General features: G+C 46.4%; 4 protein-coding genes and 1 pseudogene across 4 annotated transcripts in view; 2 read left to right on the top strand and 3 right to left on the bottom strand.

The window, feature by feature from the left end:
• The first annotated feature begins 1,703 nt into the window (after positions 1 to 1,703).
• Gimap6 (GTPase, IMAP family member 6) lies at positions 1,704 to 7,718 on the top strand. The gene is made up of 3 exons (XM_028879593.2): positions 1,704 to 1,982; positions 5,366 to 5,447; positions 6,858 to 7,718. The coding sequence occupies exons 1-3, from the start codon at positions 1,782 to 1,784 to the stop codon at positions 7,496 to 7,498; spliced, it is 924 nt and encodes a 307-aa protein (XP_028735426.1). The 5' UTR covers positions 1,704 to 1,781; the 3' UTR covers positions 7,499 to 7,718.
• A 7,944-nt stretch (positions 7,719 to 15,662) lies between these two features.
• Positions 15,663 to 26,172, bottom strand: Gimap4 (GTPase, IMAP family member 4). Its single transcript, XM_028879594.2, has 3 exons — positions 26,064 to 26,172; positions 22,097 to 22,168; positions 15,663 to 17,374 (listed from the first exon to the last, which is right to left on the bottom strand). The coding sequence occupies exons 2-3, from the start codon at positions 22,152 to 22,154 to the stop codon at positions 16,443 to 16,445; spliced, it is 990 nt and encodes a 329-aa protein (XP_028735427.1). The 5' UTR covers positions 22,155 to 22,168; positions 26,064 to 26,172; the 3' UTR covers positions 15,663 to 16,442.
• Positions 26,173 to 28,688: 2,516 nt separating this feature from the next.
• On the bottom strand, positions 28,689 to 32,346 carry LOC114700138 (GTPase IMAP family member 9-like). Its single transcript, XM_028879645.2, has 2 exons — positions 32,241 to 32,346; positions 28,689 to 30,753 (listed from the first exon to the last, which is right to left on the bottom strand). Exon 2 carries the CDS (start codon positions 30,712 to 30,714, stop codon positions 29,842 to 29,844), a length of 873 nt encoding a protein of 290 aa, XP_028735478.1. The 5' UTR covers positions 30,715 to 30,753; positions 32,241 to 32,346; the 3' UTR covers positions 28,689 to 29,841.
• Positions 32,347 to 39,941: 7,595 nt separating this feature from the next.
• Positions 39,942 to 44,529, top strand: LOC114700139 (annotated as a pseudogene).
• Positions 44,530 to 51,478: 6,949 nt separating this feature from the next.
• Positions 51,479 to 60,948, bottom strand: part of Gimap8 (GTPase, IMAP family member 8) — a 17,528-nt gene continuing 8,058 nt past the window's right edge. Inside the window, exons 3-5 of the mRNA XM_028879596.2 lie at positions 60,817 to 60,862; positions 56,148 to 56,771; positions 51,479 to 52,747 (exon numbers count right to left, since the gene is read on the bottom strand). Coding sequence (XP_028735429.1) covers positions 52,089 to 52,747; positions 56,148 to 56,771; positions 60,817 to 60,862 — 1,329 coding nt within the window. The 3' untranslated portion in view covers positions 51,479 to 52,088. The remainder of the gene's footprint in view (positions 52,748 to 56,147; positions 56,772 to 60,816; positions 60,863 to 60,948) is intronic.

Genomic DNA, 60,948 nt, shown 5'->3' with positions numbered 1-60,948 from the left:
GTTTATGTTGCTCTCTTTTCTTTTACTTTTATAATAAAAATTATCCCCCAAAACTTAGTAAGGACTAGAGAGATGGTTCAGCATTTAAGAGTGTATACTGAGTTGGGCAGTGGTGGCATGTGGGGTGTTTACCCACCAACCCCACAGTTCCCCAGAGTTTTCTTGAGTGTGAGCAGCAGGAAATGTTAGATAGAATGATTTATATTGCGGAGATAAACAGAAAATAAGGATAGCCTCGAGAGGGCCTGGAACCTTTTTCAACGGGCCCTGTCTCTGGCCCAGGGTTTTTATAGAGACGCCAAGGGGTGGAACAAAAGACCTCCTCCCCCAGCACAGCCAAGTGCAGACCATCTCAGACACCTGCACTCAGGCCTGTGATCCTAATCATCCTCTATGTGGACCTGCTGGGTAAAGCCACGAGGAACCCGAAAACGGGCTCCCACAGTGGCACATGCCTTTTAATCCCATGACTCAGGAGGCAGAGGTAGGTGGGTCTCTGAGTTCATGGCCATCCTGGTCTACAGAGTGAGTTCCAGGAGGGCCAGGGCTGCACAGAGAAACCCCATCTCAAAAACAAAAACAAAACAAAACAAAAAGTGTATACTGCTTTAGAGGACCAAAATTTGGTTACCAGCAACCAAATCTTACGGCTCACAACAGTGTGTAACTCCAGCTCCAGGAGATACAATACCTCTAGCCTCCACAGGCACCTGCACGCGCGTGCACACACACACAACTGAAAAATAAAAACAAGCTTTTTTCTTTTAAATCAGTGAATTCTCGCACTTGGGAGACAAAGGCAGGCAGTTCTCCATGAATTCTAGGCTAGCTTGCTTCACTTAGTGAGACCTATCTCAACAATATCTCAACAAACCAACTAGTAAAAGTTGAATTAATGAATTATGTTCATTTTCTTTATTGGTGATCAAAAACTTGGGACCTGCCTGATAATTTCAAAAGATTCTTCAAACATAGAGAATCTTAAAAAGAGTGAGATTTTAGAGCTTGTTGGTGAATGAAAAAAAAGAAATAAAAAGGAAAGGAAGGACATGACTGCTCCTAGGTACGGTGGAGGAGAAAGTTTATTATAGGTACGTGGGACGGCATAGTCAGAGGCAGGGATATCTGGAAGAGCCCAGAGTGGACAGGACCAGACTGAACTGGTCCATGCAAAGAGTGGGGGTGGGGGAGCGAACAGGTGCAGAGGCCAGAGGTACAAAAGGAGCAGGAAACCAAGATGTCTGGACTACATAGGAAAGAGCCTCTGGGGCAAGGGCAGCCCAGCCCCCGGGCCTTAGAATTAGGGTACAGGTGGGGTTTGCCAGCCTTACACTGTAACAGGGAGGGACTGAGGCAAGCTGGAAGAACCTGGAGGCCAGGTCTGCTTTGATATGTTAAATAGGCTCCTCAGCCATTCCAGGTTTGAAACTTAACAGTTCCAAGAAAAGATATTTAAAAGATGGATTGAGGGAGAGACGGGATGGTGGATGCTTGTCCAGTCCTAAAGCTCTGGATCACTCTGGGACGTGAACTCAGCTCCAAAAGATGGGATCGGGGTTCGTGTCCCTGAGACAAGCTTTCCAGAGATCTGCAGCTTCCTAATTCTCTAAGCCTTGTTTAAATAATAAACATAACCACCACACTATATTCTTTTAAAGTTGTTTTTCTAGGCTGTAAGCGGAAGTGTCTGACTTGGCTGCTCACTTCCTGTTTCTCATTTCACAGTGAGCGGCTCTTTGAAGGGTCATGCTTGAGCTCAGAACATATTGTGCTGATAAAACATGGGTTGGAATATGGATCGGCTGTACAGGCAAGCAGAGTCCGTTGGCTCATATACTATGGAAACTGTTTCCTGGCTTTTCTACTCCATCTACAAAAGATACAGCATCTTGGCCCTGCCAGGAAAGCCAGAAACTTCATGGGAGTGCAGTGTCACAGGAGACAGGAAACGAAGCCATTCTTGCCTGTCAGCCAGCCCCATGGTAAGTCCCACTGTGTGTGTATGTTTACACGTATGCGTGTGTGGTGTGTGTCTTGTTTGGATTTGTATATGTTTTACGTGTGTGTATGCTGTTTGTGTATATGTATGTTTCATTTATGTGTGTGTTTATTTGTTTAAGGATATGTTCTGTTTACAAACACTTGCATTTGTGTATATATGTGTTTACATGCCTATGTGGTATGCGTATACTGTGTATAGTGTTTGTATTACACATGGGTATGCAGCTTGTGTATCTGTACATGTTGTATGTATATTTGTGTACTCACAGGCATGTATGAGTGGCCATGTATGTACATTTCTGTTCATCTGTATTCGTGTTTACATGTATGTGTATGAATGGGGTACACTGTATTTTTATGTATTATATGTGTCATGTATGTGTTTACATGTGTGTATTGTTTGTGTATATGTATGAGTTGTATATGTGTATAAATGGCATGTGTGCCACATGTATGCATTTATGTTTGTGTGTGTTTACATGTATGCATGGTGAGTGATTGGTGGGTATTATGTTTATATTTTTATTTAAAGTTTTTTCATAGAATATATTTGATTATGTTTTTCCCTTTTTCCTACCTCCTTACCAATCAAACTTCATGCTCTCTCTCTCTTAAAAAATAAAATACAATTTTAAAAACCTGAAAATCAAAATAAACAAACAAAAAACCAATAAGAGGAAAAGAAAAAGTCAAAACAAAATGAAACAAATCAAAAAGCTCACAAGACTAACTTTTCACCTGTGAGCCCATGGCCGGCAATAGAGAGGAACCCCGAATGAACTGTGAGCCCATGGCCGGCAATAGAGAGGAACCCCGAATGAACTGGGTGACGCCCTTGGTTGGAGGTTCTTCATCTCATGTTTGTCAGAGCATGTATGGCTTCCGGTTTTGAGTTTCTGTGGGATTCCTGTGTGTGCGGACTACGTCTGTTTCTCATATGTTTTCTTTAGCTCTTTTTCATCTGTTTGTTTGCTTGCTTTGTCCTGTTCTCGTTTGTTTTTGTTTTATCTCTTTTATTTTATTATTATTCTTTACATGTCTACAAGGAGAGACAGAAAGGGTGTGGAATTTGATGGGAGGAGAGGCAGGGAGGACCTTGGGGGAGTTGGGGGAGGGGAAACCATAATCAGAATATTTTGTATGAAAAAAATCTATTTTCAATAAAAGAAAAATAAGGAGGGGAAAGTCCACAGAAAACCCTGGAGTTCATTTTGTATTATGCATGTATTTCTATGTATGTTGAATGTGGTGTAAACATGTTTGTGTGTTTATAAACCCGTGTGTGTGGCTGTGTATCCACATTCATATAAATACAAGTGGTGTGATAGAAAGAGCTGCAGCACCGAGCCAGGAGAGCTTTGTGTTCTGTGGTGACCTTTATGCTTAATGCTTGCTGCTTTCTCAGTGCTGGGGACCTGCAGCCCGAGTCTGGCACACTCCCTACAAGCATTCTACCTCTGAGCCATGTCCACCACCCCCAACTGGCCAGTGCTCCCCAGGGCACTTTTTTAAATGTCACATTCTTTCTGAGCAATGGAACCAGGGTGATAAAGTCTCTCTCATCTGGACTGAAGATAAAAATTCAAAGTGTCGTGTGTGTGTGTGTGTGTGTGTGTGTGTGTGTGTGTGTGTGTGTGTGTGTGACTGAGGCGGGCCAGCAAGGCTCAGAGGACGCAGCCTCCTTCCTCTGATAGTGCTGTGGGCACGGTGCTGGGTACATAACTATTGCCTGGGTGATGCCTGGGCTCTGCACTCTCCAGCGTCATCTGCTGGGAGCTGTTTCTGTCAGTCCACCTGTTCTCCAAAGAAGGAGCGAGGTCAGGGAAGACGCCGCAGAGACTGAGGGGTCTGTAGTCCTCCAGCTCACCAAGGCAATGGCAGCGCTGCTCAAGCCAGGACACCTGACCAGATCTGAGCTCGGCTATCGGCCTGGCCTGCTTCCTCACTCTTCTCGGGAACCGCCAGACTTTCTTTAGCTCCCTGCATCCACATGTCAGCCCATTAAGCCAGACATTGGCTGAACGTCATAAAAGCACATCACAAAGCCATGTCTCTGGTGTTCCCACTGGCTTCTCCCTGGGACTCAGAGAAGATAAGGCAGCCTGCTAGCCGAGTAGCATAGACCATCGAACAGGGCTGTGACAAGTCCAAACTGCACTTGGGAGCCCCACCCCAGAGTCTTCATCCGGATTGTTTAGTCTGGCTGTGAGGGTCCTGAGAAAGTCACAGATCATCCAGTTTTCCTCCCAACCCTCTAGGGAACCTCACCCTAAGAGCAGCACTGCAGACTCTGGAATCAGAGGATGGTATTAGCCCCGGAAGCAGGCAGACATCACTCATCAGAGCAGTCATTGGGAATTCCTGGCTGGGATGCCGTGGCTCTAATTAGCAAAGAGAACTAGAAGTGGGCCTGTGATTGTGGACATGCTGTGACATTGGAGGAGCAGGTCTTTGCAGATTTAGACCTCAAATTCCCCCTGAAGTGACACTCAGGCCCAGGGTAGTGTGAGCATCCCAGGCAGTAACTAACTATGTCTCCATCACACGCCGAGTGCCCTGTTCTCAGCAGGGTTCTGCCTTGCACTGTGAAGATCCCCATGGCTCTCACCTTCCTTGCAACTGCTGAACACAGCCACTAGCTTTCAGCCATGCCAATTCTCGTTGCTAAAACCTCGATGGTTCTTTCTGGACCCAAGACCCAAAGCTACACCCTCTCCATAACTTCCTGCCACTGCTTATTTAGATCTTATATGGTCTGAGACACAAAATCAAGACCATACTGTCTCCCTCTCTTCCTCCTGTTCTTCACCATTCTCCTTCTCCTGACCCCATTCCCCGCCCCGGGCCCTCAATGCACAGCTCTGGACACTGTCTACCCAAACAAATTCAGTGACTCCTTTCTTATGACAATCTCGTCAACTCATGGCGGAGAACACAGTGCCTGAGGGGTAGGCTTCCTGAAACCTCCAGAGAGTGTCTCATACCCTTCTTCCCCACTCCTCATCAAACACACACACACACACACACACACACACACACACACACACACACACACACACACACACGGAATAACTTTCCCTGACAAGAAAGACAAGGCCCCTTAAAACGCAATCAGTACACATGTACAGGCCACAGAGACGGCTCAATGGATAAACGTGCTTGCTGTGAGAACCTAACCCCTGAGTTTGAGTCCCGGGACCCACGGGGAAGGAGAGAACAGACTCTTGAAAGTTGTCGTCTGACCTCTCCATGTGTACCATGGCACAGAAACACCTGTGCACGCTCATGTTCCCAAGCTTGCTCACACACGCATAACAAAATGAAGCTATTTGCATGTATTTAAATGTATGATTGTTTTCTGCAGGTGGAAGAAGAATGTGGACACAGCCCCCAGAAGAATCCCACAAGGCAGGTGCCCCTGGACTCCGCACAAGGGCCGACAGAAGGTACACTGCTTTCCTAGAGAGGTGAATCAGAGAGGTGTAGATGGGACACTGGTGTGCAAATGGACATGAGACCACACACTGAGTGCTGGGAGGGGCAGGTGAAGGCCCTCATTACATAGATTTGCCCACTATGGCCAAAACAAAGCAAAATGGCTCTTCTTTACACCAGGAAAAACTAAGGAAAGGGACCCCTGACAGGTGGATGGTCATAGGAGGTGAGAAATGCCAGTTCCAAGGAAAAGAGTCTTCCCATCCGAGCTCCTCCCTGAGAAGGACACGCTGGTCATGTGGACACGATACAAAGACTAGCGTTTTCTCACAGCTCTGATACCAGTAGTCCTTGTGTGGGTGATTAGCTGCATGAGACGAGTCACACTGATTGACAGTACCATGCAAGCAAGCTGAATGTCTCCAGTGGCCATTGGCAGGGACCGGGTTCAGTCTTCTCAGAGATTCGCCTTTGCCACCTAACCAAGGGAGATAAAATCTGGGCATGCTAGAAACCTACCCACGTTTTCTTCCTAGAAGAAATTATTTGTGACTCATTGTATTTTAACATGAATGACTTTTTTTCTTTATGAATTTGGAAGGCCTGGACCATCAGAAGAAAGCCCACTTATTTTACCACTTGGGAAAGTCACCAACGCAGGCTAAGCCTCCTTCACTTCTTACGGGAAGCAGAGTTAGTCATTATTTGGAAAGTCCCCTCTCTGCATCCCATGATGCATTTGGCTTTTAAGTTTGGGCTCTGGCTGCTCAGAAATAGGTATTCTTTGGCCCTAACTGTGCCTTAACTAGGCAGGCAGGAATGGACATCCAACTATCCATGCCTGATTGAAACTTGCATGAATCCACTCAAAGTCTTTCCTATCCCCTTTGGAAAAGCTCAAGAGAGCCGAGAAGATTGCAGGTCAGGCTAGGGTAGAGGCGTGTGGAAGCAAACCAGTGGGTGCTGAGAAGGTTTGGAGGCTGAGCCTAGCTGCCTCTGGCAGGATTCGTGCTCTGTGATCAGAGACCCAACAGTGTCTTCCATGGGGATCACACTTGAAAACTGTCATTTGGCATTTTATGTGGTTTAGGTCTTAGCACCTGCCGGGCTGGCAGAAGGGCATCTCCTTCCAGTACCCAGCCCCAGGCATATTTAAACATCTTGGCATTGGAGTAGCCAGTGTTTAGCTGACATGTGGGTCTCCCTTCTCACCCGGTGGCTCTGATGTCCCTCTTTGTAGAAATGTTCACCTCTGCCTTCCAGGACGCAGGCTGAGAATGTAAGCCCAGGGCAGACCTCAGGGACAGATGCTGGCCTTTGTCTCTGCCATCTCCTCATCCTGGGACTGTTTCTCAGATGCATGGGGACATGGCCTCTGATAAACATTCCCTCTGATGTTTTGTTTTGTAAAATTCTTCTAGGTCTGAAGGAGAAAGAGCTCACCCCGAAGAGATTGCAGCTCCTTCTGGTGGGGAAAACAGGAAGCGGGAAAAGTGCAACCGGAAATAGCATCCTTGGCAGGCAAGTATTTGAGTCCAAAATCAGCGCTAGACCAGTAACCAGGACCTTCCAGAAAGGGAGCAGAGACTGGAATGGAAAGGTGTTTGAGGTGATCGACACCCCAGACATTTTGTCACATCAGGACCTGCCTGAGGTAGCAGCTGAGAAGATCTGTGGAGTCCTGGACTCTCCAGGGCCCCATGCAGTGCTCCTGGTGATACAGGTGGGCCGGTACACAGCAGAGGACCAGCAAGCTGCCAGGCGCCTCCAGGAGATCTTTGGAGAAGGGATCCTGGCTTACACCATCCTGGTGTTCACTCGGGAGGAGGACCTAGACGGGGGATCCTTGGAAGAATATATCCAAAAAAACAACAATAAGAGCCTGGATGATCTGGATGTCGCGTGTGAGAGGCGACACTGTGGCTTCAACAACAGGGCCCAAGGGACTAAGCAGGAGGCCCAGCTGCAGGACCTCATGGAGAAGATCGAATTGATCCTGTGGGAGAACGAGGGCCGCTGTTACACCACAGAACTTCCACATGGTCCCAGCAAAACAGTTTAGCCACAGAGCAGGCTTCTGAGGAGGATCCCTCGAGGAGTCCTGGCTGGAAAGGCTGTCCCAGATCCAGATGGCCTCCGAGAAGACCTGTAGGTATCTGATAGGGAGGGCATCCATGTGGGCCGACCATAAGCAGGGGTATCTTAGTTAGTGTTCTATTGCTGTGAAGAGACACCATGACCATGGCAACTCCTATCAAAGGAAGCATTTAATTAGAGCTCGATTACAGTTTCAGAGGTTTAGTTCATTATCATCATGACAGGAAGCATGGTATGCAGGCAGACATGGTGCTGGAGAGGTAGCTGAGAGCTCTGCATCCAGATCCTTAGGCAGCAGGAAGAGGGAGACTCTGGGTATAGAATGGACTTTCTGAAACCTCAAAGCCCATCCCCAGTGACATACTTCCTCCAACAAGGCCACACCTCCTAATCCTTTCAAATAGTGCCACTCTCCGGTGACCAAGTATTCAAATCCATGAGCCTATGGGGGCCATTCTCATTCAAACCACCACAAGGACAGTCCATCACCAGCTGTACCCAGTGCCCATCCCTTGTGGCCTGCTTCCTCTGTTTCCACAGAGAGCTTTCTAGTCCCTGGGTCACGCCGTCAGGTGTGGCAATGGATGAGGCCTCAGTTCAGGGGACCCAGCTACAGTCTGTGTCCAGCTACACAGCTTCTTTCTGGACACATGGGCCCTCCTTACACTTAGTCCGCAGCACAGTGCCCTGATACGGGATCTTCTATCCCACTGATATCACGTGCTCATGTTCTGTGTCTGTTCTCTGATACAACCAAAGCTTCTTGCCATCGTCCGGCTCTTTCTTTTGAATCAGCCCACGGGCAGCCATGGACCAGGTACTTGTACATGTTCGAGCTGCACCCTTACCCATAAAGCGGACAGACATTATGACTACAAGGTGCCTGTCCTGTGTAGTGGTAGAAAATAACAATGAGACAGAATAGAGAGGCCCAGAGCAGCAGTTAGGATTTTCTTCCACTATGTAAGGTATTTTAATAGGTTTGCATTCTGTAACCATGTTCTAAGCACTGACGTACTTCTAAGCTTTTGAGAGACTTGGCTGCAATGACCACATGTGCACAGTGACTAATTCTGGACCCTGTATGTCCTCCCTGGGATGGGGGGGACAGTGCCTCCCCCGTCCTTTGTGAGCTGAGTACAGCTGGACTGAATGTGTGGGAGCAGATCTCCGTGCAAGTGCAAACCTAAAGAACACAGACAGCAGCAAACAGGACAAGGCAGAGATCCCAGGAGTCAGAAATTGGAGGGAGCCGACCCAGAACTCTCCCATGTGTGCGGACTCCCCTGTGTTCCAACACATGCCCCCAATAAAGCTTTGTTCCATTGGTACTACTTGCCTCGTGATGATTTTTGTCTGACTTGGGAAAGGAGCCTTGAACTGATTGGTAACCACAGCGGCTCTGGCGTACATGCCAAGATGTATCCTGGGCTATGGGGGAATGTGAATAGGAATCTGGAGAGAGGCCAAATAAATAATAAATGATAAAAATTAAAATGACACTTGATTCTCTTGAGCTGTAACAAACAGCTCTCATGGACACTTCCTGTGGGTCAGAATGAGTGGAGTTGGGATAAGAACTGAAGAAGTCAGCTTTGGCCTAGGAGAACCTTACCCCGAGGCTATAGAGTGTGGGGGTTGTCTCCATCTGCACGGATTTGGACCAGAAAGAGCAGTAGCCCCTTCCCCATGAGGCTGGTTATCTCTGGTTACCTCCCCTTTTTCCTCTGGGTTCCATCACCCAGTTCTAGATCTAGCTTTGGGAATATTAGAGAGCAGAGGATACTTCCATGAACCTCCTTTACCTTGATAGGTGTGTGGATGGGGTGAAGGGAGGGTGTGCTTGTGTGAATGAGCTCTGCAGGAGGATCATTTGGAAGAGTGAGCAGAGGGAAGGGGGTCTATGAAAGACAGGATCCCGCACAAGAAGGCTGGGTGCTTAGAAGGCATGTAGGGTGGGAACCCGGGTTTCACAAGACCTCTTCAGCACAGGATGTCTTCCTGGAGAGATGCGCCTACAGATAAAGTGCAGTCAACAAAAGAAGGAAATGACATTGGCTCAGGCCTCTTAAAGGAAGCAGTTTAGCTAACTGTACAGACTGTGGTGCCTCAGATGCACGTGAACGTCCGTGGATTCAGGAAAGGGCCTGGAGCGTGACCAGCTTACTGGAAGCTAACAGGAGGTGGGGGGGCGGGGACAGACTCCCAATCCCCTCTTCTCCCCTCAGCAGTGCAGCAGGGCTGAGCTCCCTTCCGGGAAGGTGGGAATGGGGTGGGAGGGACAGCATGGAGACTGTCAGGACTCAGAAGATGTGGCCTGGGTCCTGCTAGCTGCTCATCTGCAGGCCTGATCCAGTCTCCTCTGTCTGCCTAGGAAGAGGAACTCCTAACCTCCCTAGCACAGGCAACAACATCATAAATCACTTCTCTTGGCAAATGGCAGTGATGGCCCTGGTTTGGAACCCTGCTGGGAAGTACCTGACAGAGCATGTGCACTTCCTTGTATTGTCCTGACTTCCCCAAACAGGAAACAGACTCTTCCCTCAGCCCTGGCTCCCAGCTCTTACTGCCTTGATCCCCTCCTTCTGACCCAAGGTAGCCTCAGCACTGAGAGTTGGGAACTACTAATCGGGTGTCTTGATACCCCCAGACAATCATCTACCAGAAACACATGTCTTTATTGAAGATAAGCTTGCACTTTGTGATAACAGTCCAAGGACACGCTGGATCTACAGACGGTGTGGAGGCATTCCATTACTGAGCAGGGAGGGAAAGGGAGGGAAAGTCCTGAGCAAAGAGAAGGTGCGCTGTAGTCTCACCAGTGAAAGTGGTCATGCGGGTAAGGACTACTGCAGGACACACTGACAAGATGGGAAGGAGACAGAGATGTCCTACAGTTATGTCTAAACTCCTGCTATGCCAATCAGAGCCTCTCTAGAAAGAAAGCTTTGAGGGAGCTTAAAAGGAGCCACTGTCAGTCAGAGGGTGCCTGGAAAGAATGCAGCTTCATGGGCAGCAACCTGAAAGGCAGGATTAAATACAGATTAGGATTGAGATAGCAGGAGAAAGTTGGACATTTTTCTTTTCTAAAGCAAACAAAAACAAACAAACAAAAACCTTTATTCTTTCCTAGTGCTCACCCATTGCATTTGGTGGCAGATTAAAAGTAAATGCTTGGCACTGTTTAAATTAATGCAATTGACCTATTGAGCTGCTCTATATAGTAGTGTGCATTCTCTGCAACTCTGTATAATGATGGTATGCATTCTCTGCAGCTCTATATGGTGGTGGCGTGCATTCTCTGCAGTCTTTATGTTGGTGGTGTGCATTTTCTGCAGCTCTATATGTTAGTAGTGTGCATTCTCTGCAGCTCTATATGGTGGTGGTGTGCATTCTCTGCAGTTCTATATGGTGGTGATGTGTATTCTCTGCAGCTCTATATGTTAGTAGTGTGCATTCTCTGCAGCTCTGTATGTTGGTGGTGTGTATTCTCTGCAGCTCTCTATGGTGGTGTGCATATTCTACAGCTCTATATGTGCTGGTGTGCATTCTCTGCAGCTCTTTATGGTGGTGGTATGCATTCTCTGCAGCTCTATTGTGGTATGCATACTCTATAGCTCTATAGGTGGTGGTGTGCATTCTCTGCACCTTTCTATGGTGGTAGTGTGCATTCTCTGCAGCCCTATATGTTGGTAGTATGCATTCTCTGCAGCCTATATAGTGAATGGTAGTGTGCATTCTCAGTAGCTCTATATGGTGGTTGTGTGCATTCTCTGCAGCCCTATATGTTGGTAGTATGCATTCTCTGCAGCTCTACATGATGGTGGTGTGCATTCTCTGTAGACCTCTATGTTGGTGGTGTGCATTCTCTGCAGCTGTATATATTGGTAGTGTGTATTCTCTACAGCTCTATATGGTGGTGGTGTACATTCTCTGCAGGTCTATAGAGAGAGCTCTATAGAGAGAGGGCAAATAAATAATAAAAATTAAAATGACACTTGATTCTCTTGAGCTGTAACAAACAGCTCTCATGGACACTTCCTGTGGGTCAGAATGAGTGGAGTTGGGATAAGAACTGAAGAAATCAGCTTTGGCCTAAGAGAACCTTACCCCGAGGCTATAAGGTGTGTGGGGTGTCTCCATCTGCATGGATTTGGACAAGAAAGACTAGTACTCCCTTCCCCATGAGGCTGGTTATCTCTGGTTACCTCCCCTTTTTCCTCTGGGTTCTATCACCCAGTTCTAGATCTAGCTTTGGGAATATTAGAGAGCAGAGAATATTTTATACTTCCATGAACCTCCTTTACCTTGATGGGTGTGTGGATGGGGTGAAGGGAGGGTGTGCTTGTGTGAATGAGCTCTGCAGGAGGATCATTTGGAAGGGTGAGCAGAGGGAAAGGGGTCTATGAAAGACAGGAACCCACACGAGAAGGCTGGGTGCTTAGAAGGCATGTAGGGTGGGAACCCGGGTTTCACAAGACCTCTTCAGCACAGGATGTCTTCCTGGAGAGATGCGCCTACAGATAAAGTGCAGTCAACAAAAGAAGGAAATGACATTGGCTCAGACCTCTTAAAGGAAGCAGTTTACATTCTCTGTAGCTCTATATGTGTTGGTGTGCATTCTCTGCAGCTCTTTATGGTGGTGATGTGCATTCTCTGCAGTCTTTATGTTGGTGTGCATTCTCTGCAGCTCTATATGGTGGTGGTGTGCATTCTCTGCAGCTCTATATGGTGGTGGTGTGCATTCTCTGCAGCTCTTTATGGTGGTGATGTGCATTCTCTTCAGTCTTTATGTTGGTGTGCATTCTCTGCAGCTCTATATGGTGGTGGTGTGCATTCTCTGCAGCTCTATATGGTGGTGGTAGTGGTGCATTCTCTGCCCTTCCATGTGAAGATCTCAAGCTTTCTCTGGAGGAGGTCTTAGTAGCCTCACTAACTGTCCTGCAGTTCTCTGTGTAGTTTCTAGAGTCAGATGAACTCTTCAGACCACACTCTGTCTCTCTCCAGTGAGGCTTCTTGTCTTCAGGCTCTAAGAAGTCAACATAGAGGTCTCATCTAAGGTAAATCAATGTCAGTTCCTCAGCTCAGGAAGTATCCTTTGTGTTACAAGGGCTCTACAATTCCCTATGGCATGTGGGGACTGCTCCCCATCAGCCTAGGCATATCACATTGATACCTCGAGATAATTCACTACAGTGGCCTGGCAATCAAAGGTGCTGATTTCGAAGTGACAGCGGGAGGTTCTGTGTCTGTTTGGGGCTAAGCTTAGCACCACGAGTCATGTTTCCATTCCTTCCTACTCAGCATTCTTTGAAAGCAACTTCCAGCCTCTGAGTCACCAGGAGAAGCAAGAGAATACAGCCTTTATTACCGAGGCAAAGGAAATGCAGAAACCCACAGTACTTCTGCTTATGTTCTAGGTCATACGGCTGCCGCCAGCCACAGGAAACCCTGTGGAATGCAGCCCACAAATGTGGACACTCTGCTTTCTAGGCAACAGTGTGGGTCTGCGAATAAGGAAGGAGCAAAAGGTGGTAAGGACAGAAGACTAGTAGTACAATGGATGCCCAGCCAGTGACTCAGCTCCGCCCCTCACTCTGGAGCCAGCTGCAGCCTCATTCTGCCGCCTCTTACATCGAACCGCTGTAGTCTTGTTAATTCTACGCAGCGGCCAAGGATGGGTCAAGAAATTAACCGTCAGAGTGAGTCTGCTTCCGCACCACACAGAGCTTGTACCCGGCCAGACTCCTACAGAGACACCCTGGTAGAGAGAAATCAACCAAACCTAGAGAAGCTAATGGGGTGTGGGTTCTTGAAATAAGGAAATGCACACAGAGCCACCCCGCATTGAGTGAGAAGAGCTGAAGGCCCTGTGGGCTTTTTAGTTCCTGGAGCAACACCCGGAAAAACTGGATTTTAGGTACATGTTTGTTTAATTGATTCTGTGGCTCTAGCCTTTGGATCCTTTCCTTGTGGGACAAGGGCTGCTCCTATACTGACCGCCTACAGACCCGCTGTATCCACTGTTAGCTCCTAGTGAGGGAAGCTGGTGGGGTTAGTGAGAGTAATTGGAAAAGCCCTAATAGAGGCAGTCCATTCTAAACAAAACGCCCTCACGAAGAAGGCTGCCATCTTTTGTTAAATCTGCATCAATGTTTTACATTAATGCTAGAAGATGATCACTACTGTATACTTTCTGTCTTTTTAAGAAGTGAACACTGCATTTCACAAAAACATCCAGGATTTGTCATATACATTCACCAGGTACCCGGAAGTTGTTGAAATATCAAGTGTGGGCCAAGAGCTGATAATGCACTGTCCAAACCCATCCCCAGGTGTGACTGATGTGGCATTTCTGTACCATTTCTAATGTCTACACTGAGACTGAGGTCCTGTGCTGGACGAAAGAAAAGGCATCTCCCCTGCTTCAAATAAACTAGAAAATAGCAGGACATCAGAGACACACTCCCTAGGGGGTCTGTGAGAACTGGATAAACACAAAGGACTAAATCAGCAAGGGAGAGGATCATTTTACCCACTTGATTGCTCTGCCTAGCACGTGACTCGACTCTCCAGTCATTAATGAGAGTCCACAGCAGGGACCCACAGCCATCCTGTGCTTACGTATCTCACTCTTTTTACCTACATGAAAAGTACCCCAGAAAGGGCCAGCACAGTGAGACCACCAAAGATTGCACCTGCCGGAAGGCCTTCACTGGGGCCTACAAAATGGAAAGAGAAAGAAAACATGTCCCCTTTTCTTCTCACCAGGGACCCAAAGGGAGAGCAATCCAGTCTCTGCTTTTGAAAAGTAAAAATATAAGCAAGAAATGGGGTTCAGTGGTTTCCCGGGCCAGCCCAGGAACAGGGCAGGGCCAGAGCTAAACTTCCTGAGCAAGGGGACATTGAAAAGTTTCTCATGGTAGGGTTACTGCCTCTCTCCCAGCAGGATTCTTGCCACACTTCCCATCTGGCACCAGCCAAAATTGCACATTTTATAGTGTTCAACCAGCCAAAGATTTTGCTTTGTGACTTGATGGGACATCTTTCTTCTATAATAAAAACGAAAGTACTTAGGAGCCAGATGTGGTGGCACATGTCTTTAGTCCCAGCACATGGGATGCAGGGGCAGGTAGATACTGAGTTCAAGGCCAGCCTGGTCTACAGAGTGAGTTCCAGGACAGCCAAGGATACACAGAGAAACCCTATCTCGAAAAACAAACAAAATTTAAAAATATATATATATGTAGTGTTTTCCTCAAACTCCCCATAACTGAAGCACTGCCGTGTAACATTTCCTTGGTGAGCATTTGGACACGTAGACTTCTGAGACCTTATGCTACACTAGGATTTTACTCTGCTTTGTTAAGAGTTGGGGTAACAAGTATCCGTGGCTTCCTCACAGACAGTGTATGAAAACCTGCAAGATCCAAATTTCTTTTTCTTTTTCTTTTTTTTTTTTTTTTTGATTTTTGGAGACAGGGTTTCTCTGTGTAGTTTTGTGCCTTTCCTGGGACTCACTTGGTAGCCCAGGCTGGCCTCGAACTCACAGAGATCCGCCTGGCTCTGCCTCCCGAGTGCTGGGATTAAAGGCGTGCGCCACCACCGCCCGGCTAAGATCCAAATTTCAATGAGAGACTCTGTCTCAAACAAAGCAGGGAGGGTCTGTGAAAAGGCTCTGTGGGTGAGGTGGTCCTCTACCAAGAGACTGTGAAAAGCCTCTGTGGGTGAGGTGGTCCTCTACCAAGAGACTGTGAAAAGGCTCTGTGTTAAGGTGGTCCTCTACCAAGAGAGGGTCTGTGAAAAGGCTCTGTGGTAAGGTGATCCTCTACCAAATTTGAGGATTTGAGGTTGATCCCAGAGACCCACATGGTGGAAGAGAACAAACTCCCACAACTTGTCCTCTGACCACACACAAACATGCATGCACACATACACACACATATACATATATGCACATGCACCCACATGCATAAGAAAACAAAACAGAAGATGAGGAGATGTCATGGCGATAGATTAAGTCTGGCTGGGAAAACACTTTAAACTTTTACCAGTAAAACAAAATTCATTTCTGTGCTATAACAGCAGCACCATCCTCCAAGACAAAACAGATTCCAATTCTGAACAAGTATGAAGCAGCTGAAAAGTTTATTGTAACAATAATAAGCAAATTAGCTGGGTGGGGCAGAAGCAGAACAAGCTAGATGTATTGGGGTACGGGGTGGGGTTGGGGCAGTCAGATCATTTCCCAAGGAGAGAGCTGACTTCATCAAACAGGTTAAAAGGTTGATGAGAGCTTCTAGAGGTACACTCGAACACAGCGAACACCGTAAATTGTCTGTGAAGTTGCTAATTTGTGCTCATCCTGAACTACTTGACTTAGGAGAATTGCCTTGTCTTCAAAGGGCAGATAGGGAACAATTTGAGGCTCTTTACGAACATGTAATAAAACAAACCGACATTCACTGAGAACTATACAGCCATCTATTTCTGTCTGAAGATTACCTCATGCAAAGCACTGAACTTCCTAATAAAACATAGAAGACTGTTGTCCAGAAAGTGAGCAGCAATGTGTAGAAGCTGCAGGTGAAGACCATTGTCAAGAATCCTGAGAAGGAAGAGTGGGTACATCTCATAGTCATCTTCTAGGGGCTCCTGGGTGGCTTGCTCTGAGGAAGAACACAGGGGTGGCAAGCATTCATACATTCTGCCTTGGAGTTTCACAGATTGAGGATGGGTCAGTTTTTGGATAAGTCAATTGAACATCTACCAACTGTCAAAGGCAACCAATAGTTCATTCCTTAGTCCTGGAAGATGGAAGCTAAAGCATTTGGACATTGAGGAGTGAGTCCTGCAGGGCAGGGTTTGGGGGACAGGGATGCAGAAAATAGGGATGATATAGACTAGGTCTAGTCATCTTGCATAAAATGATTGAAGACAAATTGAGCAATCTCCCATGCTTTCATGATTAATTCAAGTATCGTATTTTGGTGCTCAACTTCCTGCCTAGCATTTTGCTTCCTCTCTGCATAGTAGGCCTCTGCTCTGGTGAATTCCCTCTCCATTTGAGCCTTTCTCCTTTCCCTCTCCAGCTGATCTCTCAGATCTCTAATCTGTTCTTCATACTCATGGATTATCCTTTCTCGCTCTCTCTCGAACTCCTCCCTGTAACGCTCTTGCCTCTCCCGGGTTTGTTTCTGAATCTCTTCCTCAGCACTTTTGTACATCTTGTTGGTAAAGCATCTTCCATCATTTTCCATCACCATGCGCTGGACCAAGGTCAACAGCTGTGTCCTCTGGTCCTTCTGTTCAGCTCCTGATGCTTTGTTGTTGAACAAACAGTAGCGATCCTCGAACTTACGGATCAGCTCTTTAAGGAATTCAGGAGCCGTCTTTAAGTACTCCTGGAAATCAGTGTCTTCCAGGTCATCCTTCCTGGTGAGCAAGAGAATCATGAATCTTCTAGCCTTCTTTCCAAACATGTTCAGAATCTTCAGTGTAGCCTTATGGTCTTCCGCAGTGTAGCGCCCCAATGGGACCACCAGGAGCAGAGCATGAGGCCCTGGGGAGGTCAGGGCAACACACCTTGCTATCTCTTTTCTTGTGTCAACATCTGGTACCTCAGTGTCAAAAACACCAGGCGTATCCACGACAACGACCTCTCTCCCATCCCAGGTGCTCACCCTTTTCTCACAGACCTTGGTGATGGACTTTGGAGAAATGCCCGAAGGAAACACTTTCTCTCCAAGGATGTTGTTCCCTGTCGCACTCTTTCCTGCTCCAGTTTTCCCCAGTAAGACAATTCTCAGTTGGGAATTTTCCTGGTCTTGGTTTCCGAACCCTAGAACATCAAAGAAACAAAATTCAGTGCAGACTGGGCCCCCAACAGTTAAGCACATGGAGTCCCATCATCCCGTGCCTGCTCTCCTGCTGCTCCACTCACAGGGGCTCCCCCTTGCTGTCACCTCTGCCCCCCAGGGTCTGCAAACAGCCTCTGGGTCTAAATGACCATCTGGAAGGACTGGACAACAAGGAGCTCCAGCAAGTGCCTCCCTTGGTCTCTCTTCTTCACTGCCTCTGGACGACAATCTTTTGAACTCCTCATTCTGACCCTTTGTGGCTCCCAAGCCCCCAGAGGAGAAATAAGAGTTTCAGAAAAGAACTGTGAGCTGCTTCCAACAGCCACCCCGCTAATGGAATCCAGGGCGGCACACAAAGTATGGGTTTGGGGCACCTACAGGGAAGGATGTATTTTGTTCTGATTTGTATTTAAAAATGACTTTTCCTTCTTCCAACTGAGAGCCAAGTAGGGGTGACATACAAGCTTTATGATATTTCCTCATAGTGACCTAGGCCATCTGCATATATGTCACAGTTGTGTAGCTTGGTTTCTTCCAGGGCTTCTTTAACAGTGGGAACAAGGGCTGTCTCCAACTCTTTAACTGGCTTTTGGGACCCTACTCCTCATACTGGGTCACCTTGCTCAGCCTTAGTACATGGAGAGGTGCTTAGCATTACTGCAACTTGATATGCCATGTTTTATTGATACTCATGGGAGAACTGCCCATGAAGAGGGAAGAGGAGGAGATTTGGAGGTGGGGGCAGCATGGTGGGGAGGGGGTGACTGGGAGGGAGGATGGGGGAAGGCTGCGGTTGTGATGTAAAATAAATAGATGAATAAAAATAAAAATAAAGGCTCAGGAGGAAAAAAAAGACAGTTCCCCATGTGTGGAAAACAAAATCCCAGGATGAAAGAAAGAATATTACTCGAACACTGTCTGAGATGATCTAAGACAAGATGTGAGGGTTGTTCCCATCAGCATTTACCGAGCTGCACAGTGGAGTGCCACATCTGAAAGGTTCTTGTGGGCATTGGTTTCTTGGCCATAGGAAGGAAGAATGGGAAAAAGCACCAATCATAGCTCCTGTGCCACAATTAGCCAGTGTTGATACCATGTGATGATGATCCCTGCATAGATTGCAACACATACCCCAACCCTTCCTATCCCTGAATCCCCTCCTCTTTGGGATGGAGATTTTCAGCTTTTCCCAGTAAAATATAGCCGGTGGGTCTGGATCTGGAGGACACTATGACACTAGTGACACTATGACATACATAGTGAAGGACACTCTGCTCTGGAGGACCAGGAAGCAAAACTTCCAAGAGCTCTTAAGCAACGTGGCCTGTCTGCTCCTTTGGCTCCTCTACAGCTGCCAGGTGAAGACACCTGGACTAGCTTGTTGGACAGCAGCAGCCATGAGGTGACACATTGTGAACCCTAATAAAAGTGGCCTGAAGATCAGAGGACAGAACAAGCCATGAATTAAACACAGAAGCCAGGGTGGTGACACACATCTTGAATCCTCAGGAGGCAGAGATCCATCTGGATCTCTGTGAGTTCAAAGCCACCCTGGATTGCATGAGATTGATTCAGTCTAGGAAGGAAACAGATCCAGGCAGTGGTGGCACACACCCTTAATCCCAGTACTTGGGAATCACACGTCTTTAATCCCAGCACTAAGAATAAACTAATATGGCTGGGCAGAGAAAGGTATATAAGGTATGAGGAGACAGGAACTAGAGCCTTTTGGCTTGGCCTTTCATGAGAGCTTTTTGGCTTGGTTTTTCATGAGAGTCTTTGAGCTGGGGACACAGAAGCAAACAGTCAGGCTCTCTTTTGGCTGGAGCTTTTTGGCTTAGGCTTTTGACTAAGTTCTTTCAGCTGAGGCTTTTTCGGCTGAAGACTCAGAAGCAAACAGAGGATTCGTGGAGTTGGCGAGGTGAGACATGGCTGTGACTTGTTCCTCTGTCTCTCTGATGTTTCAACATTTACCCTAATATCTGGCTCAAAAGTTTTTTTTTTTTTTTTATTAATAAGACCTTTTAAAAATAGAGCAAACAGCCAGGCAAGATCCCCACCACCCTGGCCTGCCCAAGAGCTAGATGACTACACCCAAGCTTCTTTAGACCACAGGCTGTGACCCCCATGTGGGGCCACAAAGCTGAACATGTGTAGGAGGAGAAAAAGTTAGCAACAGTAAAGGATTCTGAACACACAACGACTAAAACTGATTTTGAAATCAAAGGAGTAATGAATCTGTAATGTCTCTGACCACACTTCCCTGTGTTCTATGATGAAACAGCAACCTTGGTTCTGACCAAAAAACACCAATCCTTTGTCTTGCTCATATCATGCAACACCAATAAACACTGCCCAAAACACTGTGACTCAGATTCGAGACTATTGCCACTTTCTATTATGGACTTAGTGAATGCAGTTCTTAGAATTGATTTTTGTAAAATTAAAATATCAATTGACCCTGAAAAATGTTTGAGATGTTCTATCCTGCAGTATCAAATATTCATTCAAGACTTATGTATACAAAACAAAACCCAAGCATATCCACCTCACTAGTGTGCAAATATGCTTTTTTTTGAAGTTGAAGAAAAATAATACATTCATTAATTTTAATTTTCTTATTTACTTTCTTTGTACATGCCATACACTTCTTCAGTGTTGTCAAGGACTAGTTGTTCAACACAACTTGTACATAGTAATAGTGTGCAATGCAGTTAACATCTCTATTGCTCACAAAACTACGTTTTGTGGTAAAAACACTTAAAATCTATGTTCTTATCAACTGTAAAATTAAGAATGTTCACTATGTTATGTAACAGGTCTCCAGAATGTATTCATCCTATCTAACTAAAACTCCTCACAATATGAACAGGACAAATATGCTTTAATCTTTCAGAAACAGTAAATTGTGTGTGTGTGTACCAAAAATTCATTTCCAATTTCTTTCTTTCTTTTTTTTTTTTTTGTTTTTGTTTTTCGAGACAGGGTTTCTCTGTGTAGCTTTGCGCCTTTCCTGGAACTCGCTTTGGAGACCAGGCTGGCCTCGAACTCACAGAGATCCGCCTGCCTCTGCCTCCCGAGTGCTGGGATTAAAGGCGTGAGCCACCACCGCCCGGCTATCAAATTTCTTATGTTTGACTTGTAACCTATTTTATATGCCTATGTACCTAGGGTCACATAAACATTTCTCGAGGAAAAAGTAGCAGTGGGGGGAAAGTTTAATAAGGCCTGAAGTACACACATCTGCAAATCTATTAAGATACTGACAGGGAACCACTAGCTTGTCAGAGGTACATGAATGACAGATCTGTGAGCCTATCAGCACTCTAACATGGAACCAGTGGCTTGCCACAAGCACATGAGTGAGTACCCAACTTATCAGATGTGGTTCAGACCCCAGGAGTGCCTGATGGACTCACAGCATCTGGAGCCAAAGAAATAGGTGATGTTTTACGCTACTGCATTGTAAGGTAGTTTGATAAACCAGCAGAATCTCAACTGACATAGTGAACATGGTGACAGAGGAACTGGAGTGCTCAGTGACACACTGATTCAGTTGTTGGGGAGAATGAGGACCCTGGGAGAAGGGACCCAAATGGGGGATCAATTATCTGCACATTGTTCTCTCCCAATCCTCCTTTAGCATAGGGAGCCTTTCTGCTATGTTCATATTGTAGGAAGAAGGAAGGAAGACACTGTGCTTAAGTCAGGCATGGTGGTTCACTCATACCTGTTAGCGGGACTGGGGAGACAAGAGCAGGATGGCTGTCACAAGCTGTTGTGGAATATTATTTTAACATGTTACATTTGTTTGTGCTGTGGAACATTTGCTTAATGATGCAAACATGTGTTGCATCCTTTTAGGTTGCATTTGTTTAACTCTGTGAAGCTGTGTTACTTTGCCTGTCTAAAACACCTGATGGTCTAATAAAGAGCTGAATGGCCAATAGCGAGGCAGGAGAAAGGATAGGCGGGGCTGGCAGGCAGAGAGAATAAATAGGAGGAGAAATCTGGAGGGGAAAAAAAGGAGAAAGAACAAAAGAACAAAGAGAGGAGGATGCTAAGGGCCAGCCACCCAGCCACACAGCCAGCCATGGAGTAAGACAGAAAGTAAGATACACAGAAGTAAGAAAAGGAAAAATTCCAGAGGCAAAAGATAGATGGGATAATTTAAAGTTAGGAAAAGCTGAGAAGAGGAAGCAGGGCTAAGGCCAGGCATGTATAAGCGAGAATAAGCCTCTGTGTGTGATTTATTTGGGAGCTGAGTAGCGGCCCCCAAAGAGTAAAGAGCAACAACAATAACAACAACAACAATAACAACAACAGGAGGCTGCAAGCTGGCCTAGGCCACAGTGTGAAAGCCTGTGTCAACACAAACAAGGGGGGAACAGAAAGAAAAAGAGGGAGGGCCAAGGTCTAGACCAGTGAGAGGCCATTAGGTTTCTCCTGCTTAGTTTGATGGGCATGTCCTACAAAGAGAGGAGGAAGAATCAAGAGACCCCGCAGAGCTGGGAAATATGAGGACAGCAGCCGGAAATACTTTGCTCCTGCTATGTGGGGGTTGATGGTCAAGACAGGAGGGACTCCATGCCCCCTGCCTGCCTTCTCACTTCTCCTGCAGCTCAGCCACCCCCACCTCCCCACCCCCACCCCCACCCCAGCCCTATCCCACCCCCCAAGCCCCGCACCCCAGCTCCGCTCACCATCGCTGGTCCTTGGCTTTCCTGGGACAGACCCCACACCATGGTACTGGGCTGCCATTGTAGCTTGACTCCCTGCAGATAAAGAAACAGCCAGAGCATTTTGGAACCCTGCCTCCTGAAGCCAACACGAAAGTTTTGGTCATAAACTCCAGACTTTCATGTCTCCTGCCCCATACCCAAAACTCACCTCAACACTCCATTTTCAGGATGCTCTTTTTTTTTTTTTTTTTTTTTTAAACATAAACTCATATACTTCCAGGACCTCCTGTGCTTGTCCTGGCCCCCATCTTCTCCCGAGCTAGTGAGTGAGTGCTGTGGTGCCTTTTACAAGATGTTCCTTCCGGGTTCCAAACTTCTGGCTCAGCATCTCATTGTGGCTTTCACTCTTTCCTAGACATCTCTGACAAAGATGGCCAGGATAGAACCCTTGACGACTCCCCAACCCCAGGCATGGCTCCTTGTCTCGGTGAATGGCAGCCGGTGCAGCCTGTGGCTCGAGCCAGACCTTGGGCTCCACTGCTACAGCCTTTGCTTTCTGCCTTTCGTCAGCCCATCATGAAATCTTAATGGCTCTCCTTCCAGAAATCTTATTGCCTCTTTGTCTCTACCTTCACGCTGATCAAATCCACTGCCATTTGCTGTCAGGGTAACAGGCTGGTTTCCAATCATCCCACCCTGGGTCCCTCTTACTCTGCCAGCAAATGTCATTTTAAAAATAAAATGGCAGCCAGGCTTGTGGCCCACGCCTTTAATCCCAGCAATCGGGAGGCAGAGCCAGGCAGATCTCTGTGAGTTCGAGGCCAGCCTGGTCTACAGAGCAAGATCCACGACAGGCACCAAATCTACACGGAGAAACCCTGTCTCCAAAAACAAAAAAATAAAAAATTCAGTAAGATGGCGGAGGGCGACTGCAGTAGCCCGACAGGGAGGGAGGAAGAGGCCGCCACTGCTATGGCACTTGTGCTGGACATGCTGCGTCTCCTGCTCAGAGTCGCTCACTGGGGCTGCCAAGCTCTTACAGAACTCTTGCCCCCCACCCCCCACCACAAGAACTGGAAGCCTTGTTCTAGCAGTTTGCTGAGGTGTTTCCATTAAGGTTGTTTGGCTAGCAGCCAGATCCTATAAACTACCAAACTGCTGTGGGCTGGCTGGACCTGCTGGCCGGGTTGCTGCTGGTCGTGGGTCCACCTGTGCCACAAGAGATCAGTAACCAGTTCTTGATCCTGCTCTTGATGGGAGCCATCTTCACTTTGGTGGCTCTGAAAGTGTCACTGAGGACCTACATCCTAGCCACTGTCTGTTTGGGGCTGGTGCTGCTGCTGGACACCTGTCACCTTCTTAGCTGGAACTAAGAAGGTGGTCCGATGCCCTAGCGAGAAGATCCCCAGGGCACTCCAGAGGCCTGGGAACGGAGTCCTTATTCAGTGCATTTACCACAGCAGAAACAGGTGCCGCACATTGTCTACCACTTTGCCGGGCCCACAGTCATTCGGTGTAAAAGAGATACCTTGTCTAGGTCCAATCTCCCTTCATAACTCTGTTGCTCTGTTTTGAGGGGGTATTAACATCCTTCATGTCATGTGAAAACAGGAAATAAGCAGAAAAGAAACTAAAACCACTCCAAATTCTAATAACCCATAAATAATCATTTCATTTGGTGTAACTGTACCTCTTGGCAGTTTCTATGATTGTATATAAATTAATTTTTTTAATGAAAGTGAAACAGTACAGCCTACTTTAGTGTCTACTATTAAGATCTGGTGTTCTGCTGGGCGGTAGTGATGCACACCTTTAGGCCCAACAATCACTAGGCAGAGGCAGGTGCATCTCAATGAGTTCAAGCCCAGCCTGGTCTGAAGAACAAGTTCCAGGACAGCGACAGCTACACAGAGAAACCCTGTCTCAAAATAAAATAAAATAAAAATAAAAATAAAAACCCAGAACAGAACAAAATTAAACAAAGACCACTTTCACATACCTCTTTCCTTTTTCCTTTATCAGTGTTAATGGCTTTAAGCACTCTCTTCTAGGAATGCCTGGACCTGAGGAAGACTAGGTGGCTGAGATGCTAAGAACACTTGCTGCTTTTGCCAAGGGCCAGGGCTCAGTTTCCAGCACCCACATGGCAGCTCACAACTGTCTCTAACTCCAGTGTCTGATGGGCCTTCCAACCTCCTGGAGAACCACACATGCACATGGTACATGTATATGTATGTATGTATGTATATACAATACATTTACATGAAAGCAAAGCACTTACACTCATAAAATAAAAATATTTTAAGGAAAAAAATAAAGTTGCATTTTACTTTTCTTACTTGAATTCCCTAGTGGCTTTTGTTTACCTTTAGAAGATGGTTTGAACTAGAGGAAAGGTCCAGAAGTCCCTGCATGATCATCCTTCTCTGAAGACACTGACCTCTCCTATGTTCCCAGGGTCCTCTCATCTCCTAAGCCTCTTCAGAACTTCCCCTCCCTGGGGGCTGCTTAGCCCCTGCTTCCAGAGAGGCCCTGTCCAACCTCTCTGCTGCAGCTGCACTGGCCCCAGATGCAGACCTTGCAGGTCGCTTGCTCTTGCTGTAACTGCATAGCAGCCTTTCTTCATCAAGGACAGGGTTGTAACATGAGATGATCCTCTAACATTTACTCTCTCCTCTTAGACTATACGACAGGAAACTTCCTGGGGACAGGCACAGCACTGGACAAAGGGTGGGTCTCGGTTCACTAAACTAGCAAATTAACTGTCTTGGTTCTTTGCCTCCCTCTGATCGACAGTGACCTGTGCACACAGCAATCACTTTCTTGTTATCCAATACACAAACATGAAGAAACACTCATGCGTCCTTTATCTATTACCCATGAAAATTTTGAGAAACCTGGAGCTGACTGTTTCCAGGACAGGCTGGAATGTTCCTTCTTATGGACAGAGTCTCCACACAGAGAGCCATCAATTACAGACGTGAAGCAGAAAGCCAGATGCTTGTTTTGAAAGAGGCTCATTCCTTTATGTCTGAGGACTGGGTGGGTAGAAGACAGCCTCTCATAGACTAGAAAAGGGAAACCATTTGACTCTTAACAGAGTTGATGCTGGTGATTAGCGAGGAGACCTGGAAGCAGCCATGTAAAATTTCTCAAGACTTTGGGCGGGGGGGTGTCTTTAGACCCAATTCATATGTCTACCCAGGACCTGTGCTTCTGTGGGTGCTGATTTCATTGACTAAGTCCTCCTCCCTCAGCCTAGGAACACACATCCATTACTGGCTTCAGAACTTAGTCACAATGAGTGTAACTTAGAGCTCAACTCTTCCATGAACCTAGGAAAGAATGGTTCCCCACAAGGCAGCTTCCCTGGGGAGCAGCTTGAGGGAAAAAGGTAACAGCCAGTGAGGACCCTGACCTGTATGCCAGTTTGGATGAGGACACATGCCAAGCTGTGCATGTTAGGGACCCTCATCCCTACCTTCTTCTCTCCTCCCACCAAACTAATTCATCCATTCTCTCTCTGAAAGAGTCAAGTTAAACATTTTTTGACCAGTGAAGGTATACTTTCTCCATAAGAAAAGTATCCTTTTGGGCAGTGGTGGTGAAAGCCTTTAATCTTAATCCCAGCACACGGAGGCAGAAGCAGGCAGATCTTTGTGAGATCAAGGCCAGTCTGGGCTACAGAGCTAGTTCTAGGACAGCTAGGGCTGTTGTATAGAGAGACCCTCTCTCTAAAAGCAAAACAAAAAAAAAAAGGAAGAAAGAAAGAAAAAGAAAAAGAAAGTATCCTTGAGGCAATGGAGCCTGAAGCATACATGAATTTGTAAGACTCAGCAGCCTTCACCACGGATTACAGCCTAAAATTAGCAGGCAGGAAACAGGGACCAATAAGTACGATTTCCAAGGGCAAGTCTGCCAGGAGGTTTACAGGACACAGCGGACAGAGCAGCCCCCTCCTCTCCAAATTCAGCACTCCCAGTCTCACCTGAAAATCTGGGTCCTGTGGCCTCCTCTGATTTCACAGCATTGCTGAAGCCAGAAGAGAGCAGCAGAGAGGAAGTCGGGGGGAGGAGCCCTGGAAACCAGAGTAGTCAAGGGACCCACCCTTCTTCCTAGCTAGCTGCACAGCAGAACTTTCTGAGGTCCTGTTATTCTGTGGCATCTAATATAGAACCCATGGGCCCCTGGGAGCTACTGGGCACTTGGGATGTGATAAATCAAGTGAGAAATAAAGTATTTCATGGTTATTAGTCACTTTTCCCATCACTGGGACTTTTGTTGACTACATACGATTCATCTTAATAAACAATGGGCAGTCTGCTCCTGTTTGGCGGAATGTTCTATAAATATGTCTGACAATGAGTCGGTTGGCAGTGATACTGAATCTCCTGTGTGCTAACTTACTTAAGAAATGGGGAGGGGGCTCCTGTCAATAGCCTATAGTAGAATCTACTTTCAATTTGGGTATTTACATGTTTTATACTTTATATAATTCATGATACCGTTGGATTTCAATGGGACATCTATATCATACCTCCTCCCCTCCAGGCCCAGAGATCACTGCAGACAAGGGCATGGGAAGATTGGAGGCAGTGGACATGTGCAGGAAAACAGAACCTGCTGGATATGACAAGGCCATTTTGGGGGAGACAGAGGACATAAAGTTGGGAGGAGAGGAGAGGGCTGAAGGAATTAGAGGGGAGGGTAATGGGGGTAGAACTGATCTAAACTCATTATGTGAACATATAAAATAACAATATAAGATTATCAGCTACCAGTTTTCTCCTTGTCCAATCTGTTCTTCTCTCCCTTTCTCTATATTCTGCCTACTTTGGGGATGACTCTTGTGTGATTTCCCTTTTATTTCTTCGTGTTGACTTACTTAGGACAACGCTTTTTTGGTGGTTGCCTCAGGGTCCATGCATAACTCTTCAACTTACAATAGTCTCCTTTCAAACTCTATTCAACCTTTCCACATATATAGAGGGAGATCCTCACATCTCCACACCATGATTATCATAAAACCTGCCATCTGCATGTTTTATAAACCCAGGGGACCACCGGCTCTGGGTAGTTACTCTGGCAGAGGACAGCAGGAAGAGTTTAGGTTTTGGATCTCCCTAACACAATGAACAAGAGTGATGTGGGGGCAGGGGTAGGAGTATTGAGTCAGATTAGGAAAAATTCCGACCTTCAGGAAAGTCTATTATTCAGTAACTTGGATTCCTCGGGTTCACCTGTGAAATCTGGTAATGACACAGAATCACCAAGCAACCAGGTAGGTGCTGAGATAGGCCCTGACAAAGTGAATTCTTCACCACGGGCCTTCTAAAGTCTCCTCTCGGGTTCCATGTACTGTACTGTGCACAGAAGGGGCCCAGGAATGTGGAGTCTTCAGTAATTGGGATGCGGGGAGCAGAAATGTCCAGACACAAAACTGTCATTTTTTTCAATCTGCAGACTCCCTTCTCATACCCATACAAATCTTGTGTCCAGCTCATTTGAAATTTTACAGCAAAGAGACCAGAGGGTGATTTTTCATTACAATTCTTGAGAATTTGTGGACTCAACAGTTCATGTCAGCCCATTTCCCAGAAGCCTCTCTTATGAGAGTAAGACAGTTGGTGTGAAATGTATCTGTGCCCTTGAAACATTTCCTCCCCTCATCAGCCACAGACATTTCCTGTCCCCTCTCCTTCAGCTCCTCTCTGACTCATCACATGAGCTGTGGTCACTTTTCAGGGGAGAAAGGCAAGATGGAGGGGCCATGCATCCTGCCATTAACATGAGATGGTACCCAAAACAGGCTATGGGGAGAGGCTGGGAAATGGAGAAACATCTCAGGGAGATCTCAGCATACTAAACTCTGCTCAGTGTTCTCCCTGAGTGTCACTTTGGACTGGTATTGACCCCAAACAGAGCTTTCCTCTGCCTTCCACCTGGAGAAGGGACCTAGTTATGGCCGGCCACTCACAGCTCTATCTTGAGCAAGTGTGGTGTGTGTACAGTGTCTCTGCCTTTAGAATCACTGTAATAGGGTTTTTAAAGCCTAAACTATTAATAAAATGCTTGGCAAGCTCGTTATAAACGGTAGCAAAATTGCCCTGCAGAGATGGACCAGTGGTGATGAGTGGCCGCTCTTCTGAGGACCCAGGCTGGATTCCCAGCCATCATGTGGTGACTCACAACCATCTCCAACTCCAGTTTCAGGGGATCGGACTCCCTCTACAGCCTCTGTGGGCTCCAGGCACACACATACATGCAGGCAAACACCTCCTTCCCTCATATAAAACTGTTAAAATAAGCTGCATGAAGTTCACAGCTGGGAGAGACCCCTGATGCCACCAACTCCCCTAACAGATTCCGGAATTGGCCGGGGTGGGGAGCAGACTCTCCAGTTGTGTCCCCACTGCTGAACGCATTGGCCTCTAATGTACTATCCAAAGTTCACGGTCACATGAGCAGTCCTAGCTAAATTCAGTGAGACATAAAGCAAAACCAAATGTCATAAATTTGAGGGAAATTTTGTTGGGAAGAAGAGGGAGTGGCCACGGTTGGAGGAAAGAGGAGAAGGTGGAGGGAGAGGAACCAGAGTAACTGACTTCATTAATAAAAACAAACTCATCTTTATTATTAGCTGTTTTGAAGCAATAGTTATTTAAAATATCCTTGAGAATGCAGGAATGGCCGTGAGGGGGTCTGTGTAACTATGTGGAAGTACTTTGTGCATTTTTGTTCGGCTGTGTTCTAGTTCCATTTAACAGCGCATCAGAGATTTCAAAGTCAAGGTAAGTTGGCTTATGGAAAATCAACTGCACAGTAACACTCTGGTCTCGCAGCTGTTATACACCACAGGCAGCCTCACATCCACCAGGCCTACTAGGGGGATCACAGGGCTGTGCAGGGTATAAAAGTAAAGCGTTAGTAGGGATGAGATACTTGGCCAAACTCCTGGGAGACAGGGGGGTGGAGAGAGTGCACTGACCTCCCTCACAGCCCAGAAAGGCTAGAGGTGGGGCCAGAGACTGAAGCCCAAAGAAAGGGCCCTTCAAGTTCAGAAATGGCAGCTGTAAAGAGCCAGGTTACTAGAGAACGAAGTTAGGGTTGGTGGAAACAGTGGACCCTGTAATCTCCTCCATCCTCCTAATTCAGAGACCTGCACCTCATCTTCTCCCAGGAAGTGGTGTGAAGGAGTTTTGGTTTTGCTTTTTGTTTTTTCCTGAAGATTAGAACATCTCACAAAAATCTTGTACTTCCCAGCACTGAGCGTTCATTCCACAGGATCATCCATGTCTTCTCCGTCACGTGTGGTGGAACTCGGGGGCCCACCACAGAGCTTCCAGCCAGCTTTCCTAATGACTTGTCCTTTTTAATAGTTTAAATTGTGTGTGTGTGTGTGTGTGTGTGTGTGTGTGTGTGTGTGTGTGTGTGTGTATGTGCCTGCGTGTGTCCTCAAGAAACAGTCATTGCAGTCACAAGCTCACATCAGCCATGGGCCTGGATAGAGGAGGAGCTCATGGGAACCTACTGCGCCCCGCTGAGGAGTTAACTATGGATGGATTCTGGGAGAGGAAGAGCCTTCCATTGTGCTCCTCCTGGTGAGCCCACCATGCTCTTACAGATTGTTCTGAACCTGTTCTCACACACATGAACCTAGTTAAACTCAGTGGATCACAAAGCAAAAAACATACCCAAACAAAAGACATGAATGTAATCAGAACATACTATATGCACACATGTATGAAACTGTCAAGGAACAAATGTCATTTACTTCGCCATCTCAACTTGTCCCAAAATTCTGAAAGCTTTTCTTTTATCATATTGAAAATATACATAAATATATTCTCTTCTGCCTCTTTCCTAATGTTTCTCATTTTCTCATCATAATTTCTCTTTGCAGAATCAGTTTGTGCCTTCTTTTCTTTTTCTGTTTGATTTTCTATTCTTTGGATTTCATCCTTGAATTGTTGATCATAAATTTCCTCCAGATTCTTTAGACATTGTTTCAGCCTTCTATCTACATCCTCATATATCTTTTCAGAAAAGTAGGAATCCTCGTTTCCCCCCACCATTTCCTCTATCAGTTCTACCAGCTGCTGTACTTGATTTTCTTGCTCGGCCCCTACTGCTTTGTTATTAAAGGCCAGGTAGCGTTTCCCACACTGCAAGATGATATTCTTTAGCTTTTCATTTGCTTGGCCTAAAAATTCATCAAGGCTCTGGTCCTCCAGCTCGTCTTTTCGAGTAAACAAAACGATCATGTACTTCATGGCTTTCTCCCCAAAAAGACCCTTGATCAGATCAACAGTTTTCTGCTCTTCCTCGGTGAAGCGTCCAAGCTCCAGAACCAGGATGATGGCATGAGGCCCGGGGCAGGAGTACAGGACACAGCGGCTGATTTCAGTGCAGGTGGTTTCCATGGTCTCCTTGGTGTCAAACAGCCCGGGAGTGTCAACCACCACAAGGTTTCTCCTCTCCCATTCCCTGGAGGCTTTCTGGCAGGTCTTAGTAACAGCATCAGCAGAAATCTTAGAATCAAATTCACGTCTCCCAAGGATGGTGTTTGCTGTGGCACTCTTTCCATTTCCAGTTTTCCCGACCAGAATGAACCTTACCTCGGTGTTTTCAGCAGCCATGTTGAGGGGAACCAGCTCTGAAGATCAGGAATGACAGATCTTAAGGAAGGGAAAGAGAGAAATTGCCTATTAGAAACATAGGAACTGCTCCAATGCTTTCTTCTTCCCCATCCCTCCCTAACTGTTTGCAGTGTTCTGTTATCTCTGTGTATCCTTGTAGAGACAGAGAGCAGAAGCACTACAAAGGAAGAACTAGAGAAATTAAACACAAGAATGCTGCTCCATGTGATTCTGCAGGGAAATCCCAGGGGCTCGTGCATGCCACAGTGTTCCTGTAGAGGTCAAAGGATGACCTTGTGGAGTTGGCTCCCACTTTCCACCTTCACATGGGTTCTGGGCATTGAACCCCGGTTGTCAGGCTTGCACAGGAAGTGCCTTTACATGCTGAGCCATCTCATAAGCATCTCCACCACCACCACCACCACCACCACCCCGACACCTCCCCCAGCATACTTTTAAAACCCTGATAATCTGGATGCCATTTAAACTGTTTGTGATAGCACAGAAACGGTATTTCTACTCCTGCTACCAGCCTTCTTGCAGCATTGGAACAGGTACCATGCCCAATGCCAGGTCTGAGAGTTAAGTGCACCCAAACCTCTGCTGTGCCAAGTATTTGAAAGCCCAGCACATACTGGGCTGACTATAATGCCCAACATCTTACTATATGTTTTATGAAGAACGATGAGAAGCCTTCTAAGGCTGCAAACATAAGAAACAGTAAGGACATGGAAGGGCTCATTCTCCTGATTTGACCAGGACACAGTTTAATGTGTGTCTTGAAACACCATATTGAAGTCAGAAATACGTTCATTTATCTCATGTTAATAAAAAAGAAACACACAGAGAGACAAAACAAAACAAAAAACCCAGGACAGTTAAAACAATCTGAATAACGAAAGAACTGCTGGAGGCATCATCCCCTCAGATTTCAAGGCGATGCTACAGACGCTACAGATATACAGTCATAAAGGAAAAGAGCATCAGGGAGCCAGCCAGGGGCCCTGAGCCCCAGCTGCAGGCTTGTCCATGTTGTGCCTTCAGAGCAGCTAATCCGGCATTGATAGCTCCCTCCACCCTGCCCCATGCTCACAGAACCACACAACTGTCCATACAGATCTGTCTATTGTACAGTGGGAAGAGTCAGCACGCTGAATTCTAACTCTCCTCTGCCCAGGATGACCTGGGCAGCTAAGAGGGTCCTCAGACTTTCTGAGGCAAGAAAAAAGTGACTTAGATGATCTGAGCTGTCTCCCAGGTCTGAGGAACCTGCCTTGGAGACCCAGAAATTTCTGTAAAGAGTGTCAGGCTACACTGTGTCCTGTGCCACAGCTACCTACAGGCAGATTGGAACCGCAGCAAGCTAATTCATCTCCTCGGCCCTTATCTCCACCACCACCACCACTCCCCCCAGCAGAGCCCTCCCTGTGGAGCCACGGGCACACCACCTACACCCCCATAGATGCCCCATCCCCTGCTGCCTCTCACAGCTCCCTTCCTCCAGGTCTCTTCCCAGACAGACTCACCTTCTTCTTCAGGAAATGGTGAGAGTTTAAGGTCTCTCTGAGAGTCTGTCGTGCTGCTCAACTATAGGAAGCAAAACTGCTTATTACCTAAAGCCTGTCAGTCAGGAAGTTCTAAGGGTGGAGCCAATGAAGAGACTGTTTGCCTTTAAAGAAATAGAAATATTGTCCTGTAACTTAGGGGGTGCTTCAGCGTTGTCAAGTTGAAGCCTTTTGTAGGGATGTCTTCTAAAATGCCAAAAAATGCCAAAAAAGATTTTTTAATTGTTTTGGATTGGTTTTTGTTTTTTTAAGATTCAGCCTCAGGTAGCCCAGGCTAATCTTGAACTCATTATGCATTATGGATGACCTTGAATTCAAAGCTGAGAACCTGGTAGTTATTAGGTCCTTGAGGCTGATACCTCAACTGTTGGAGGAGTCTCCCTATAGCTATCTCTCACTGGGGGGTTGGGGGAACAGGGGGCAGCAACTGGGAGTTACTCAGTGCCCAGGGCAGGGTAGCTCAGTGGTCCCAGTCTGGTGCCAGGACCCAGAAAGTTCCGGAAGAGCCACTGGTCCTTAGCCCACAGTGAGACTTGAAAATGCTGGTCTGATATCAGGGAAGGAAGCAGCAGCAGCTGGAGGGAGGCCTAAGGAGCAAAGGGCAGGTGGTCTTCCTTAGGCCACACCCTTTCCATCTGCACTGCCTGCAGAAGCTGCAGCCCGCGATGGGCCAGGCAGTCAGGACAGTTCTTCAGGCGCAGCTCCCTACTCGGGTTCTTCTGATCTGTGGCAGGTGGACATGCAAACCCATCACAATGAGGCGCCACAGCAGGCTTCAAACCCATGTTTTGGTTCATGCCCAGGGTGATACCGAATACGCAAAGAGGCCTAGATCTTCAACTGTTTTCCTCATGTTCCCTCTAGCCATGTTAAGCTTTCAGACCTTACACGGAAGTTTCTGTTTCGTTTTTAATGAATTGTTTATCTGAGGTGAGAGATGTGAAGCTTGTCTCAGTTCTCGGCATCACTGCCCGGTTTCACTAGCACCCTTTGCTAAAGTGGCTGTTTGTTCTCCAGCATGTGTCTCTGGTACCTTTGTTGAAAATCAGATGGCTGTAACTGCATGGCTTTATTTCTTGGTGCCTTGTTCAAGAGAATACAGAATGTTGACCTGCGTTTCTGGGTTTGTGCCAGAACATATATGAATAATTCCTAAGTCCCAGTGTTAAGAAAACAATCCAATATAAACAGGACAAAGGCCTTGGCACAACCTCACACAGGAAGATTGTGCTGATGGTAAGTGTTTTGTGTGGACAGACACTCAGCATCGCATGTCCTCCAGGAAGCATAAAACAGCAAGACACCACTGTACATACACCTCCCAGAACAGCGAAACTTCAGAACACTTGATGGTATCAAAGGCTTGAGCAGTGAGAACCTCATTGGTTACTAATAGGAATGCAGAATGGTACAGCTGCTTCAGAAGACAGGATGCTAACATCTTACAAAATTACATACATTCTTACCATTTGATCCAAAAATTGCATTACTTGACATTTATATGAAAGAATAAAAAAATGATGCTCTCATAAACCCCCCCACGAGCAGGTAGTATCAGTTTTATGAGTAATTGACAAGACTTGAAAGCAACTAAGATACCCTTCAGTAAGTGAGTGTATAAGCAAGTTGAGTATATCCAAACAATGGAATGTTATCCAAACACAAAGAATAAGCAAGAAGCAACCATGAAAGTATCTTTGAGAAACATAGGAGTGTAGTGCTAAGCAAAGCTTAGTAGAAAACATATGTCCTGATGAACATTCTGGAAAAACTGACATTATAGACAGCAGAGTTATCTGCAGTTGCTGGGGATTAGAGAGATGACATAAGTGAGCAGAGAACCTTTAGGGTGGTAAAATATTTTGTGTGATACTATATTAGTGTAACACAAACAATAAGAGGGCCAGACTATATTGTTTGCTCCCAGGGTCTGCAGAAGAGTCTACCAAGCAGCTGAGGATTCTAATCTGAGGGATCATCAATGAAGCTAAGCACACTGAGTTCTTTAGTCCATTCGCTTTATTTCTCTAAGTCAATTCTACAAGTGTTACAGAAAAACCCGTCTCTATACGCGAACCATGCTCTTTAACAATGCATTGCGAGGTTAGAAGTTTTCAGGGTTGCAGAGAGAGGTGATAAGGATCCACACATAACTCAGTAATTGTCAGCTAGATTAACAACCTAAAAGGGAAGAGTGACTAAAGGAGAATTCTGTTAGGGTCAACTAAAGGCTAAGATCAATTAAGGAATTTATGTGCTCAAACTATAATCTAGAAATGGCTAGGTGGAGTGTTAGGTGTCAGTTAAGTCACAAGAAAGTAAACTGTCTTTGGTGCCCGTTTTCCCATATGCTCCTCCTGGCTGCAGCTGCTTTCAGATAGGGAGGGGGAGTGTGCTCGGTTGCTTGGCATCCTAAGTCAGAGCGGGTATCGTTTGGTTAGTAAAAGCACTTTCGCTCAGAGTAATTGTTGAGAAGAAAATCTAGGAATAGCACCTGGGTGAGGAGGAATTAGAACTTACTTTGCATAAGAAACGAAGCTTAGCATCTACTTCGGTTTTTTTTTTTTTTTTTTTTGGTTTTTCGAGACAGGGTTTCTCTGTGTAGCTTTGCGCCTTTCCTGGAACTCACTTGGTAGACCAGGCTAGCCTCGAACTCACAGAGATCCGCCTGGCTCTGCCTCCCAAGTGCTGGGATTAAAGCCGTGCGCCACCACCGCCTGGTGGGAAATAACTATCTTAATTCAGTAACTAATAAGAGACTAAAACATCATCCCAGGAATGTGAGCAGTAAGTCTCCTAAATTAGGGTCTTGTATGAATAACCCGGGGTGAAGGTAAGGAGTTGAGGATTTAATTGCCAGTGGATATTTTTTCTTATCTGTAAGGGGGATGAACTAAAGTTTCTCTGCATTTATCTTTGGAAAAAGGGTATCTTATCTGAAATACTTTTTGTCCAGAGAATGGCTCTGGCCAGATTTATGTTAATGAAAAGTAAACACAGCTGGGGGTAGCCATCCAATTATCCCAAATGTATAAGGAGAATTATGCCCAATCAGTGGTCAATCACACTGTTATAAATTCTTGAAGGAAAAGTCGAAGGGGGGAACTCCAACAGCACACAAGAAATTAATTGCAGGATACAGCTATACATTCAAAAGCTAATATCACCAAGACTCCTCAAGCCTTGGTTTTCCTCTGGAAAAGTCCTTAACTTTTTCCAGGTGCTAGCTTTGCCCATATCAGCTGAACTCCTACTTCATATTCCCGCGGCTGGCAGCACCAGTGGCTATCTGTGATTACGTGCTGTCCAAGCCAAGAGTGAAACAAATGTCAGCTGTAGACATCGGCCAATGCTGCAGCCTAGGCTGAGTGAGGACGAACGCGCCCGCGAGTACTGACAACAGAGAAGGCTGTGCATGAGTGCCGGCGTGGGAGACATCACTGCGTCTTTCTCTCAGTTTTACTAAGAAATTAAAACTTCTCTCTTAAAAACAAGACAAAATATGGAGGTTATGAATGGCTCAGACATTAAGAGCACTTGCTGCTCTTACGGGTGATACTGCACACTCACCTGTTACTCCAGTTCCAGGGGATCCCACACCCTCTTCTGACTTCTGCAGACTCTTACATACAGGCACACACGCATTCACATAAAAATAAATAAATAAATAAATAAATAAATAAATAAATGTCTTTAAAATTAAAATGAAAAATAAAAAACAAACAATACCAGCCACAGAATCAGAGCCTGACGGTGCAGGCCTATAATCCCAACTATTTGGGAGGCTGAGGCAGAAGGATCACAAACTCAGGGCCAGCTTAAAGGACAGAGTGAATTCAAGGCCAGCCTGGGCAACTTAGTGAGTGAGACTCTGTCTCAAAATACGGATTTTAAAAGAGCTGAAGGTTAGCTCAGTGGTAGAGTGGTTACCTACCACACACAAAGCCCTGGGTTCAATTCCTAGTGAGGAAAATAACATTTGGAGGCTGTAAGAAGAACAAAGAGTCTAGAATCATCTCCAAAGATAATGGTTCCACCCAGGCCTGAATCAGTGATGGACACAGTTGGAACCCTCCACCCCTAGACTTTTGGGTCTGGAGAGCCACAATCTCCGTGCCATCCTTTACAGCTGGGACAGGCAGTATTCAACCAAGCACCACCTATGACCCAACTAAGCGCACTGGTGCTGGGTGGTTGGGCACCATTGTGGTGGGAGAGTACAAAGTTGTGAGATGGAAGACAGGGAGAGGCAGAATGGTTCATGGTCTGGTGTTGCTGGAGGGCTTCCCTCCAGGTTCCACCAAGCCCCACAGTCCCACAATCCACATATAAAATAATCACTCAGACGCTTATAATACTTATAAACTGTATGGCCGTGGCAGGCTTCTTGCTAACTGTTCTTATATCTTAAATTAACCCATTTCTATAAATCTATACCTTGCCACGTGGCTGGTGGCTTACCGACATCTTTACATGCTGCTTGTCCTGGCGGTGGCTGCAGTGTCTCCCCCTCCTTCTTCCTATTTCCCCCATTCTCCTCTCTCCTTGTCCCGCCTATACTTCCTGCCTGGTCATTGGCCATCAGTGCTTTATTTATATAGAACGATATCCACAGCACTTCCCCTTTTCTTCTTTTTTTTTTTTAAAGGAAGGTTTTAACTTTAACATGGTAAAATTACATATAATAAAACAATTATCGAGCAAGAATTGCAGTTACAATATTAAATGATGTCCTATCTATCTTATATTTGTGAGTTTAAGGTTTTATATCTAACTTATCTTTTATTATAACTGAGGAAATTACAACTATCTAGTCTTTAACCACATCAAAGACCTCAGAAGGATATAATATTACCTGAAAAATGGGAGAAGGATGCAAGCAACTTTCGGGAGTCTTGCAGGGTAGACAGAGACAGCTGACAGCCTGGATAGTCATCCAAAGTTCTCTTGTAAAGTTGGGGCATTTGTCTTCAGCCCACAGGCCTAGAGTCTCTCATTCACTTTTCTCTGTGTCCTGTGGAATGTCTGGCAGTTTCTTCTGTGAAGCAGGAACCTGAAGGATCATTTTATCAAGCAAAGTTCAGTGGTCACCTTCCTATGGGTCCTGCATGTCCAGTTGATCAAGCAGTCCAGGCAAGAACAGTTTCTTGCCCAAATGGCTATTTTTGCCAAGGTGAAGATAAACTCCATATGGAGTGTCTTAGATGCCCATACTCCTCTCTGAAGTAAATCAGTGTTGTCAGAAGCAGACATGTCTCACTGTCCAGAAAGTCTAAATTTTTAAAACATTTTAAATGCCATATTCTGTAGGTCTTTGAAGTGTTTAAAGACTACCTATCTATCTGAAATATATCTATGTATATCTAGAAGGCTTAACTAACATGGCTATAAATATGATTATCATAGATGACTAATTATTAATCATTTCTTAATTATCCATTAAAATTTTAAATGAGTTACATAAACATAATACCTCAAACAAGAATAGAAATGTATATATATATATATATATATATATATACAGTATAACAAAATTAACTTCAAGTTTGTATCAATAAGCTAAAATTTATACCAATGTAAAACATTTTAAACATAAACTAAAATCTATACCAATGTAAAACATTTTAAACAAGTTGTTCTTTAAAAGTAGGTTCATTAATCTACCCTTTTATTTTATCATCTCTGTATCCTCCTATATATCTATATCATATCCCCTTTTCTTTTTTAGAAAGAGATCACATTTATAATCAACCTGTTTTAAATAAAAATATTGGTTTTTCTCTGTCCCACACCAGAAGGCTCTTCTGATTTGGGACACAAGAATCCCTTAACCATTTTTTATTAAAGCAATATGTCTGGGTTTAGAGGGGGAGTGAGCCAATTCCACCTCTAAAGCCAGCTTGGTATATTTGGGAATTTGGGCGGAGCATCTTTTACTACTTCCTGCTGGAGGGGGGAGCTGTATCTTATGGGGATGCAAAGAAAATTTTAGGCTTATGGGGTAGTCCGTGAGGCTGTCTTGTGTGAGCCAGTCGCCTTGAAACCGTTCTGGATGTTAGATTATCTGGGTCATGGTGTCATTGGAGACCTTTCAGGGGGTCTTGGCTGGTGAAACCTGATGTATCTTAATCTGGAACAAATCCATAGCCTCTGGCTTTCTGTGGAAACAAAAGCAGAACCTCTTTTCCAAAGCAACATATCCTTACATCTAAATTTTGAAGTCAAGGTACCTTTAAAATATACATATTGGTTTAATTTAAATCTTTTTTGATCAAATGATTTTTTGCAGTTAAAAATCCCAAAAACAACACAATCCAGATTCTCTGTGTAATATTCATCTTTACGTGGCTTTTTTATATTAATTTATCTTTTTTGTGTCTTTCAAGCCTACGTATATTTTACACACATTGTAAACTATTTTATCTGAATCAGTCTTATTTTGAATCTATTGCTTTACATTGTATCATTCTAAGACTTAAACGGTGCTGTGGCTGCTGGCTCCGCCCCCTTCAGCTTCCCAACATGGCGGTGGTACGTTTTTCCGCCAGTTCTTTGAGCCATCAAGTCTCAGAAATAGTGGGTCTACGCTTTTATCAAAGCAGGGCGTAGCCCAGAGACCTTTTTTTTTTTAATACTAGTAAAGATTAAATCTACCACATAGCATAATGTGCCGCTGGCAGACGCCTCATTACTGCCACACTGCCCGTCAAACACACATGCCAGGAACCCGCCACGTTTTGCGGTGTCTAGCTGCTGGTATGAGACATGAAGCAGGAACCTGGTTTTGGCTCTGTTTAGAATTGGTTATTAAATATTCTCAGGTTTAAGGTGGAAACTCGAGCCGTTGGGCGCCATTTGTTGCTGGAGGGCTTCTCTCCAGGTTCCACCAAGCCCCACAGTCCCACAATCCACATATAAAATAATCACTCAGACGCTTATAATACTTATAAACTGTATGGCCGTGGCAGGCTTCTTGCTAACTGTTCTTATATCTTAAATTAACCCATTTCTATAAATCTATACCTTGCCACGTGGCTGGTGGCTTACCGACATCTTTACATGCTGCTTGTCCTGGCGGTGGCTGCAGTGTCTCTCCCTCCTTCTTCCTGTTCCCCCCATTCTCCTCTCTCCTTGTCCCACCTATACTTCCTGCCTGGTCATTGGCCATCAGTGCTTTATTTATATAGAGCGATATCCACAGCAGTCTGGGGAGAGAAGCGGATCCAGAGGGGTGAGTGTGGTGAGGAACTGGTTGACATGAATGACCAGCTGGCCACTCGAGTCCAGGAAGATGTCTGGGTCTGGGCTATGACCTAGGGCCAGGTATCGATCTGGGGCCCTGGAGCAGCAGAGGGGCCCTGAGGTGATATCTGTGGCTCCCTTCATCACTGGGGGCCCATGCAGGCACCTGTGGTGGGGCCACATTGGTGTCTGAGGGCCGTGGTGCTGCAGAGGCCATGCCAATCTGGGCCATGCCAATCTGGGCGACCTGCATGGCTGAGGGTTGGGGGGAGCTATGGTGACGACCTGGCCTGGGCTGCTGTGGAAGACCATGCCTGGGTCCATGGTCCTGCCACAGCCAGGATCTGTGTTGATGTCCTTTGCCCATGTTGCTGCCAGGGCCCATGTGGAAGCCCAACGTCTGGGCCACAACCTGTGACCATGCTGGCATCCAAGGGCTATGCCACTGCCAGGGCAAGGGCTGTCAACTGGGGTCATGGTATCATCCAGACCAGGGCTGGGTCTGTGGCCCTGCCACACGCAGGGTCTGTGTTGATGTCTGGGGCTCCTAAGACTATTGAAGACTTTGCTGATGCTGGGAGGTCTAGGCTGCCCCCTGGGGCCATGTTGGTATCCAAGGGCCATGCTGCTGTGGGAATCATGCCAGTTCAGATACCACCTAGGATCATGGTGTCATCTGGCCCGGGCTGCTGCCTACAGCCACGGCTGGGTCCATGGTCCTTCCACAGCCAGGGTCTGTGTTGATGTCTGTGGCCCACTTGCCACCAAAGGCCACATAGATACCTAGGGTTTGGGCTGCAACCTGGGCCTATGAGGGTGTCCGAGGACCACGCTGCCATCAGGGACATCCTGAGCTGAGTGGCTTGCACTGTCACCTGGGGCCATGGTGTTGTCCAGGCCAGGGCTGCTGCAAAGGGCCATGTCTGGGTCCGTGACTCTACAGCAACCAGGGTCTGAGTTGATGTCGGGGCTCCTGTTGTCACTGAGGGCCATGCAGAGGAACGAGGTCTGACCAGCCACCTCAGACTAAGTCAGTGTCTAAGGACCATGCTCCACCTAGGGCCATGCTGATCTGGGTGGCCACTGCTGCCACCTGGAGCCATGGAGACCTCTGGTCACAGGCTGCTCCCTAGGGCCGTGTCTGGGTCCATAGCCCTGTGGAGCCTGAGGTCTAGGGTGATGTTTATGGCTCCAGTTGCCACCAAGGGCTCTGCAGATGCCCAGGGTCGGGCTAGCCACCTGGGACCATGTGGATGCTTAGGGGCCATGTCGCTGCAGGACCGTGTAGCTACAGTTTTCCTGCCTGGCCCACAGTCAGGACAAATCTTTGTCACCCGCCAGTCCCACAGCCACTCAGACCCAACCAAGTAAACACAGAGACTTATATTGCTTACAAACTGTATGGCCGTGGCAGGCTTCTTGCTAACTGTTCTTATATTTTAAAGTAACCCATTTCTAGAAATCTATACCTTGCCACGTGGCTCGTGGCTTACCAGCATCTTCACATGCTTCTTGTGCTGGCGGCATCTGGCAGTCAGTCCTTCTGCCTTCCTGTCCTTTTATTTCTCCTCTCTGTTAGTCCCGCCTATCCTTCCTGCCTAGCCACAGCCGATCAGGTTTTATTTATTGATCAATCAGAACAACTTGACATACAGACCATCCCCCAGCACAGCCAAGTGCAGACCATCTCAGACACCTGCACTCAGGCCCATGGTCCTAATCATCCTCTATGCGGACCTGCTGGGTAACGCCACAAAGAACCCAAGAAGGGCTCCCACAGGACATACAGAACATCCCACAGCAGGGCCGTGCTGCTCTGAGGGGCCTATGATGCCCAGGCTGTGGTGGCGTCTGGCCTGAGCTGCTGCTGAGGGCCATGTGTGGGTCTGTCGTTCTGAGGCAGTTGTGGTCTGTGGTGATATCCAAAGCCGGTGTTGGCATAAGGCTCATCAGTGCTCTGCTGTGTTGAGCAGGCCCCGCCCTTCACTGGCCCTGGAATGGCTGGCCCTGCCCCTCTCTGGATACTGCAGCAGGTGAGCTGGCCCTACCCCTCAGGGGAGAGCTAGCCCCTACACTCAGAAAAGATGGCCCCACACCTCACCATAGGCTTGCTTCTCACCTAGGAAGCAGACTAGAGCTGACCCTGTGGTTGAGGACACAGGTGAGTCAGTCCTGAGGGCTCCAGAGAAACAGAGTGACCTCATTTCCCCCGGTCTGCCATGTGGTGGCATAGATGAGGGAAAGATGTCCTCCCCTCTCTGCCCCTTGCTACCTTTGGCAGGAATGAGCACATGGATGAGGAAATCGGAACTGAGAGTCCTCTGAGACGCGTGGGGGGGGGGGGAAGATGGCAAGAGAGGAGGAAAGCGCCTATGGTAAGAGTCCTTCTCTCAATGTCCTGGCTGGTGTGGGAGCTCAGGGTAAGAAGTGGGTGGAGCTTCCTCAGGTCTGGAAGCCCCTGGGATGAAACAGCAGGACTTGGGTCCTGCATTTGGCCGTGTCTCTGTCCTGCTGAGAGAAGCTCAGAGCTTTGACCAGCCTGTCACTGGTTCCTAAGCATGAAGGAGGATCCTAAACCGACTCTGGTCTCCACAAAGATGACACAGAGGATGGGAAATCCAGCAGTAGAGTGAGCCTCACTCACCAGGTCTCCAGAACAGGGGACTAAGTGGGTATTTAGTATTTGGGAGATCAGGGAGATGACTGTGGGTAAAGGCATAAGCAGCCAAACCTGATGAGCTGATTTCAACTCCTGAGTCCACATGATGGGAGGAGGGAACTGCCTCCTGAAACTTGACCTTTAGCCTCCAGAGGACATGGTGGTATGCTCCCCATAAATAAAATACCATCTAAAAGGGGGGCATTCAGCTGCAGCACTCGGGAGAGCAGGCCCTGCACCTCTCCTGGGCAGCACAATAGAGTCAATCCTGTTGGCGTAAGTGTGGGTGAGCCAAACCCGTGTAAGCATGGGAGAGTTGTCCCCATTAGTCATCTGTCATGTAGTGGCATGGGCAGGGGAGAAATGCCCCCTCCCCCCATCCATCAACACCTGAGGCAGAGGGGAGAGCTGTCCCTGCCCCTCATCCGGTGCAGCACTCAGGAGAGTGGCCCCTACACCATGCCTGGACAACACAGTGGAGCTGGCCCTGAAGATGTAGGTGTGGGAGGGCCGACCCTGAGGACATGGAAGCAGGAGAACTGACCCCGCCCCTTGCTCATCACTGCAAAGGGTGAACTAGCCAGGGCCATGCAGGAGACCTCATGCTGGTGGTAAGGACGGGGGAGAGCTGGAGGGCTGATTGATCATCCCTGCAACTACCCAGGCCCAGAACCAGGATTGAGTTGACCCGCCCTAACATCCACCCCATCTGTGATCTGCTGGAGCATGTAAAGGGACCCAAAGCTGCAGGATCTCCACGACACAGGGCAACAACAGGATAACCAAGAGGCGTTCCATTGAGGATCCAGCATTGGTAGTCTAGCAGAAACCAGAGGCCTCAAACCAGACCAATGACTCTAGAAAGGAACACCTGCAATTAAGATATATGTATAAAGGGTATATGTGTGACTCCCTGTCACACTATAGCTTCCGTGATGAGACAGATTTTTCCCTTTTGTTTTTCTTCTCCTTCTTTTAAATTTTATTTTATTTTATTTTGGGGGGTTGCAAGGGCAGAGGGTGGATACAAAGGGACAGAGAAATGAATGGGATAGAGATGCATGATGTGAAAGACACAAAGAATAAATAAAAAGAAAGTTAAAGGGGGGGACATTCTCTTTAGGGAGCCAGCTTCAGACAAGAGAGGAGGACGAGGGACGAGGGTGAGCTCTCTTCTCTCACTCTCTAACAACCCAGTTGAAAGCCCCACATTATCTCTGCTTTTGCAGAAGAGACGTGTCCTAGACTGAGCACTCCCTGCCCTTACACAAGGAGCACTTTGTGGGCTGCGATTCAACCCGTTTCTGGGACTGAGGGGCTCCCCTGTGCTCAATGGCCAGCATCTGGGGGGAACATGAGGGTCAGATCAGCATCAGGTCAGCCTGTGTGTGCAGGACCAGAGACCCTGGTGGACCCAGGAGTTGTGATGAGCACCTTCTGAAACGCAGCGGGAGCATCTGCAGGTGCACAGAGAATCCAAATGCAGAGAGGAAAGATGGGGAGGGGCCTGAGCTCTGAGAGCCCAAAGCAGATGGGAGCACTAGGCTTCGAAGGGGAGCAGGCACTGTGGATCCTTCCCTTTTGTGTGAAGGCTAGACCACAGGTGAGTCCCAGGGGAAAGCCATGACTCTGACTCAATGCTGCTACATCTGGTCCTCAGGCTCAGAGGAGGATTCACGGGCCCCACGGGTGCCCCTACTGAGGCTCATCCTGGTAGGCAGGACCGGGACCGGCAAGAGTGCCACAGGTAACAGCATCCTGGTCCAGGGGTGCTTCCTTTCCAAGCTGGGGGCTGTGCCTGTCACCAAAGCCTGCTCCTGGGCCAGCAGGAAGTGGGCCAACTGGCACATGGAGGTGGAGATGGTGGACACTCCAGATGTCTTCAGCTCTGAGGTCTCTCAGACCGCCCGCCCCCCCCCCCCCACGTGCATGGAGACAGCCCGCTGCTTCCTACTGTAGTTGCCCGGGTCGCACGCGCTGCTGCTGGTCACCCAGCTGGGTTGCTTCACCATTCAGGACCGCCAGGCGCTGGAGTAAGGAGGACTTGGCTGGAGAATTTGCAGGATTACGACCACAGTGAATGAGCTGGTGGTGGAATGCGGGAGGGAGTCGAGGGTGGGGTGGGGAAGCGTATTGCCCTGAACAACCCTGCCAAGTGAGGCGCAAGCTGAGCAGCTGTTGGGCTGGATGAGGAATCACCCAGAAGCGCACAGCTCCTATGAGATGTGTGAGCTGGTGCAGGCCCTGCAGGCCGCTGACCCTCAGGATCAACTTGCCAAGGTGGCCGAGATGGGGGCGGCAAGCAGGCAGAAGGTCCTCCTGCACACGAGGCTGCTAGCTGGGCTGTGAGTGTGGCAGAAAACCCATAGGACATGATACACACAGTATCCAGCGCCAGCCACCAACGCCATATACCCGCCGCCCTATCCCCTTTCGCCTTCTCCTCCTGTTCTCTCATTATCCCATCTAAGTTCTTTTCATCTTTGTTCCCCCATCTTCTCTCTCCCACTCACTTCATTCTTCTCAGACAAAATCCCGGAGTTCTCTCCATGAACTGGTGTGTAAACACTAGCAGTAAGTCTTTGACAGTGCAAATGGAGGTTTTCAGGGTCCTCCGAAGAGCAGCCATAGTCAGCTTCATTTGCAACCCCAAAGGGGAGTGAATCAAGGAGGTGGGGTCAATTAAGGGCTGGAATCGGTTAATAAATCAGAAAGGGAATTTATGTGCTCAAACTATATTTTTAGAAGTGGTTAGGTGAAACGTTACTAGTCTGCGAGTCACTAAAATAAAGCTGCCCTTTTTTTCCCTAAGTGACCGTTTCCTGGCAGGGCGGGGGAAGAGTACTCAGTAGGTAGGTAACCTGTGTCATAGCATGAAGTACCTGGTATGAAAAAGCCCTTTTGTTCTGAGTAAATTGAGGGGAAGTCTAGAGGTGCCCCTTGGGCTGTGAGAGAAAAGGGGGTTAATTTGCAAAGAAATAAAGCTATGTACCTAATGTCCACCTAGCCTAGGCAGTGTCTTCTTACGGATATTTACCTTAATTCAGGAGACTAGCAGGTGGTGTAGAATGCTATTCTGTCTTCCATTTATTCTTGCATGTTTGAGAGGTATCTCAGATAAAATGCTTTTGTCCAGATCTGGCCCTGGTCTTGGATGCTAGCTAAAGGAGATAATTACAGAAGGCTGACATCTGATTCTAATGCTAAAAAGAAAAAACAAAAAGCTTGGCAGAAGGAAGCCTTGCCTGTGTGACTGTTATCCAAATACCTTAACTATACAGGAAAAAACTATGCCCAAAGAATGAGCAATCCACACTGTTTAGAAGTTCTTAGGAAAAAGAATCAATTGGGTAACTACACCAGCACACATGAAATTCATAGCAGGAAGCAGCTGATATATTCCAAAGCCAAGTATCACCAGGACTCCTTGAGACTTGGCGTATCCTCTGGAAGGGCCCTTAGCTTCTTCCGGGTATTAGCTTTGTCATAGTCAGCTGAATTCCTACTTCATATTCCTGAGGACAGTATCACTGCCCCACTGGATGGGTCAGTCCTACCTGACAGATTATAAACTAACTTTGACCCATCCACTGATGGTTAACTAGTGTCTATTTTGCATCTCAGGACCTAGGACTCTCTTTTCCTCTCTCACCTCCCTAAAATCATGCAACTGGAGCTCTCAGGCAGACCCACTTCCCTCCCAGGGCTTCAGTTTACTGAAACAGTCTGCCCTTTCCTCAGCTCTTCCCTCTTCTCTGCTGACCTCAGACTGCCCCTCCCTGTCAGGGAGTTGTCTTCCAGTCCCCTAGTCCACACACACACTGCACCAAGAGCTAGAATGAGCGCTGAATCTGTCATTCCCATAAATAAGTGCACTGGATTATCTCATGGGTTTTTTTTTTTAAATGTTTATTTATCTTATGCTCACTGAACAAAGAGACACAGAGGCTATCTGCAAAGACATGCAGAGAAGCACACATGCATGCATAGGCACTCCTGTGTCCACTATCAGAAGAGGACACACTGGAAGGGAAGGGTCCAGAGACTGTTCTGATCAACAGTGCCCATCTTTCCAGGAGGGGGTTGTCTTCTCATCCTTGCCCATCGCATCCTGGAGCACCTCTAATGCTGACTGCTGGTGCAGGACTCGTATGAACAGTCTGAATTACTTGGAGAGCCTATCACAGCATGGAAGGTATGACAGGTGGCCTCAAACTCACAGCAATCCTCCTGCTTCAGCCTTCCCAGTACTGAGGTTAGACATGTAGGCCGACACTTACAGCTTCTCCTTTATGTTTGAAGAAGAGTTTTGCCAGATAAAGAATTTGAGGTTGACATTTTTTCCCAGTATTTTGTGCCAACTTACTGATTTCTGGTTGGCGATGAGAAAGTGGCAGCACTCTTCTTCAAGGTCCCTTCTACATGACCGGCCACTTCTTTCTTACTGTTTTCAAGATTCTCTTCGATGTCTTTTGAAAACTTGATTATAATGTGCTCAGGTATGAGTTCCTCTAAGTTTATCCTATCTAAAGTTCATTAATGTCTTTGATGTGCAGATGAATAGATTTTGTTTAATATGGTCACTATCTCTCCAGCTCCCTCTTCCTCCCTGTCTCCCCCTTCTGGGATTCCTATTACATGTAAACTTCACAGGTCCCTAATGTGGCTGCTTTCTCTTAGTCCCTTTTTGCTCTCTGTTCCCAGAGTGTACATCTCAATTGTCCACCTTCCGGTTCACTAGTTGCTTTTTCTGCTTGTTCAAATCTGCGATCAAGCCCTGCTGTGAACTTTTCATTTTATTATGCTTTTTGTCAACTCCGGAGCCACTACTTGGTGTTCTAAACACAATGTGCATCTCTTTCCTGGTGCATTCTTTAAATGTTCTTTAACGGGGCAATACTTTAAACATATCTTTAGTTCTTTAGACATGTCCCCTTTGCTTATTCTGAAAGATTTTTAGCAGCTGACTTGAAAACCTTTTGTGGTAAGTCTTACATCTGAGCTTTCTCTGGACAGATTCATTGGAATTTTTTTTTTCTGTATACAGGCTGTATTGGTTAACTTCCTGCTTCTGTGACAACACCATGACCAAAGCACCTTGTAGAAGGAAGCATTTACCTGGACTTTTGGTTCCAGAGGGGTAAGAGTCCGTTGTGGCCAGGAGGTATGGAAGCAGGGGCGTACAATGATGGAGTAGAAAGCTGGCGGCTAGCATATTGAATAGAAAGCAACCAGCAGAGAAAGCTAACTACAGGTAGGATGAGGCTTTTTACTCTCAAAGCCCAGTCCCACTGTCAAACTTCCTCCAGCAAGGCCACACCCCCTACACCTGCCCAAACAGTGCCAACAACTGGTGGCCAACTGTTCAGGTACCTGAAACTATGGGGACATTTATCAGTCAAACCACCACATTAGGTAATATTGTCTTTGCTTGCTTAATTTTTGTTGAAAATGGACTCTTTTAAATAATAGGGTGTGGTGATTCTGGAGGTCAGGTCCAGGCTGCCTATGCCAAGGTCTGTTTTTGTTGCTGTTGTTTTTGTTGAGTATTCAGATCTGATTCTGTAAAGTCTATGCCCTTTGGCACATACACATGTCACTGAAGTCTGCTCGGGTAGTCCAGTGGTCAACTAATGATCAAACAAAGTGACTTAGATTCCTGGATTCAGTAATTCTCCCAGACTGGAGGAGTTCTTGGTGTGTGTTTTGGGACACATCTTCAACACTGGCCAAGGGTGCACAACTCTGCCTTTATTTTGTGTTCTGCCTGTGAAGAGCCTCAAGACCAAGCAGGAGTGGAATCTTGCAGCATGCCCTGGTCTGTCCTGAGCATTCCCCAGCCCCAGTAATGTACACACTGTCCATGTGTGCTTTCCTGGGTTCCTGACCTTTCCTCTTAAATGTTCCCATATTTGTCATTCACTGCTCCATTCATCTGTGGTATTAAACAATCATTCTCAAGAATCATTCATAGGGAAAAGACTGTTGCCACCAGGCAAGCTGTTAGACCAAAGACAAGCCTTTCTGTCAGGGTCTTCCAGGAATCCAAAAATGTCAGTTCTCTAGGAATGGGGTTCTGATGGAACTCCAAGTTTATTTGACCTCTCTTCAGAGAAAGCTAGGTGGTGGTTTTCATTGTGATTATAGATTACATTATGGTGTTTATTTAAATTTTTTTTTTTTTTTGGTTTTTCGAGACAGAGTTTCTCTGTGTAGCTTTGCGCCTTTCCTGGAACTCACTTGGTAGCCCAGGCTGGCCTCGAACTCACAGAGATCCACCTGCCTCTGGCTCCCGAGTGCTGGGATTAAAGGTGTGCGCCACCACCGCCCGGCTAAATTTTTTGTTTTATTTTGTTTTTGTTTTTGTTTTTTTTAAGGCTACAGAAGATTTTTGAATGTGGAAAGTGAAGCAAATCAACCACAAAACTTAATGTCGTTGCTGTGTTTCTTCAGTTGCCATTTTTATGCCCAGTCCATGGTTAGGACACAAAGTTCTCAGGTTTTGTTTGTTTTTGAAGTAACAATTTTTGGAGCACTTTGCCATTACCACAGACATCACTTCACGGCACACTGAAGCCTTATAGACAGAACCTGGCTTCAGTGAAGGCTGGGTAAAGCAAGTCTTGAAAGAGTTCAGTCCTAAGAAACAGCAGCCATGATCCAGACCAAAACATCATGACGACCATAGCTTATGTAAAGACAGGAGGGAAAGATACAGTGAAGAGCTATAAAGTTGTTGTTGTTGTTGTTGTTGTTGTTGTTGTTAGTAACTAAAAGAAAATGTCAAGTTTCACTGGAACTTAACAGATAATGACACCACTCCCAAATGGGGATCTATAGAAGAAGAGAACATGTAGCCAGTGGAGTGACTAGGAGTGTCACAGGAAACTCATGGCCTGATGGGAGCAGGAACTGTCAGAAGAAATAGTAAAGTTCCTGGTAAACGTTTCCATGTTAACTTCCTGGAGACAGAGTGACCAATACGAATGAGGGTGATAACATGCTGAAGACATGGTGATCAACAGAGCTGAGAAGGTTGGCATCCTGGAGACACAGTGACTGATAGGGTTGAGAGACAGGCTTGCTAATCAGCGCTGCGGAGTGTGCAGTAGCTTCAGATGAGTCAGATAAATGCAAACAAGTCACAAACACCATCCACCAGGCGACAGATTTCAGATGCCCATGCGGTCTGCTCTCCAGGCAACCTCAGAAACGTGTCCAAGGGACAACAAGACTTTGCTGGGGTCCTAGCCACAATATCAGGTGGGGTGGAGGCTGGGGGAAGTCATAGCTGTTGTGAGCATAACCTCTTGCTAAATTTCAGGGTACTGTTGACTTAAGAAAAGCAAAAGCTAACTGTGCTGCCTGAGACTGTTTGGAGTGTGACACTTGTGCGCAGACTGGATTCTGCTCAGTCCAGCCCTTTCCTCTGCCGGAAACACACGCTGTCAACACCATCTGTGAGGACAAGGTAGGTGAAAAATAACAAACAGGAACTGTATGTGGCTGAGGGGAGGAATGTGCTGTGCTGATAATAGCGACATTTTTACATCCTGCCTTTGTTGAGCACATCCTGTGACTATTGGCATAGCGGTGAGGGAGTTTCTAAGATTGGGTTGATGTGAGAAGACCCACCCTAACTGTAGGTCACAACAATTCATGGGCTGGCGTTTCAGGTTGAGTAAAAAGGGGAAAGTGATCTGAGCACCACTATGCATCATTCTTTGCTTACTAATCTTGGTCAAGATGTGACCAGTTGTCTCCTATTCCCGCCACAGTGCCTGCTCTGATAATAATGGACTGTACTTTCAAACTATGAGCCAGAATAAATTCTTCTTTCCCTCCCTTCTCCCTTCTTTCCTTATGGTTATCGTGTGTTTGACCACAGCAAAGCACAGAGGAACTATTACAGTCCCATTGATGGGTGAGCTATGGCTGCCACCTGGACACTGGGGCCTCCCTGTGTTCACAAATAAGCAGACACGAAGAAAAACCTCATCCTAGTGGCATCAACTGGCCCTGGACAGTGAGAGGAAGTCATGTAGCTGTGGTACAACAGGCACAGAGGAATATATGTGGCCCTCCATCCTGGGACCAACTGCCTCTGAGAATGGGCAAGGACAGCCACCTCAGCCTAGGGGGCCTATGGTCACCAGGGACCTTTCTGATCCCTCAGGAGTGGTGATTTTGTCACAGCAACAGGAAGTACCAAGATGAACAAAGGTGAAAGCAGGTGAGTGGCTTCGAGAACAGGGAGCTGGGGAGGAGGGTGCCTGGAGCCAACTGTAGTCTGAGACAGGCAGAATGCAGGGCCAAGGCTGCAGTTCAGCCTGGAAATCTTTTTCCAGTTTCCCTGGGAAAAGCCGAATCCTGAAAGAAGAGCATCCTAGACACAGGTGGGCAGGGAATGTACATGGAGCATTCCAATAGCAAAGGCCTCGAATGTTCTCCAAGAAGAAACCTGTTACTCAGCTCCAAGGCATACATCTAGCTGGCAGCCCCCAAAGGCAATGCTTTCAGGACCCACCTCAGCTTTGGCCGTGAAGCCATGCTCTTCCCAGGAAGTTCCTGGTGTCCAGCTGAGCCCAGCGGAGACTCTACTGTGTCTCCAGAGCAGGACTCGTGACCGAGTGGTCTGCACTGTGGAGCTCCCTGTGAGCTGTCACAGGCTCTGTCAGTTTCCTGCCCTTCTGTGTTCCCTTCAAGGGCACATGATTGGCACCATGGCCCAAAGCCTTCCCGGCCTGTTCTACTCCCCGTCATCTGTTCTACACAAGCATCCCCTTGTAAACCTCCAACTTTCCTGTCTCTTTCCACGTGCTTGTTAGAGCAACTGACAGCGATACCACTGGTCCACTCAGAAATGGACCTCAAGAAATGCTGCAGGGTATGTTAGATCCTACAGTAAGAATATGCCACATTGCTTATCCCGTGCATCCCTGACCATGGCCAGCTCCAAGTGTCACCTGCTCGACCCGAAGTAGCTAGCAGGGATGTGTGACTTCCCTCGAGCAGAAAGGAATCTCAGGGAAGAGGCACAACTATCACCCAGACCTCAATCCTCCTGTTCCTGGTTCTCGGCCATTCCCATTCATTTTTTCCTTGGTTTGGTAAAATGTCTAGGGCAGACAATCCCAGAGCTGGCAAAGGCCTGTCATACAAGTGACTGTCACTCATTTAAAAGACCCCCAGGCACCAGAGAAAACTCACCTTGGCCAAAGTACATAAACATTTCAGTGGCCTCTTTATGAAATTAGGCTCTTTACCTAAACAAGAAAATGCCATCAGGAGGAAAGCATAAAGTCATAATCCAATTCATCTTTATTATCTGATTCAACTCAATGTATTTACACATACATTTTCTAGACATTACCATGTAAAGACATATGTAGCATTCAATTATAGTGGAATCACTTCTCAGCCTTTTGGCTAAGATAAAGTATATTATCAAAAAAATATCAATTTCCAGACTTCATTATCCTACCAATAGGTTAATCTTGAAGCTAACTAAACACACACACAGATATATATATATATATATTCTCAAGGTACATATGAAAGTAACCGATATTTAAAATGCCTGACCCTTACTATACCTTGCAGAAGTTTCATATTGTTCATCTCACATGCTGTCCACCTCAAGCAACTTCCAGCAGATCTTCGCAGCCATGCACAGAACACCATGAGTAAGTGTCCCACACCAGTGAGGCCGGGCACAAAGACAGAATGAAGTTGGAATGCTGATGCTCACATCCACTTTCTGCCATGCCCAACATGAGGTGCGTTTATCCCTCAAGCTTCAAAGTCGTGAACTTTCTTTGAGAGGAACCCCCCCTCCAGTCATGCCATCCCTCATCCCACCCACCTCTGTCTGATGGCATCCCTGTGTCCCCAGACCTTTTAATTGCTCACTTGAGCTCATCATTTTGAAAAAACCTAGAAATGTGTTGGCCTACTGTTTTAAACTGGTCCAAAACCACCCTTGAATGTGAATGCTCACCACAGTTCTGTCTGAGACTATTGGCCAATGTCAACAGCTCTTTCACCTGGGCCTCCCTGTCTTGACCCGTCTCTTTGTTATTAAAAGCACAAACTCGCTCCTTGCACTTTTTAAGTATTCTTTTAAGGGCTTTGTTCTTTGTGTTACTAGTGTAGTCACGAAGGTTCCCGTCCCCTAGGTCCTCCTTTCGTGTGAACAGCACAATCATAATTTTTTCCTTAAGAATGGCCTCCAGTTGCTCCGCTGCTGCCTCGTCTTCGTGGGTGAACCGACCCAACTGGACCACCAGGACGAAAACCTTCATTCCTTCTTCACAGAGAGACAAACAGTAGTTGACCTCCTCCTCCATCCTGGAAGGGTCCTTTTGAATCTCAGGCAACTGGCTGAATGATGGAGTGTCCACAACCACAATATCCTGCCAGTCCACCGTCCTCCTCCCACTCTGGCTTCTAGTGGTGACAGGCTGAGCTCCGAGTTGAGACAGAAAGGCAGGTCTCCCCAAGATCGTGTTCCCAGTTGCGCTCTTTCCGGTCCCACTCCTTCCTATGAGGATGATGTTTAAGAGTTCTGTTGCAGAGGAAATAGGGAAGGACTCATGACAGTGGAATGATGCAGAACTCATCTTTCCAAGGTATTCACAGCACTAGTTTCATCGTTAAGCTCAGCTGCCCTCACCCAGCAGGTCCACCCCACACATGAGACCGGTTTGCCCGGTTCATGTGTGGTCTATGAACTCAACAGAGGGACTTGGACAATGCTCTGCCCACTGCTCACCTATGAACATAGCATATCTCCTGTCTCTGAGTCTACCTGCTCCCTTCTCCGGGACCTCTTCTTAATCCCTGGTACCTATAAGAAACAGTGGCCTTATCTTTGCCTCTTATCTTTGCTGGGTCTAGTCCACACATTTCACTTCTATCTTCCGTTCCTATTGTGACTAATAGGTAGATCATTGAATCTACATTGAAGAAAAAGGGGAAGATATAAAAATGACAAAAGGTAGACTACTGAATGTATTATGAAAAGAAAAAAGAGAATATGGATATAATAAGATAAAAAGGGAGATTATGGAATCTACTTTTAAAAAGGAACTACTTGTTTTAAATAAGATAAGTAATGAAAAATTTTTGGTCTGAGTTTATCAGATGTTACTGGACTGGACATTGTTAATATATATAATGGAGTTTTTAATCTGAATCTGTCAAATGTTAATGGACTAGACATTGTTAATGTAATCTTGACTGTATATTGCATATACTTGTTGGAGATAGTTTTTCTTGTATTAGTTATAAGCTTTTTTTAATTTTAGACAAAAAGAGATGAAATGTGGTGATATTGTGTTCCCCAAAATATTGTGTACCCTGATAAATTTATCTGGGGTCAGAGAACAGACAGCCACTAGATACAAAGGCTAGAAAATGGTGGCACTCACACCTTTAATAATTTGCCAACTCCTAATAACCATAGCAAAATGTCTTTGCAGTGTTTGAAAATCTAGTCTATACAATTGGATCTTCAGGAAAAACAATCACATATTCTATCAATGATTACCAGTTGTGTTGGTTGTCTCATACTAAAATTCATTAAAAGTATGATGAACCTTACTATGTCTTTCAATGATGAGCCAAAGGAACTTCCTGGTTAAAATAAATGTCCAGCAACACTGTTCTTTAATGGTGTTGGTGATGGGAGAGAAGGTTCCTATAAGTAGTATTTGCAGGTGCAGAGATCTCGTTATGTTTACTCTTTCGGGTGCTCCTGGTGCCTTCGCACTTTACCGTCTCTTCTCAGTGGTCCTCCATCATGAACTCCTTGTCAAGTCACCATGTCTACCTCAAACCAAAGAGGGAGGAAAGCCCACCTTGGTCTTCCTTCCAGGAACAACTGCTGAGCTACTCATGCTGAACCCAGTCTCATAGCTCTGTATCCAATCCCTGCTTCTGTACTTAGAAAAGACTCAGTTGTCAAGTCTCTGAGATTTGATCCAACCTTTTTGCAGTTGGAAACCCTGATGCCATCCAAACCACTCTCGTCTCCTCCTAAGAGGCATGCCTAGTCGGTCCTTTTTCTTTTCTTTTTAATTTTTTTTTTTTTGGTTTTTTTTGAGACAAGGTTTCTCTAGTTTGGGTGCCTATCCTCGATCTTGCTCTGTAGACCAGGCTGGCCTCGAATTCATGGAGATCCACCTGACTCTGCCTCCCGAGTGCTGAATTAAAGCCGTGCGCTGCCGCCACCACCACCCGGCCCTATTTCTTCCCTTGAAGCTGCCAGTGTGCTGCTCTCTGCGGCGTCTTTCCTTTCTTCCCAGCCATCCAAACCCTACCTGTTCTCTAAAACCTGTTTCAAGTTTCTCCGCAAGTTCCCTCTTGGCCTTCCCATTCCCCTGTACTTATTTAGGTGGCTCCCGGAACCTGCCCCTCCAGGGGGAATATGAAGGGGCAATAAACAGGGACACCCATTTGTGGTACTGATCTTCCTGGGTAAGAACATCTGAGTCGGAAGAGAACAGACGAGTGGAAATGGGAAAGATCTCAGATGAGGTCAATAGAGCGGGCAGGACCGACAGGGTGGGCAGTCCTTTCTCAACAGGTAAGAGTTGGAATCACCTCATCTAGTGCCACATGCTACCCAGATGCCACAAAGCATTCAGGCTCCCTGTCCTTGTCATGCCTTAGCTCCTAACCCTCTTGCTCTATTTGCTACTTTTACATTCCTAGTGCATGTATATAAGGGTGTTGGTGTGTGTTTAGATGCACATGTGTGTGCAGGTGTACATATGCATTATGGTATGTGTGGAGAGGCCAGCGGACATCACAGCTGCCATTCCTCAACCACAGTCTACCTTGGTTTTGGAGACAGAGTCTCTCACTAGCCTGGAACTTGATTAGTAGGTAAGGACAGCTGGCCAGCAAATCTCAGAGATCCATCTGATCCAGTACCAGGAGTGCAGCCTTCACCACCGTGCCCGGCTTTTTTGACAAGGGTTCTGGGGATCAAACTCAGGTTTTCGTGCTTGTTAGGCAAGCGAGTCATCTCCCAAGCCCTATTTACACTTTCTTAGAGTCCCCATCTCCAGAGCAGTGAAGAATAAACAACCCAGAGAGAGTTTGGGGCTAAGAGAACAGAGAAGCAAGCCAGTGACCTGAGACTGTCATCACTGTGATGAGTGCTCAGTCCCAGCAGCAGCAGACTGGAGAGGTCTCCATGCTGGAGAGGTGGGATGGGGTCGGGGAGGAATTAAAAACCAGCTATGAGCGTGGACATAAGAAACTCATAACTTGCCAGGCAGCGGTGGCACACACCTTTAATCCCAGCACTCGGGAGGCAGAGCCAGGTGGATCTCTGTGAGTTCGAGGCCAGCCTGGGCTACCAAGTGAGTTCCAGGAAAGGCGCAAAGCTACACAGAGAAACCCTGTCTCGAAAAACCAAGAAAAAAAAAAAAGAAACTCATAACTTGCCAGGCAGCAGTGGCGCACACCTTTAATCCCAGCACTCGGGAGGCAGAGCCAGGTGGATCTCTGTGAGTTCGAGGCCAGCCTGATCTACAGAGCGAGATCCAGAACAGGCACCAAAACTACATAAAGAAACCCTGTCTTGAAAAAAAAAAAAACCCTCATAACTTTAGGATAATTTGAAGAAGAGACAAAAGTATGCACCTGCTAGTCGGTTTTGAGACAGGGTCTTATTTAAGCCAGACTGCCCTTGAACTCACCATTCAGCCCATGAGCTTGAACTTCTGGTTCTCCTGACTCTGCTTCCCAAGTGTTGGGACTACAGGCATAGACCACCATGGCTAGTTGATGACCTGCTAGGGATCAACTCTAGTGCATTCTGGGTAAGCACCGAGCTACACTCCCAGCCTGGACCTTTTCTCACCCTCTCCACTTCCTTCAGAAAGCAATAGCTCTAGGTCATGCCTCATATCCCAAGCTCCAGTTGCACAGCCATTTCCTCCGCTCAGCCGTACCTTTCTCTCGGAGGATGCAGGGTCTGTTGCTGTTGCGCTGCACCATGCTCTCCACCTGGCCCAGGAGTTCGTCCACCTGCTTCTGCTCCTCCTCCCCGGTTACCCGGTAGTTGAAAGCCGTGTATCTTTTTTCAAATGTCATGGTGAGACTGTGGAGATCACTATTTTTCTCTATAAATTCTTCTAGATCCTGACCCTCCAAATCTTCTTTTCTGGTAAAGAGAATAATTGTGAACTTGGTGAATTTTTCTCCAAAGATGCGTTTGACCTGGCTGAACATTTTGTCATCACTCTTTATCAAAGAGTGCAGTGGTGTCACCAGCAGGAGGGCATGGGGACCTGGAGAGATGTGCTTCTTGATATCAGCTGCATCAGGCCTCCATGATAAGATCTCTGGAGAATCAATGACCAGAACTTTCTTCCCATTCCAGACCCTGCTGTGGCATGAAAAGTCCTTGGTGACCCCCTGCTCACTGAGTTGAATCTTAAAGGGCCGCTTCCCCAGAATGCTGTTTCCTGCTGCACTTTTCCCAACACCACGCTTCCCCATGAGGAGGACCCTCAGTTCTGGCATCTCTACATCCTGATCAGGTCCTGTAATAGGAGGCTGTTTCTTCTCTGGACCTGTGAGACAAGAAAAATAAAAATAGATGCAGTGTCTCCTCCTGTGGTTGAATACAGACGTGATCTGTTCTAGAAGAGCCTCATTGAGCAGGACTCTAATCTCAGGCAGAACCAGCCACCCAGGTAGAAAGCATGGGAAGGAGGAACAAACGAGAAGGAATACAGGAAACCCAAGATCTTCCAGGAGAATTACTGTGCCAAACTGAGCTTCCACTGACCCTCATTCTTCTAAAGTAAGTATTATAGCATGAGGTCATGGACTAAGGCAAGGGCTGCGACAGTCTGATTATAAAATGCCCCTTAGTCTTAAACTCACACAATAAAATGCTCAGTTGTTGGCTCATTGTCTTTTAAACATCTATGAAATGCAGAGGCATGCGAAGTGGAAGAAGCCAGACACAAAACTGACATTCTGTATGACTCCATTATCTGAAGTTCAGAACAGAACAAATTAATCTATGTTTATAGGAGTCTGGGGCGTGGCTATCTATGGGAGGAGGCTGTGAGAACTGCTGTTATCCAGAGGAGAGTGTGGGGGCCCACAGAAACTATCTAGGGAGACCTTACTTAGGCTCAGAGAATCTGGGCTTGCCTTACCCAGCAGGGCTGCAGAATGAGACGGTTTGACCACGGGCATGGTTACCAGGTGTTCTGAAGGGTCTACACTTGGCTATACATTGTGCTTTGATTTTGCAAGAGGTCTTTTGCCTCTCCCCTTGGCATGGGGGGGGAAAAGCCCCTTTGAATAAACCAAAGGGCGACTGGGTATTGACCTAGGCCTTCCCAAAGCTATCCCATCTCTCTCTCTTTCTCCTTGTCGCTATCTTTCTACCTAACATTTCCTCATTCCTCTCTCCTCCACCCAAGAACCCTTTGACAGGTCAGAACTGGACTCCAACAGACTCCCATAGGAGAAGATACTATTTTTGTACTAACTTTCTAATTAACACACAAAATAAATGCTTGACCATTGTATTTATTGTTGCATTATTTACAATATAATAATTAGCCTAGAAACCATCAACAGTTAAATGAAGAAAACATCATATGGGGTCTAGGGAGACAGCCCAGTTGCCAAACAACTTGCCTTGTAATAATGAGGATTCTAGTTCAATGTCTAGAACCCATGAAAAAATTAAAAATCCCAGCATGGTGGTGCACGCTTGGAATCCCAGCACTGTGGGGGCAGAGATAGGTAGATCCCTAGAGCACTTCGGCGGGGTAGTCTTGTTGATAGGGTGAATGCCAGGCCAGGACTAGATCTTGTCTCAATAAAAAAGTGCATGGTGTCTAATGTGATGCACAATGTTGTCCTCTGGCTTGCATATTTACACAATACACAGACATGTTCACACACTTACCTGCACATATGCATGTACACATATACAAATGATAACATTCACTCACAAATGTGACATATATGTATATATGTGTATATTTTATCAATTTAATATAATTTATCTATTTAATCTGTAAACTTCAGTTTTCTTTGTAGCTGAATAATATTCTATTATGTATATGTACCACATTTTAATTATCTTAATCTAATATGTATATGTGTGTGTATATATATGTATATATAATATATTTGGCTATAAAGAAGAATAAAATTATGTCTGGATAGAACTAGAAAACAAAATAATGAGTTCTTGCTATGTCCCTTTGGACAAATTGTTCCCTTCTGGCTCTCAGGGCACACAAGGGTAGAATGCCTCAGGCTGTCGAAAGGGTGAGAGAAGATTCCACCTAGGCAGTCTCTGCTAACTTGACAGGCATAGAGCAGCTACGGAGGCTTCATGGTGGAGGAAAACTTGAGTCAGACTTTGCATCTTACTCCCACACACTTCCTCCTTGTCCTCACACTCTGCACATAGGACAGAGCTCCTCACCTAGTGTCCACACATGCTGCTTATTCGGGTTTCCATACAAACAGGACTGCTTCTCAAGAGCTCCCCAGACTGCTCCCACAATCACACAAGCCAAGCGCCATGCATTTGCCTTTACTTAGAGGATTGTAATCCTAGTCAGAATGGCTATCAAGAATACAAATGACATCAAACACTGGTGTAGATATGGGGGAAAAGGAATGAACCCTTATATACAGTTTGGGGGTAAAAGGTGGTATAGACACCTTGGAATTCAATCTGGAAATTCCAGAAAGAAAGAAAGAAAGAAAGAAAGAAAGAAAGAAAGAAAGAAAGAAAGAAAGAAAGAAAGAAAGAAGGAAGGAAGGAAGGAAGGAAGGAAGGAAGGAAGGAAGGAAGGAAAGAAAGAAATGAAGCTACCCTCTGCCCCATCTAGTCCACTCCTGACATAAACCCAGTAGACTTTATACCACACTGCAGAGATCTCTGCTCATCTGTGATTATTGATGCTCCATTCACAATAGCTAAGAAATGGGCGAAGCTCAGCTACCGCTCAGCTATTGAACTGACATTGAAAATGTGGTACACATACACAATGGAATGTTATTCAGCTACAAAGAAACCTGAAGTTTACAGAATAGATAAAAATAATTAAACTGAGTGGTGTAACCCAGGGCCGGACAGACGCCTCGTGTTCTCTTTTGAGAACTTCGTAGTCCTGCTTGTTTGATGGGGAGTTCCTGTGGAAACAGGAACTGAGGAGGGGTTTGAGGGCAGGTTTCCTTGTGGAGGCAGGGGTGGTAGAACATAGGTAGACGGGAAGTAGATAAGAGTAGAGGACTTTAAGAGGGAAGGGGTGTGCATACTGGGGCGGGGCATGGGGGTAGAAGGAGGATCAACCAACAACAAAGTGTCTATGAAAAACCCTTACAGAAAAAAACCCACTGTCTTGTAAACTTCCTCCCCAATGTTTCCTTTCCAATGAGGGCTCCTTCACTACAGAGAGCCCATATAGTGCAGTGAATAGAAACAGGTGCTGGGAAAGAAGACAGCGGCCTGCTATCAGTCCCAGGGCAGTGCCAGCTCTCCAAGACCATGATCACATGCAACATGTCAACGGTTCCAAAATATCCCTCTATTGACGGCAAGGACAGCTGTGGCCTCTCTCTGGCCTCACCATCCTGAGGATTAAAAAAAAAATCCTAAAGTTTCTAAAGTTTCTAGCTGCACCCATTGCTTACTAGCACCCGGTCCAAAGCATGCCTGACGTCCTCAGAACCACCGAGTGCAAGCCACTGAAAATTCTCTCCTGCCCCTGGGATGTGGCATCTTCACTGTGTCAGATCAGTCACCATCACATACATGTTCCTGAGGGTTTGTACTAATGGGCATTCGCTGAATTTTTAATCCCAAGGCCTGTAAAATCAGTACATTGATAAGACACCTTCACTCCATGGTTCTTATGAAAAAGAATGCCTTCCATGGCCACTAGTATGCCTGCCAAGATATTATAAACTGTACATATGCTATACATATAATTTTATAGACTTTGAGGACTGAAGTACATGTATATTATTTCCTAGCCCACAATGTTAGCTTCAATTATTATTATTACTAAACTTCATAACTGGCTTTTTTTTTTTTTTGCAGTACTTCATGAGGAAAGGATGTTGTCTGTGAGATTCACTGTGAGATTTTTCAGTTCTTACATAGGGCTGACCCAGAAATCAGCCAAAAATGCATCTGTGACTTCATAAGCCTTGTGTGCCCTCACTATAGACATTCTATTTACTGTTGTGTACTGACCTGTGTTGCTGCATAGGACACACAACTAACGGGAGTCCGTACAAAGATGCTAGAAGCTAGTGTCATCCATGGGGAGTGTTTCCTGGTCTCCAGTCAGGAATGCTAGACCCATGATCAGGAAGAAGAAACAGAGTTGGGGGGAAGCAAGGCTGGCTCCATCCACACAACAACGGGGGAGGCTGGGGACACCACAATGTCCAGCACCTGGACTGCTGCTGTGCTGAGTCACACACGTCCTCAGGTATGGACACCCATGTATACTGGGTCTCTGTGTACCTTTTGTTTCTGATTCATTAGTTTTCCACTTTCGTTTGGCTGGGCAGTGCATTCAAAGAATGTAGACATGAGTCTAAATGTTTAAGTGATCTACTTACCACACAGATGGTCTCCTCCTTCATATGGAGCTCTACTCCCACAAACCTAGAGAATAAAGGGGAAATGACACACACATGGACAAAAGGATCATTTTCTGCACCATAGCAAACGGAGATACAATTGGAGACAGA

The sequence above is a fragment of the Peromyscus leucopus genome, chromosome 3 (genome assembly GCF_004664715.2).
Source record: "Peromyscus leucopus breed LL Stock chromosome 3, UCI_PerLeu_2.1, whole genome shotgun sequence".
NCBI lineage: Eukaryota > Metazoa > Chordata > Mammalia > Rodentia > Cricetidae > Peromyscus > Peromyscus leucopus.
This window is presented reverse-complemented; position numbering and strand designations above follow the sequence as displayed.

Coding starts and splice junctions, on each gene's coding strand:
- Gimap4 (XM_028879594.2), bottom strand. CDS start 22,154: ATGGCAGCCCAGTACCATGGTGTGGGGTCTGTCCCAGGAAAGCCAAGG. Junction 17,375..22,096: donor AAAGCCAAGGACCAGCGATG/GTGAGCGGAGCT, acceptor TTGATGTTCTAG/GGTTCGGAAACCAAGACCAG.
- LOC114700138 (XM_028879645.2), bottom strand. CDS start 30,714: ATGGCTGCTGAAAACACCGAGGTAAGGTTCATTCTGGTCGGGAAAACT.
- Gimap6 (XM_028879593.2), top strand. CDS start 1,782: ATGGGTTGGAATATGGATCGGCTGTACAGGCAAGCAGAGTCCGTTGGC. Junction 1,983..5,365: donor GCCTGTCAGCCAGCCCCATG/GTAAGTCCCACT, acceptor TGTTTTCTGCAG/GTGGAAGAAGAATGTGGACA. Junction 5,448..6,857: donor CGCACAAGGGCCGACAGAAG/GTACACTGCTTT, acceptor AAATTCTTCTAG/GTCTGAAGGAGAAAGAGCTC.